Source organism: Triturus cristatus, chromosome 2_2 (genome assembly GCF_964204655.1).
Source record: "Triturus cristatus chromosome 2_2, aTriCri1.1, whole genome shotgun sequence".
Lineage (NCBI taxonomy): Eukaryota > Metazoa > Chordata > Amphibia > Caudata > Salamandridae > Triturus > Triturus cristatus.
The window spans coordinates 1,069,143,507-1,069,215,595 of NC_140582.1; the positions used below are offsets into that span (position 1 = coordinate 1,069,143,507).

Genomic DNA, 72,089 nt, shown 5'->3' on the forward strand with positions numbered 1-72,089 from the left:
GTTAGGCTATCACGCACCTTCCCCAGCAGTATGCAGGCCTGTGCATGTTGTCCACCCTGGTGCATCCCCCATCGCAGCGTCGCGGGGAACCAGGGGTATACCATATACATTTGTATACCCGGCTCTCCGGGGGGGCGGAATCTGTTGACCCACTGCGCTCCCTGCGTTCCTTTCTCTTTACGTCACGCAGTCAGCTGGGAGTACAAGTCGCCAATTAGTAAGGATCTCCTCGCGACTCGATAGGAGGGCATTTGCCGGAGGCATACGTTTGTCTACGGCCATAGCACCCTGAATGCACCCGATCTCGTCCGATCTCGGAAGCGAGGCAGGGTCGGGACTGGTTAGTACTTGGATGGGAGACCGCCTGGGAATACCAGGTGCCTCAAGGCATGCGAGGAATCACACATTCGTCATGCCCGTATTGGACAATTCATTCACCTGGGTGGTGCTGAGGCCATTTATAGGTGCATTGATCACCTTAATGCCTTTGCGGGCTTTGCTAGGCAATGGCAGCTTCGTGTCTGCCACATAGAGGGTGGCTGTAGGCACGGAACGGGGAGAATGCATGTTGGCACAAGGGGGCTGCGCCGCCATCTTTCTTCCGGAGGTGGCATTCATTGTGATCAAAACACGTACGCAGGGTCGTGCACCATAGGTGACGCCACAGCAGTGAGCCGGTTTGGGGCTGCTGGGTTTGGGCACCGTGTGTCAGCAGCCTCTCTAGCACTAGGCAGTGTGTCTTCACAACACCGAGGTCCTGAGTTCAAGCTCGGGAGGACAAGTGGTCGCTCCGACCGGAGTTCAGCGGTGAGCTCCGTGACTCCCTGGGGCTGTCGGCGCGGGTGACGTGGTGGCCGTGCCTCAGAGCACTGGGGGCGGGGTAGGCGGTCCAAACTTTTCACTGTGCCCAGCGCTAAGGGAGGCGTCCTGCCTGGAGGTAAGGGACCACTTTAACCCTCACACTGCCCTTGTGCACAAGCACCCCCAAGCCCCCAGAGGAACGAGTAGCAGGCTATGGTTTGTTGAGTCGCCTACGTGTAGTTCGATCATTGGTGGCACTTGCAACTGCACGATGGAGCTGTGCCTCGTGGCCCATGATCCTAGCCAGCTTGTACATGTATAGGCATCTTGCATTCAACCATCCTTGTTGTTTCACGTAGGCCCTCCTTGGTGTGCGTGGTGCCCGCCTTCGGGCAGTCTAGCGGGGGCCAGTAGTGAGTACTGACTCCGAAGGTTCATTGGTCAAATTCGTGTGGTTTCAGCTGGGGGGAACAATTGAGCAGTCTGGTGTGTGCATGTAGCTAATTGTTGTACTGTAGGTATGCTGCAGTGTCATGTTCGGTTTCAGGGAATTTGAGTAGCCCCGTGTGGGGCGGATGCCAACAGTCAGTTCTGTCTCCATCGCAGGGATTGTGCTCTGCCATTCCGGTTTCAAAATGGCCACTGCTTTCTGAGTCTGCACCTGCCACAGTCCCACCTGTACAGAATCGTAGCATTTTCAGTATACTACTACACCAAAGCCATATTAGGCTGATTGCTAGTTGGTGTCCTGTAAGTGAGAGCGGCAGATTCGGGCCTCCCGTCCCCGGGGAGTGGCGAGCAGTGCTCTCTCTAGGTGCAGCTGCTGCTTGGGGGACCTTTGGGTTGCAGCTCGCTGAAGGCACCATGGGTCTGTGAGTGGCGTGCTCAGTGTGAGACAAAGCCGACACAAGCCGGTTTCCCTCTCAGCGCAAGGTGTGTACATTGCTCAAGACTTGTAATTTGCATGTGCCTTCCTGTACTTAACGGTGCCAGGGTGTTCAGACTGACTGTGAATATTTGTGGTACTCTGCTCCATCTGAGCTAAGTCAGGCTCATACCATATCAGGCACTTTGCCTCCCAAGGTATCACATGTATGTTAATGTCACACACATGCACACTCCAAGCTCGGAAATGTCTCACAAAAACAGCCTTAAACCTTGGTCTTCTTAGTGTTTCTCGTTGGTCAAAGGGGTATAATTACTGATATCGGTATGTCTCCCTCATCTTCATTGTTTGATTTTGCTCGCAAGAAAGTGTCATTCATAGACTTTTACATGTCACTTATAGTTGCACTGAAATGATGAAAATGTTACACATAGCAATTTGAGACCTTGGCAGCTATGGATGGGGGCAGCTAGCTCTTTGTTGGCTATGCAACAAAGCTATAATGGTGGCTTATTTATCGTATGCAACTAATAAGCATTGACTAAGCCAATGGATGGGCTTGTTGTAGGTGTAGTGCTAGAAAATGTCAGGCATACTCTTGATGTCACTCACAGATGCACTGGATTTATGCAAATGCCATACATAGCAATCTGCAACAATGGCAGCTATGGATGGGGCCGAACTAGCATGCACATTCAGGATCCTCAAACTAGGCCTTTTCCAAGATAGGCAACCTGATTACGGAGCACTGAGCCTGGCCAGCGCAATATTTTGCTGTCTGCGTGCTGTGACTCAGTCCAAAGTGGGATTTGTCGGTGCTCCATGAAATGGGCCCGGTTCTCCTTACGGACAAAGAGTAGGTACAAGCATATCAAGATAATCAATATTTTTGGTCATTTAGCTATTAGCTGCCCAGTTTTGTGGGCAAATAACCTGCAGGAAAGTGAAGCTGCTGAGTTGCTCAAGCATTGTCTGCCTCGTTTCAGGGCCAGTGATTGTTACTTTTCAAGGTTGAGGCTCAATTTCTTAGTTACATTTTGTAGTGCTTGGATAGGTTGCCAATATTCATATGGCACAGCGCTAAAGCAGTAGTTTTGTGGAATGTTGGAATGTGAGGTAACTTACAAGAAACGCATTATAGATCTCGCTACAGGCTAACAGTGCAGGTACGGTGCTCTGGTCGTGTGCATTGTTTTACCAGTTTTGGGCCTTGGAGCACCAGGGTTGTTGACTCCTGCATCGTGGTACACGCAGTTCACGGGTACCGACCTGCGTGGTGCCGGTGAGAATTGTCAGGTCAAGGATAGATGCAGCTTCCTCCATGACCTTCCAGTTCACTGGGAAAGGGCAATTCACTGAAAGCAACATGGTTCAATAAAATAGCTAGCCCAGTGTGGGGCGGATGCCGGCACAAGCCAATCTTGTCTCCAATGCGAGGATTATGCACCGCCATTCCGTTTGCAAAATGGCTGCCGCTTTCTGGTTTTGGCACCTGGCATGCGTGCAGGTGACATGTCTGGCTGTTGCGGAAGTACGGAGGGCACGGAGGGACTTCGGTGGTCTCTACGATTCCCTGATAAACTGCTTCTCAGGGTTTTGTTTGGCTACAGCTGGGTTTTACACACATTTACCTACTTCATGGGGCGGTACTGGATCTCAGTTGATTCATGATGTGATGTTGCTTAGTGATAATGCTCTTATATGCGGTTCAACTTGCTTTCGAGTGAATTGAGACATTTTTTTCAATGGTCAACACATTAAGAGGGAAAGACCCACCATTTAAGAATGAAGCATTCTCAATACGCTATGCAACGAAGCTTAAATCGGGGCCTAATTTACCTTATACAACTAAACAAGCATTGTCTAAGCCAATGGTAGTGACGTATTGCAGGTGTAGTGTGGTTTTGCAGTATATAGCTGAAGGCAATGACAGAAGCCACAAAATGCCAGCCGGCGGCACACTAAGCTTATACAAAACGGCAGCATACGGGTCACCCACACACATATGCATTGACCATGCATCCAGAAGGTGCCGACCCAGCATCTGTCAGTGCAGATGACGGATGGGTTTGCAGGCTATAAGGACATGGTGATCCACCCTTGTCATGGTTTAGGCAAGGTGGCACACCGAGCGGCCTTGTAGGGCATGAGATAGTGTAAATTCAAGCTATGTCTACATGTTTATTGGCTGGCGCAGCACTTGGTCATCAGCCTGTACCCCTTACTGGGGGATCATCCAGGTAAGGAGCACATTAGGGCTTAGTCACCCCAGAATGATATGCAAAATCTGGCACACAGTGCGCTAGGCTTTGTATCACTCAGAACTGGGGGTGTCTCATTGGGCACACTCACTGCCTGTGCATTGTGCTTTGGCCGGTTTGTTTCATCTTGGCATAGGGTAGAGATATGTGGGGTATCTAATTGCCCACAGCGTGGCACATTAAGGTGGGCGCAAACCGGGTGTTTACCCATTAAATCTTTTATAATAAATGCTTTGGGGTACTTGCAGCAGTGAGGGAGCTTCCTGAGTGCCTAGGACTTGAGGGTAAGTAGCACTCCCCTCCCCCAGGCCCACAGGGCTTACAGCAGAATGGCCACAGGCTCGAGCAGGTCAGAGGGGGATTTCGGCGCAGTGCTTGTAGAATGCCACATACCATAAGGGCATGTTACTACTGAAGTTGACCCAAAGTTTTGGGGTCAAACTGGGTTAGAGCAGTAAGTTAAAGCCAAAACACAAATAAGCTGCAATGTATTAAAGAACATTTGGCACACCCAGTATTCAAGAAAGGGCAGGTATTGATACATATTGTTCCCCTCCTGTTCCCACTGCCTTGTCTGCTCCGTGGTATACCAACAGAAGTTCGGGAGGGCAAGACTTCACCTACGCCTAATTCGATGGGCAAATCCAAAGTTTTCACATTTCCTAACGTGTGAAATTTTCAGCCGCCAGTGCATAGTTTTATTCATATGCACAGTATTATTAATTAAATAATAGAGGATTGACTAGTACGACCAGCAGACGTTGTCGCACCAAGGCATTTGGCAGCGGTGAGTGTAGCTATGCTGTAAGGATATAAAGGGTAACTTTGACTGCCAGGTCCCGCTGGTGTCAGCCAATTGGCCATTTACGGATTTAAAGGTGATTTCAAAGGACACAGGAGGGGTCATGGCAAAGAAAACTTGGACCGATTCAGCTTTTGGGCCTGGTGGTGGCTTGACCTCAGGGTCTTAGGATCTAACCCCCGTGGTGTTCAATCAACCTTTCTTACTTCTGTGGCGGTTAAAATGAATATCAATTAGTGGGGTAAGATATATCTCTGATCCTACGGCAACATGCCTACGGGAACACTTGCACTACAAAAATACACAAGCATCAGGCTCCAACAAGCGCTAGACACAGATAACTGGGAAAGGAAGTAAGGTGGGCCTGATAACTCTTACTTCTACCTGAATTGGCACATCTTGTCAGGAATGATTGTCAAAGGTATTGCACTTCAGCCAGGCAATGTTAACACCCATCCACACCAAGCCGATTGTTTAAGGCCATCTGGGGCCGCATATACACAGCCCAGTATTAGGCCCCTGTGGTTGTCAGTGTCGTGAATGACTAAATTCAACTGAACAGGAGGCGTGACTGTGGTATACACTAGCAGAAGTTTGGGAGTGCAAGACTCCACCTAGGGGTGTGGCTGGCTGAAATTGATGGACTAGTCTTAAGAAGCACACAATTTTCACATGGGCATACCTCTAAATGAGAATGGCTCTAAACTACCGTAAGGCCAGAGACACACATGTATTAAACGTATTTACTTCCCAGGCAGCTTTATTGCTGACAATGTGAACAGCTTCTGACATTGAGGGAATCGCATGCTTGCAACTTGCAACTTACAGCGCTTATTTAAATCAATATGATACTGTGTGACTGAATGAACTATGCACAGGTAATTGACACTCTCCCACATACAGTTGCTGTGAAACGTTTCGGACTAGTCCATCAATTTCAGCCAGCCACACCCCTAGGTGGAGTCTTGCACTCCCCAACTTCTGCTAGTGTATAACACAGTCACGCAGTTAGGCACTCAATTGCATACAACGTAGCACATTCAGGCGGGCGTTTTTATTGCAAGTTACAACTAGGAGATTCCCTCATTACGCCAGTAGCGGGCACATGGCCAGCAGTACGCAGCCTGGGAAGTCTGGGGGCAAATACCACAGATTCAACTGTAAGGCAAAATTACCGTATGACAGGTGGGATAATGGCAAATACACGAAGACTCCCTTGCCTAATATCACATATTCCATGGCGGGATAGTCACCATTTGACACTGGGAACCTTAGATTCTAATAGTATCATTGGTAATATACACACTACTCCGTGGTCTTGTGTGGTAGGTAGTCCTACCCTGAATTTTTTAAGGTGACTAGAAGTCAAGCTGAAGGGGCTTTGGATTTGTGGAGGGCAATCATTCCAGGGATAACAGAGTGAGCTGGGTCTCTAGCTGGATTGAGCTCCATGGGTCACGTGATGGGCCTTACTTAAGCAAGCCTAGTAGGTGGCGTAAGTTGTCACCCCAAAATGATTGCTGTGACTGCAATAGCTAAGCAATGCGAACAGTCCTGTTCACCAGGGTTTATTAAACGCAAAGGTCTGCGCACATGTCTAGTCAACTTCAACAAAGTAGGTGCACTCTGCTCCCAGGGCAGGTTACGGGTTGCTTCAGTTGTGCATGAAATGCACTGCCCACATAGCCATAGTATATAGGCTGGTTGGGGAGATGGTCTTCTAAGCAAGTGTTCTGCTGTTCCATAATTGGGGAAACAGGTGTTAGGGAGCACGAAAGGCTGGAAGGAGTGCAACCACAGGGTGCAGGAGGTGGGAGCCTACATCAGCTTGAAGGGTAAGATAGCGATGGTTAAGAGTAAAGCTCCGTCCTGGGAGGCCATCACATTTTTGCAGGTCATGTGAGGCAGTGACACATTCCCAGAGAAGGATAAACCGCTCCATGTGCAAGTTCGCAGAGCAAGGGGCTTTAGCTTCATCAGGCATGGGCTAAGCCGGGCGAACACCAAAGGTTATTCAGACAAAGTTGGGAACAGACCAAAGGGGGTTTGGCTTTATCAGACATGAGCTGATCCAAATGAAGGTAAAGGGCTATTTTGATATGGATGGGGTTCACTTGTCACAGGTTGGAATGGACCTGTTCCTCTTGGACATGCAGGAAGCCCGGGAAATAGCAGGAGAGTAACTGTTTTAGTGGGGGACTCTTTAGGCGATGGTGGCTGCCTCCAGAGCTTTGGCAGAGTTACAGGACGATCTGAAAGCATATGGGTACAGAAGGGTACCTCTGCAAGAGCACAAGAGGTGTGCCAGAGCCAAATCCCAGGAGCCTCACGGGAGAGTCCTGGAACAATTACGTCGGCGCCCCGTTAGTCCTTCGGGCGGTTGTGGGCCTGGACAACCGGGGGCTTGCCTTACTACGCTCCGCCCTGAAAGGGGAGTGAGTAATAAGGGACCAATGTGTCACTTGATCCAGTAAGGGGATCACCCCCATAAGGGTAGCGCTGATTGGATTCGCCACAGTGCTTGACTCACCAGGCGGGCAAGGCAGCATAGGTTGGTACAGCTGCCTGCCCTTGGATCGCCCATAAAATAACCCACCATGTTGCATACTTTTGTATGGAATAAACCTGCAGCAAATTTTTCCCAAACACAAGTTGTGTAATGTATTTATTCATGCATACATACTCTGTTGTGGTGTGGGTGGGGTGTGTTGCCAATAGTGGGACTATGACATTTGCTAGACCTAAGAAGGGCTCTTCTTATGTACTTGTAATTAGTTGCCCCTATGAGATTATCAGAATCTCTTTTTTTAATTTCAGGAATGCAAAGAAAGGGGAAAAGCATTCTGCTGCTTCTTTCAGTCATTGAATGAAGACGCTTATCTCTTTGACATATAGGATAATGAGTCAGATTTCTCACCTGGGATTAAGGTTTTAAATCCACCCCATCGATATCTGAACTTCACGGAGCCTCCATTGCAGATATTTGCCACGCAGCCAAATGGTCTACTTTGTCTACTTTCATAAATCATTGCAGGATTTTGCAGGGGGTGGAGTTAGAAATGTGTTGGTAACCAAGGTGCTGTGGTCTATGTAGTATTAGTACATTGTCCTTGTTTAACCTACTTTGTCTATCTTCAATATTAAACACGGGAGGTGGGGATTGCATTGCGGCCTTAGTTGCCTGTCTGTGATATTGATTACTACGTCTCAATTTGTTATAAATTTAAGTGAGGGAGGGTCAAGGGGGATAATGACTCAATTACTTACCTGGTAATTGCATTACTCCGAGCCCTACTCCGTCGCTTCAATTCGTACATCCCTCCCTTTACAGTCCGGGCAACTGAGTCTATATTGGGCTGAGCTTGTTTACTAAACATGAGGACCATTGGGTGGAAGAGACTTTGATAACATAAGTTAAAGGGGTGGGGTGTCTATCTAGACAAGACTGCCACAATGTGCTATGAGTTGAAGCAAGTGAATAGGACTCGGAGTAATGCAATTACCCGGTACGTAATGGAGGCATAAACGATTCCGCTGACAGATGCAGTACACATACAAAGCCAGGGTAGCTGCGGTGCTGGGAGCAGTGTTTAAATGGGCCAGTACTGTCCGGTACTAAGTGCCAGCACTTTTTAGGTCTCGCCTGACCCAGCGCATGCGCTGGTCTGGCGAGACTTATTGAGAGGGCTCCAAAAAGTGCTACCAGGCCAGCCTAGAGCTACAGTGCATGTGCCCGGGCACGCGCGCTGCGCTTTACCGCAATTACTTTCACTTTCGCGGCCGCACGGCCGCTTTGCATAGCCAATAGGTCTCGCTTTTGGGACCTTATAAGTATTTAGTTATGCAACTGTTGCATAGCTAAACACTTATAAGGTCCCAAAGGCGAGACCTATTGGCTATGCCAATGCTTGTTTATTTTGAGAGGGAGATTACCTGCACTTCTAAAGAGATATGTAATACTTTTAATTGGAAAGTACCAGTACAGCAACAAGCAGTACTCTGGTACAGAGTGCCTGCACTTCTATATTTCCATTTAAAGCACTGGCTGGAAGCATTGTCTTGGGGTGCTTTGATGTGGCCAAAGCGCTTAAAATAAATAAATGATGGCTTGATTTGTATTTTCTATGAAATTGGCTAAATAAAGGAAATAAACATTCATAATATAAAACGGGTGCATTATTTACATCTTTGTCTGAATTCTCGCTCTAAGGGCCATATGTAGGTAGCCCAATACCGGTCGGTAATGGCCGATTTTCGGTAAATATACCGTTACCGACCGGTATTTAGGCTTTTGAGATGTAGGGGGATCATTTCTGTATTCGGTAATTTACCGAATCGGTAATTTTACCGATTCGGTAAATACCGAATACAGAAATGAGATGTAGGGGGAGTGTGTGGTGGGTGTGGGGATTCGTTATTTACCACCAACTGAAAGTTGGTGGTAAATGACGAATGTCTCTGTTAATGCATTATTTGGCCCTTAGATGTGTGCAATGTGGCAGACACACATGCCCTCAGGGCATGTATGTGTGCCACATGTGCACACATGCAGGAATCAGGGGTGCAACAGGGTGTCAATGTAACACCCTGCCACCCTTGATTGAGCTCCCCCCATTACCGATTCGGTATTTACCGATTCGGTAATGGTAACTGGCTTCCCATTGATTCCTATGGGCCTCCTGGCCCATAGGAATCAATGAGATACAGGTTACCATTACCGAATCGGTAAATACTGATTCTAAAATACCGACACTTACCGAATCGGTATTTTTTTACCTACATTACATTTACCGATTCATAAATACCGAATCGGTAAAATTCGGTATTTAAGACTCGGTAAATGTAATTTACCTACATAAGGCCCTAAATGAGCAGCGTTCAAACTGCTCTTGCTTGTATGTTACCTAACGGTTTATGTATTGAAAAACCGCTTGCCCTGTTTTTTTCAGGTTTTCCACCAAAGTGTCAATTGAGGGCAAAAAACGCACCCGCTTACTTCAACGCAGGTGTCTACTTTATATGGTGTGTGTGCACAGTGGCTCTGGCATTGTGGTTCACCGCACAGCTATATTTGTTACTGCGGTAAAGATGCGAGGAAAGACACGAATTAAACATATACAAGAAGCAGGAGGGGAGGTTAAAACACATCCAGAAATTACAGAACGATAGTTGAGATCCATCAGAAAAATGCATACCTTTTCACAGTATACAGTTTACAGGCTAGATCATTAAATTTGCTTCTGTAAATCTCGAAGGCCTGCATATAACAATAGAAAGACTATCTTTACACAAATATATAAGACCCCTGTAAAATTTATTCCTATATTTAATGTAACTCATATTTAACAGAGGAACACTTTAATTGTGGAACAGTAAATCGAACATCATCAAAACTAAGGGTTAGATGTACAAAGCATTTCTGTTATCGCAAATGGCCCGATACGCAGTTTGGGTTTGCAAACAAAACAGAATGAATGTTCAGGGTGTCTCTTCCAAATAGGGAAGCTGAATAATGTTTTGTGACTGAAAAGTGATTGCAAAACTTTTGCACTTTACCACCAATTAAAAGTTGGGGGTGACCCATGCGCAAATAGGAAGAGGTCCTCTTGAGATGCCTTCCCCTTTGAGATTGTTTGAAAAAATATATTTTAAGAGCAGCCAGTGGGCTCACTGGCTGCTCTTAAAAAATGAAAGTTTCAATTTTGTTTTGAAACGCATCCAATTTTTACATTTGAAAAAAAAGATAGTGTTATTTAAAAAAACAATAACATACATCAATTAATCAATCAATCAAGGGTTTGCAAAGTGCAAGCTACTCACCGAAAGGGTCTCAAGGCGCTGAGGGATGGGGAGAAAAAGGGGGGGAGGGGCGCGCAGACCCTGGCAAGGTCACGGAGTTCCATCGAAGAGCTAGGTCATGAGGTCCTTTAAGAACTTGGGGAGTGAAGGAGTCTGTCGAAGGTGGAGAGGGAGGGAGTTCCATGCCTTAGCAGCGATGAGGGAGAAGCAGCGTCCTCCTGCTCTGGTTTTCTTGATGCAAGGTATCATCGCAAGGGAGAGCTGGGCCGAGCGGAGTGGATGTTGGAGAGCGTGGAAAGTGGGCGGTGGGTTAGGTTGGCGGGTCCGGTGTTATGAAGGACCATGTGAGTGTGGGTGAGAAGCTTGAAAGTGATTCTCTTCTCGACAAGGAGCCAGTGTAGTGTCTGTAGATGTTGGCTGATGTGGCAGTGGTGGCTACTTTGAGGACTAGTCTAGTGGAGGCGTTCTGGACATTCTGGAGCTTTCTGGTGGAGCTTTCTGGTGAGGTTCTTGTTGATCGCGGCATAGAGTGCGTTGTCGTAGTCCAGTCGGCTACTGATGAGGGCGTGTATGATGGTTTTCCTGTGTTCGGGGGGGATCCAGTTGAAGGTATTTTGGAGTAGGTGGAAGGCGTGTTAGCAGGAGAAGGTGACGGTGTTGATCTGGCGGTCCATTTTGAGTTCAGAGTCCAGGATGATTCCGAGGCTGCGTGTGTGGTCCATGTGGGACGAGGGGTTCCCGAGGGTCGGGGCCACCAGGTGTCGTTCCAGTTGTCGGGGTGTGGGCCCACGATGAGCACCTTGGTTTTTGTCTGTGTTGAGTTGTAGGCAGCTGTTCTTCATCCATCTGGCGACGGCTTCCATTCCGTCTTGAAAGTTGTGTTTGGTGATGTTGGGTTTCTTGGACAGGGAGAGGATGAGTTGGGTGTCGTCTGCGTATGATGTGATGTTGAGTCTGTGTGATCTGACGATGGGTGCGAGTGGGGCCATGTAGATGTTGAACAGGGTCAGGCTGAGAGAGGATCCTTGTGGGACTCCGCAGGTGGTCGGTGTGGGTTCTGAGAGGAAAGGAGGGCGTCTGACCCGTTGCGTTCTGCCAGAGAGGAACAAGAGGATCCAGTGGAGGGCCTTGTTCCGGATTCTGGCATTGTGGAGTCTGCATGCTAGGGTGTGATGCGAGGCAGTGTTGAAGGCTGCAGAGAGGTCTAGGAGGATGAGGGCCACAGTCTCTCTTCTGTCGAGGAGGGAGCAGATATCGTCTGTAGCCGCGAGAAGGGTGGTTTCGGTGCTGTGGTTCTTTCTGAAGGCTGATTGGGAGGAGTCGAGGATGCTGTTTTTTTCTATGAAGGTGGCGAGTTGACTGTTGATGGCTTTTTCCATGACCTTGGCTGGATAAGGGAGTAGGGAGATCGGTCTGAAATTCTTGAGGTCGGTGGGGTTCGCCAACGGTTTTTTCAGGAGAGGGTTGATCTCAGAGTTTTTCCAGTCATCGGGGAAGGAGGCGGTCTTGAAGGAGTGGTTGAAGATTCGTTGAAGCTCAGGGCGATGATGTCTGCTGCTCTGTGGTAGATGTGTTGGGGGCAGGGGTCTGTGGGGGCTCCGGAGTGGGTGGTCTTCATCATTCTCAGGGTTTCTTTGATGCTGAGGGTGGTCCGGCTGTCTAGTGTTGGCTGCCTGGTGCAGGAAGTGGTGGGAGGGGGTTCCTCGTGGGAGTTGTCATACATGGTCTTGATTTTGTGATGGAAGAAGGTGCTCAGTCTGTCGCAGAGGTCCTGGGAGGGTGGGATGTCTGTAGACTCGCCGTTGGGTTGGGCGAAGTCTTTGATGATGCCAAAGAGTTCCTTGCTGTTATGTGCAGGGGTGGAGATTCTGTCCTGGAGTGCTTCCTTCCTAGAGTGTCTGATAAGTTTGTGATGGGCAGTGGGGGCTGTTTTGAAGTTGTTGATGTCTGTTGGGGTTTTGGATTTCCTCCAACGCTTTTTGAGTCATCTGCAGGTGCGTCTTGGGTCTCGGAGTTCGGTGCAAAACCAGCTTGCCGCGAGGATTGGAGGCTTTCTTGAGGGGGGTGATGGTTTTGGCGCAGTCGGTGATTCAGTTGTGTAGAGTGCGGGCGGCAGTGGTGGGGTCGTTGTCTGTGGTGGTGGGAACAGAGCTACTGAGGGCAGCTGCAAGCTGGTCGTCGGAGATCTTGCTCCAATTCCTGCCCTGGTGCTGGTGTGAACGTCTGCGGGAGATTTTGGTTTTGAAGGTGAAGTGAACACAGCGGTGGTCCGTCCATGGGATTTCAGAGATGTGGCTGAAGGTGATGGAGTTCACTGCTGTGGAGATGGGATCGAGGGGTGTGTGTCCCGCTGAGTGCTTAGGTTCTGGTACTATCTGCTTGAGTCCTATGATGTGGAGGTTGTCCAGGAGGGAGGTGGAGTTGGGGTCCTGGCGGTTGTCGAGGTGGAAGTTTAGGTCTTCTAGCAGCGTGTAGTCGATGGAGGTGATGGCATGCGAAGTGATGATGTCGGTGATGGAACCGGAGAAGGGTGCGTGGGATACGGGGGGTCTGTAGATGAGGGTGCCTTGGAGGGTGGTGGACGGGTTGGTCTGCATCTTGAAATGGAAGTGTTCGATCAGGTCTGTGGTTCCATTGGTGTAGGTGCTCATACGAAGATTGGCCTTGTGTGCGATGGCGATGCCTCGACCGGGGCGGTTAGGGCAATCCTTACAGGTAAATTTGGATCTTTCGGGGATGGCGATCGCAATGTCTGGTCCGGAGGCAGCGTTTGTCCATGTTTCAGTGAGGAAGGCAATGTCTGGGGATGTGCTGTCGAGGAGGTCCCAAATTTCCGTGGCATGTTTGTGGAGGGAGCAGACGTTGAGGAGGATGCATCACTGGGTTTGGTATGCAGTGGAGTCGTTGCTGGAGGCAGGTGTAGGGTCCTGGGTCTTGGCACAGGTGAAGGAATGGCGGCAGTGACGGCAGGTGAAGGGTCCGTGTGTGTTGAGAGGTGAGGAGAGCTTGCAGTTGTAGTTCTTGCCGTTATTGAGTTTGTGGAGAGCCAAGGAGCTGTACCGCTGGTGGGCCGGAAGGGCACGGTTCCTGGCGCTGGTCGGGTCACAGACAGGCGCAGACGGGCTTGCCTTTGGTGTGCCTTGGACGTGCCAGTGGAAGCGTCCCCCATTAAGGAGGGTTTGGGGGTGGGACATCTGGGCGGCGGGCGCAGGGAAAGGGAACACGCAGGAGGGGCCACTGGGGCAGTAGCGGCGGGGTCAATAACAGCGTGGGAAAAAGAGATAAACGGAAAATCAGAAAAGGGACAAGTGACTCGCTATGAATACATTCCGGGATATATTAACTCCTGGGTAAAATTTGGCTCGCCAATCGGAACAGCCTCCTGCTGTTTGCACGGTTACTTAATAAGCTCTTGCTGTATTATGACCTGCTTTGCGGCTAGATCCGGCACGCTGACGATGATACTCGTTTTTCAACAGGGCTCTGGCTTAATTATTAAATCTAGAGTTTACCTCACTATGAGATGGTTTCCTTTGACATGATGTCGAATGTATGCGATTCAGTATGGGTGGTCTGTAATTACATGCTGCCTTACTTGACTGTATTTCTGAAGCGCGCCCTGCTTCGGATTGGTTTACCCTTAAAATGGATGTGTATTGTTGACGATCTCTGAGTCCCAATATTTCCTCGTGTTGGCTTTGTGATAGGTGATTCTAGAGCTCGCCTCGGCTGCATTCCGTTTACTTGTATGTGAATTGAGATAGTTTTTTTGATGACTCAACCTCACATTTGTCTTACTTTCATATTATGTTTGAGCTTTGCAGAAGCGGCCATGATTTTTACATGCATTTGGCTGTATCTGTATAAATAATTTTATATGTATTCGATTTTATCATTATAATGATACTTATTGGTGGCCAAAAAATGTTTTTAAAAAACTTTTCGGGAATGCGCAATCAGACTTGATTGATGTCTAATCTGTGGGCAGCCCAACATACATTTGAAATTCATTTTGGATACTATACAATTACATTATATGTGTTTATTCTTAATACTTACCTTGCCTTGAGATGATCAGGCTATTTGGCTCTTGATTAATATAACGGTGAACAAGGGACTTCACACCAGTTCGCTGAGGGCTATCTTTAGCGATTACTTTCTATGGTAGGATGGATATTTGTGGTAATATTTTACTACTCATACATATGATGTATGCTTCCCAGTACTTATATTCATTATTTTCCTACACAGCTTACATATCGATTCGCCACTGTACTGCTGATTGGTGAATACAGATTTTTTTTCTGATGCTGCTCATATATAAGAAAAAGAAACAAACAACAGGAGTAGACCCGTTGTCCCAGCAGAGACCGGGCGATAATGTTTAACAAAACAACAATGTCTCAACTGGAAATCATTCAGAGGCAATTTTAAGAACAATAATGAAATTGATGCCCATGCCAGGCTTCCGATTTCCGGTTATTCCCTGGCCTCATTGCTCCTTGATGTCCAACATTCATTGACAACTTGGTAATTACTTGTGTGGCCCTCAATTCCCCCTCTACCCCTTTAAGATTACTTGGCTAAGTAACTCGAATCCCTTCGTCCCTCTCTTCCTTTTAGAAATTACGATTGTTTCACGACTTGGACTTTTTCTACCCTTGGAATTCGTGTACGAAATTTACGCCCAGGTAATTAGCTCTTTTTCACTTCTTCGTGGGCTATACGTTCAAGGTTTTTCTCTTTTTTCTCTTAATTTCTCTTTTAGACAACTAAAACACAACCCCCCCCCCCCCCCCCCCCATCCCCCCCCCTCCCCTCCTTTTCTCTTCTCTCCCTCCACAGCACACGTTTATCTATGACCATTGTCCTGATGATGGCCTGGAATCAATCAGGCTGAAACGCCGTCGACAACCCCCAGCAAAGAACTTTGGCTTTTTTCTGTGGTCATTTACAAATTTGTTTAAATTTGTTTGTACATAATCATATTTTGATCACATTGTCATTATCATTTTATCGCCGTTCACGCTGTCTTCACTTATTGTGTTCACTGCGCCGTTCACTATCACTAGCACGCCCAGTGCTCACATTTGTGTTTTTGGTCATTTGTACCTTTATTGTACCGTAGTGCTGCTATAACTACCTGCAATACAAAACCCTTTTTTCTAATTTCTTGGTGGTCTCCCTTCCTTTCCCTTGCGATTTCATTATTGTTCTTAAAATTGCCTCTGAATGATTGGCTCATATATAAGAAGCTCTCACGCCTGTTAATTTGGAGCTGAGAGGTGAGTTCCCTGAGCACCATATTAGGCGCAAGTTCTTTTTTATCTGAGTCCTCGCTTAGGACTATCCACCGTGAGGCTCATTTCCTTTTCTTACCTTAGCTTTCTACTCTTCCCTTTAGAAATCCTGTGCATTAAACCTAAAGGGAGGTGTTTCATATCGTTAGACAGAGCACATGACCAATATTTATTATTATGAGGTGAGTTCAGCACTCTTTGTGACTCTTATTGGGGTTGCTCTGATTCAGTTCCTCTTTGTGATTATGTATCCTTCCTTATTTATTTATTCCCTCTCCTTGCCCCTTCTTTCAGATACTTTTCTGTACATACCACAAATTGAGGCTTACCTTATGCCTTATGTGATTGGATTTTCAAAACATACACAGCCCTATGGGTATTTTCCCAATAGAACAGCTAGGAGGTGAGAGATAAACATTTTCTATCGTACAAGTAACTCTATTTGTAGTCTTCTTTGCAGTAAAAGTACTATTGGATAAATATAGATATGTCCCTGATGGCAGAGTTTTAGATACGGATGTGGTTAGATATTATGCAAACCTTCAGACATATGGGTTTAGTTGGTAATCTAAAAAAACTATTTGTAATGATGTATTATGTATATGTCTGTGTATATATCATATGTTTTTTATATATGTTTTTTATTTATGTCTTTTATATATGTTTCTTATATGTGTGTTATATGTTTTCTTTGAGAAATATGCAGCATGCTCTCGTAGTGAAACATGCACTATTCACGCCACGGATTGTCATGTGAATTGTTGGGATCTTTTGGTTATATTCAGTTATTATTATTCATGTGTTAACTTTTTGGTATTTGAATGTTTTGTTATTTGAATGTTTTGGGTCATCCTATATTATTTATGTGGTTATACATATATATCTTTCTTGTCAATGTTGGGTTATGACATATTGAAGTTGTGTTTTGTTTATAATGTTACAGCCCTGACGAAGTTCCCTCTGGCAAAGAATCGAGAACGAAACGTGTTGGCTGTGTGCCAGTTTAAAAAAACCTATTGAATAAAGGGAAACAATCATGGAATAATTCTTTACGTTGCCTGTATTGACTTTGGAACGAGTGCACCTTCCAACTTTCTTTTTGAACAAATTACAACATACCTAATTAATATTCATTAGGTAGGTCTATTTGCGACCTAAAAGGAATCACAAATTTTGAAATCAGGGCTAGATTTCACACTAGTACATGAGTAACTGCAAATTGCTCACCTTAGAATATTCCTTGGCACTAGACTGGATCCGGAAAATCGTGAGCAGTGCCTCTGTGCGTCAGTAGGTTGTGTCATTTGGTTCTGCTTCAGCATTTGCATTGGAAGTGACGTTGCATTGCCAATATGCGCTGACATTGGTTCAGTTTGTTCTTCGCCGATAGCGCAGATCCAAAGAGCTACCTCTGTCACATTTTGACTAAATATTTGCAACTTTATGTAACTTTTTGGCTACTCGTTTTTGAGCTAGTGCATCCAGAGTGCTAGGGACATGTCCTCTTCCAAACCCACGGGATGAAAACTAACAGGAACTGATTTTTACTATGTTCACTTTTGCTATTTAATGTTGCAAAACTAGTTACAACCATTTTAAAATCTATACTTTTTCCATGTTATTTTAAAAATTTGATGTATCGATTTCACTTTATTTCTCCTTGGTTGTTAAGATATATATTCTATACTCAGTTTGAAGTAAAGAGCAGAGAATGGAAAACAAACCAGTGAGACCCATTCCTTCTGCTCGCAACTGTTTGTCTGCACTGCACCCACACGTGTTCTCATTTCATGCCAGAATCCTCACCTGGCTCATTCTCCTCCCACTCACTGCGCAGGTCAGTTCCACCTCTTTTTGGTTACACCATGGTCTCTGTCACCTTGAGCTACACATGCATTCTGCTGCCAGTCAACACATACTGTTTCTTAGTCAAGTATTAGTGGATTGTTGCAGTTTTTCTCACAGGAGTGGTGCTGGCTAGGTTTGGAGAATACCTGGTTGAATAGCTAGGTGGTTCTCTAAACAGTGGTGACATGGGTTGATCACACGGGAAGCTGTTAGCGATTGGTTCTGCCAGACTTAAGAATTCTAGATGCAGGAGGTTCTTTGACAGGGATACAGTAAAGCCTAGCATTCCCCTCTGGCGCGTGGATTTCAACATAGGTAGAGGACTTGAGCTGGATAGAGGTGGTCTGGATGTCTGGGTTATAACTGGCCCCTTTTGTGTGTGAATCACTGTGGTTGGTTTATCGTGAAGTGGCCGCTGAGCCATGTCTCCTATGAGAACAGGGTGAGATATTCAGGCTTGTTCTGTAAGGATGGAGGTTTATGTAGCAGTGTTTTGCAAGCTTAAGTCGAGAGTTGATCATACAAACGTACTGAAGAATAGTCTTTCTGTATATGTCATGGGGACATAGATGGTAATATTGTGGGATTAGTTACTCTGTTTACCTTCAAATTGCCAAATCTCAAAAACGACTGTTGAAAGTGTTGGGGAATGTTATTATGAGTTTGTTCTTCCTGGGATCTTTGTTGGGTTTGGGGCAGTGGGATTCTAAGAGAATACTCTGTGTTAGGCTTTTGCGCTTGATACATTGTAAGTTGGTGGTTATCTTACCTGTTCTGGTGATAACTACATTGTCTACAGGAGGGCTTGGGTTCTTTCAAATAATTATTTTTTAAATCTTTTCGTTAGATTCTCGAGACTGTTGTGTTATGGTATTAGTATTTAAATCTGGCAATGCCAACTTCCCTAAGGCGGGTTCTTGTCTTTTCGATTTGAATGTTTTTGGATGCTTTGGCAGTGATTTTGGCAATGGCCATTTGAGCAAAAAGTCAGCTAGGGAAGTTCAAATGAAAAGCTCCAACATGTAGGAGAATTAATTTTCAAATGAAGGATTGCACCTCCAGATATTTATCAATGGACATGTGTTTCTCCCTGCCGAAGTTGGCCTAGCCTTTGGGTTTGCTATGATGTGGGTCTGGAGTTAGATCTTCCCCCTGCATGGTTCAAGGAAATTAGGATTACACTTCAGAAGTGCTCTGTCATACATACTGTTTGAATGCCATTGTTGCTCTATTTTCTCCAAAAAGTATACTTTGCCCTTTCTTTATGAATGAATTTAGATTATTTGCAGAGGTGCATGGGCCAGCTCTGTAATCAGAAAATAGAGATCTCATTTGACTCCATTCTACTTTGAAGAGGGAAAGATGTCCTTTCTGGTTTGCTATGACAGCTGTTGAGCAGCCCCATGGTAGTGAGCTTGCATTGGCATCAATCAATCAATCAATCAGTCATTTGTAGACCGCACTACATACCCGCGAGGGTTTCAAGGCGCTGGGAGGGGGGGGGGATGCTACTGGTCGAACAGCCAGGTCTTGAGTAGCCTTCTGAAGGTCAGCAGGTCTTGGGTCTGTCGTAGGCTCAGTGGGAGGGTATTCCAGGTCTTGGCGGCGAGGTGGGAGAAGGATCTCCCGCCGGTGGTTGTTCTTCGAATGCGAGGGACGGTGGCGAGTGCGAGGGCGGCGGAGCAGAGCTGGCGGTTGGGGAGAGTCGTCTGTTGAGGTAGGTTGGGCTGTTCTTGTGGGGTGCCTTGTGTGCGTGGCTGAGGAGCTTGAAGGATATCATCTTGTTGACAGGGAGCCAGTGCAGGTTTCTCAGGTGGGGGTGATGTCGCTGTGGCGTGGTACGTCGAGGGTCAGTCGTGCAGAGGCGTTTTGGATGCGTTGCAGTCGTTTGATGAGCTTGGTTGGGGCTCTCGCGTAGAGGGCGTTTCCGTAGTCGAGTCTGCTGCTGACGAGGGCCTGGGTGACTGTTTTTCTTGTATCTGTCGGGATCCACCTGTAGATCTTGCGGAGCATGTGGTGGGTGTTGAAGCAGGAGGAGGAGACGGCGTTGATTTGCGTGGTCATGGAGAGCGTTGAGTCGAGGATGATTCCCAGGTTGCGTGCGTGGTCGGTGGGTGTCGGGGCTGCCCCCAGTGCCGTCGGCCACCAGGAGTCGTCCCAGGCTGAAGGGTTGGGGCCAAGGATGAGGACCTATGTCTTGTCCGTGTTCATTTTCAATCGGCTGATCTACATCCAGTCGGCGACGGCCTTCATTCCTTCGTGGAGGTTGGATTTGGTGGTGATGGGGTCCTTGGTGAGGGAGAGGATCAGTTGAGTGTCGTCGGCATAGGCGATTATGTTGAGGTCGTGCTGTCGGGCGACGTGTGCGAGCGGGCCATGTCGATATTGAACAGTGTCGGGCTGAGGGAAGATCCCTGGGGTACGCCGCAGATGATCTCAGAGGCTTCGAATCGGAATGGGCGGAGGCATCCCAGCATATGCAGGATAGCCTCGTCAACCAATTATTTTAGACTGTCAGTGGTGAATAATAAATATCTAACTACACAGATCATCTCCACTGAGACTTCTAACGTGGGCTTCAATAAGGCCAAGAATGTTGCTGTATGGTTTGAAGATAGACTGTCATTTGGCAGTCAAGTCACTGCAGTGGCGGGCAAATGCTTTGGATTGGTCAGAATGCTGAGCAAAACCTTGTGCCTGCTGCCAGAGTTGGCCAAAAAAACGGTTATTCAAGCCTTGATCATGTCACGGCTTGATTATTGTAATGCCTTGTATCATGGAGATACTCAGAAAAGAAATAAAAGACTACAGAGAGTACAAAAAACAGCAGCAAGCCTACTACTGAATTTGCTGAGCCGTGCATCCATTAGGTCCGCGCCAGGAAAATTACATTGGCTACCGATAGAGCAGAGATCAGCTTTTAAAGCTTTGTGTTATTCTCACAAAGCTTTTACCAACAGAGGGTGGGATACCTTAAATCCCTAAGGAATTTAAAATTATCAGTGGAGGTGCTGCCGATGGTTCCTTGGGTAACGAGAGTTTGCTCTGGAGGTAGCTCTTTTAGTGTAATAGGGCAAAGGTTATGGAATGCCCTGACCCAGTCGCTTCACCAGATGCCATCTGAAGAGCTTTTTAGGATGAGACTTAAAACCTGTTTTTTCAGGCAGAAGGTCCGAGAGTTATGGTGATGCGTTGGGGCGAAGTCCTGCTTTCAGCGCTGGGACACCTCATGTGAAGTAACCATGCGCTTTATTAAATATATTATTGTTATTAATAGAGGTAAAGTATAATAGGCTTCACGGGCAAACACTGTTATGGACTCTGTCTACAGGGATCGATTAAAATAGAGGTCTAACTGATCTTAATATGGTCTCTAAGAGGAATTTAGTGAAAACAGGGTAAAGTCTTTGCACTCCTGTGTGACTGCAAGGATATCTGCAAGCATGGATCAGTTGAAACATAATAGGTTCAGAACTCTACATATGTGGCAATTTACACTTATGGATCTTGGTAAGACATGAACTATTTAAGTGGGTTGTTAATCCTAATGAGGACACAAACTCATGTTTTCACCCAAACTGGGATTACAACTCAGGTACTAATTGTGTACAGCACAGGTGGTTGGCTGTATGAGTTATTGCAAGGTAATGACTGGCACAATTCGAGCAGGTACATAGCATGAAATCTGTGTTTGCGCACCTGATCTCAGGATGGTGCAAACATTATGCACTTGCTAAACATCAGAGCCAGCAGTATTAATGTGTGCCAGGTGCGCCATTAGCACCTGTGATTGCAGGTCACTGGAGGCCGTCATAGCTAGCGTAACCTGCTGTTGCCATGGCCGCTACTACAAAGCAGGTCCACAAGTCGCCTGCACCTGCAGTGGTTCACCAGTGGATTTGACTCTGGCTTCTGGATATTTATGAGACCTGGTCTCCTGGTTGCCTGGTTGCCTGGTTGCTGATGCAGATACAGGTAGAATGGTGTTCTAGAGACGGCTGATACCGCACTCAAGTATAAGCGATTTAAGTTAGAACTTAATGGCCACATAATGATTCATTATCTTCCAATGTCAGCCAGGCATAATTTATTTTCCTGAGTCTATTGATTTTTTTTTAAAGCACTGAGTCTGTATCTCATGTTTACACCAGTGCAAATCCACTCTGCTCCTTTTGTAAAAAGATTTGAATGAGATTGTGCATTTAAAACTGGAGGCACCTGCTCTTATTTCATATTATACATTGTGCTTTTGACTTTATGTGTAACCCTCCATACATTTACTAAACTTAGATATCTCTCTTAATTCCCCCAAAGCAATCATACTTGGCTAAATCACTTAGAATGCATATATATTGAACACAAATGGTTTATATAGTAAATCGGCACTGGTTTTCTACGTTGCATTTTCTGATTTCACATTCACCTCAACATGGAAGAACTAACAGTAATTTAACAAAACAAATTGTGAACAAAGTCATGGCAAGACTTGGGGCCAGATGTGCGAAGCACAGAATCGAACCGTAGGCGACCCGGAAACGGCTGCAAAACCCAAATACCGATTCAATAACAAGTTACCGAATTTGGTTGGAAAATATTAATACTTTACTGACTGCACACTTGTAGTGATAAACCAATTGCGAGCAGGATAGGGTCCCCAAAGGACCCTTCTCCTTTGTGAATGTTGAAAAACTTTTTTTAGGAGCAGCAAACGGTCCAGGACCACTGCTTACTAGTACAAAAGGTTAATTAAACTTTTCCATTCTGTATTTTAAACGCACCCTCGTTTTAGAAAATATTAAAACGGGTTGTATTTTTAAAAAAAATGCTTTATTTAAAAGCAATATGACAATAGACATGGTGGTCTATTGACCTCAGCAGGCCACCATCCCTGTGATGGCTGAGATTCATAGTGGGTGACAATTTGAAACCTACCCCATTAATGTTAATGAGGTTGGTCAAATTGTGACACGCAACGGATTTTTACAAACCGACCTATTACTACATTGGTCATTTGGCAAAAAATGGACTGGTTTTCGTAAAAGTGAGTGTGCAATTTGTGACAACTTTTACTAAGTTCTGATATTTGTTATACGCAATAGAAATCCCATTTAGATGTTACTAAGAAATCTTTCTCTTCAGGAGTAAGTCTCCGGTGCCACTGGCTCAAGTGGCACCGGAGCTCCTCCTAAATCACTTAGGAGCACCACTTACTCCTCCTTAGGGATTTAATTTCATTGATTTGATTGATTAAAGGGCTGGGGATATCTTCCTTATTGTTTGTCTCATTTATCCACAATGCCCTAAGTTTTGGTATGAAGACTGCAATAAGTCCAGAGATAGTAAATAGGCTCTAATTTCCTGGTTGTTTGTGGAATATCATGAATAATGTTTGTAGCATAAATAGGTAATCTAGGGGGCCACTAATGGATGTTCGTCTTTTGTCTCCTTGCAGAATACGAAAGATCATGGCTCTGAGCAGTTTTACGCATCCAATTTGGGAAATGGTTCCTGTATGCAGGAGAACAAACTCTGGACTATGATTAATTATTGGACCCTTAATGCTGATAATATGGCTCAGGATTTCTTTCTTCCTTGCTGTCCGGGCTTTGCCATCTGCCCAGGTAAACAACAGTATTATTTTCTGCATGGAGTTACGTTTGGATGATGCAGAGCAATGGTTCGGCCCAGATATATGATATGATAGGTGATCCGTATCACCTGGGATTGCCGTCCCAATTCTACTACCCTCGCCGGAGGATGGTTATTTTGAAGGATTTCAGATTCATTCTTATTTATTTTAAAGCCGGAAAGTTTTCTCAATTCTTGTAGAATTTCCATCAGTATTGAGATTGTGGATTTTGGTTCTGTAATTGTGTGGAGGAGATCACCTGTGAATATATTAATGTTACTGAATTAGTGAATTTGTGCTTCTGGGGATCAATAACCAGGACCAATAGGATGGGGGAAAGCATTGCTTTGTGTACCTGTGAAGAAGGAAATTGGCAGAGTTAACTCTATTAACCGTAAATCCTGCTGCCCAGGAGCAATAATTAGCCATTTTCCATCCCTTTATTTTGGGTTCTATCCCTGTCCCTCTGAGGATGCTTCTCGACATTCCTAACATATCCAATCAAACACCTTCTCTGCATTTAACTTTACCAGGGCGGCCAGGATCCCCTTGCCTTTTTCAAATAAATGTCCTACTCCAAAGATATTTTGTGACTCCATCTCCTCTGGATGAAGCCCACTTGGTCTTGCTTGACTAGTAAGGGCAAGACTTTATCTAGTCTGTTTGTGAGGACCTTCATGAATAGTTTAACATCAGTGTTTAGAAGCGCAATGGGTGAGTAAGATTTGCAGTGCACTGGATCTTTCCCTGGTTTAGGGATATGAGTAATCCCAGCTTCACACAATGTGGATTTGACTCCAGAGATTGCATGGAAGGAGATAAACAGGGCTGTTAGTGGGCCAATCAGTAGGCCAGCACTTTCTCCATAGAAAACAATCGGTAAGGCTTGCGGGCATGGTGTATCATTCAGTTTCATTTCTTTACTTGTGCACAGGACCTCTTGTGCTTCAGTTGGTTTATCTAAATCATCCCTCCACAGCTGGGATACTTTTGTGTCTAGTACATTTCTTAGAAAGTGTTTCATGTTTTGTTTCCTGCTTCTGTAATATATTGTTTTTGATAACATTTGAAGAAGTGGCCTCTCATGCTCTTCTCATTTGACACCGAATCACATTTTGGAGCTTTAATCTTTGCTATATATGCTGGGGCTCTTTGTGCCCTCAGACACATTGGCAATCATTTATCAGTTTTGTTGCCTTTCTCACAGAAGTGGTATTTAGGTGCAAAAGGAAGTATTGTGCCTTGTTTGTTTACAACCTCTATTGCTGTCCTTTAATTGTGGCTAGGTTTGTAGCTAATTTATGTGATGGTGTCACCTTATGTCTTAGCTCTGTTTTGTCTAATAGTTTTAGCAGTTTGGTCTCTGTTTATCTTTCATCTCATCAACACCTTGCTGCAAATGCTGTTGCTGTGTCCCTGAGTGCAGCTATGCAAGCATCCCAGTGTGTTTGTAAGTGGTTATCTTGGGGATCATTTTTTAGCAAAATAGTTCTGGATCTCTTAAAGAAGCTCCTCACTGTTTATTGGGTCTTCATATCATCTAAGTCTTTTGTAGGTGCTGGGTTTTGCCTCACTCCCACTCAATGTCCACCCGTGAATGGTCTGAGACAGTTTCCCCTGCAATTTGGGTCTTGAGTAGTCTTTCTAAACGATTTGTTGGTAGGAAAAATTGTGGTCTATTCTTGTGTTTGTTCTATGGATTGAGGGTAAAAGCAATAGTCTCTAACCCTCTGATGTAGATGTCTCCATGGATCTGTTAAAGCCTGATCCAGGATCAGGGCCATCAACTACCTAGTAATGGCTTTAGTGGTTTGAGAAGCTTGCGCTGCTTTGTCTGGGTCTAGGTTCCAGAATCGGCTAAGGTCACTTCACTTCCCATCATTAACGTAGTGCCAAGCTTGGGCAACCTATTTCCTAATGATTTTAGTTTTAGTTAGGAAATCGTTGTGGTGTGAGTTGGGAGCATGTAGGTTAACAAAAGTGTAAGTTTCACCTTGGATATCTACAGTTGCAGTGGAATAGCTTTATTTGAGGACTCTAATCACTATGCAATTGTTGACCTCTTAATCTTGCTTATAGCTGTCACTGCTGGTTTTGTTTTCACTGTGGCCCAATATTGGAGAGGGTACCCAAAATACATCTACTTTGAGTAAGGTGGTGTCTTGCAAGAAAATAAATAATGCCAGGGTCTGAGTGTTTGAGATATCTCCATACTGTAGTCCTTTTTTGGAGTTAAGGCCTGTCAAACATGAATGTTTGAGTAATTTTATTGTGGCTCCCTTTATGTGTCTTGACATTCAGTTGGGTACTACAGGGAATAAGTGACTTGAAGCTTTAAAAATCATTTTTCAAAAACCTTTCTTTGGCACTTAAAGTAAGCCTAACAAGGACTGGTAAGTCTCAGAGACTACCATGGGCCATATCTTGCATTGAAAATCTGGTATGCTGTGGGATACTCCTGGTGTAATCTTTGGCGGCGAAGGTACTGAATCTCTGCTCCATGCTCGAAGTCTCCTTCTTCTTTGCTCTCTCTCACTCCATTGCTTTGTGTTATTAATCAAATGATATTGTGAAGGACCTCTGACTCCCAGATAGGCTATCACAGCCAACCTCCTCTTTACATACTGCCCTGGGCTTTTTCAGGCATTTTCTCTCATTTTATCAAATGTCTCTTTTTGTGGAAGCTTGCCTGCTCATACAACAGTAGCCTTCTATCACATATTGCGCTCTATTTTTTCTCAAGAGGCCACCTACTTTATTTCCTTTAACACGTTGGAAAATGAGGGCTGATGCTTGAAATCCATATGTTACATAACAAATACAGCGGAACGCGTGCGGGGACGCGCCTGGGTGAAGCCCGGGCCAAGGGCCTGCCCGTCCACGCCCGTCATCGCCCGGAAGAGGCTGGGCCATCCCTCTTTCATTTGGCTTTTGAGGGGGGAGACCCAACCACGGGCCATGGGCAAGAGGAAAACAAGGTCTGCAGAACCGGAAGGGGAGGTCATAACTACCCTGGACTCTTTCTTGATTTTGTTGTTGTTTACATTTCTTTATTTGCATTTTTTAAACATTAATACTGAGTAATTGACATGTTACATAGGAGAAAATATGCGTTGAGGTCGGATTCATGGCATCTGTACACATTAGGCACAACAATAGTGCTGAAACAACACTTGATGGACAGAATGCAGGACAATGTCATACATTCACCCCAGTACAGAGATCTGGGCCTAAATCCATCGTTTTTTTGCTTACCATGCCAGTCCAGTTTGGACCCAGCCATATGCGAATCAGTCTTCACCCTGTGCCCCATGGGAACAGTCCAGCCCGAACTGCCAGGCCAGGTCCTCCCTGGACTGGAAACAAGCATCCTAGGACCGGTTTCGGGCTTTCAGCCCTCATCAGCCAGGATAGCTTGACTCCAGTGGCATGGAGAGCACGGTACCCACGTCTGGGCATACCTGTCCCACTCGGGTTGACAAATGCAAAAAGAACTGTTGATGGACAGAATGCAGAACAATACCATACATTCACCCCAGTACCGAGATCTGGGCCTAAATCCATTGTTTTTTTGCTCACCATGCCATTCCAGTTTGGACCCAGCCATATGCAAATCAGTCTTGACCCTGTGCCCCATGGGAACAGTCCAGCCCGTCCTGCTAGGCCAGGTCCTCCCAGGACTGGAAACAAGCATCCTAGGACCGGTTTTGGGCTTTCAGCCTTCATCAGCCAGGATAGCTTGACTCCAGTGGCATGGAGAGCACGGAACCCACGTCTGGGCATACCTGTACCACTCGGGGTGTCAAATGCAAAAAGAACAATTGATGGACAGAATGCAGAACAATGTCATACATTTACCCCAGTACAGAGATCTGGCCCTAAATCCATCGTTTTTTTGCTCACCATTACATTCCATAATAGTGCATGACAACTTAAGCACAGCATCTGTAATAGGTGATTGTTTAGATTAACATTGCATTGAAAACAATTACAGGATGGCCAATGTGTACGGCAATGACGGCCGTGAATTCGACTGGTCTCAGCTGAAAATGGGAATCGATCCTTCCATTGCAACCCGGCTGGACATGGACTCTTTCTTGATTAGAGCGGCAGATGTCCTGTCAAAGGAAATTGAAATCAACGAACGACGCCTCTCGTTGAAAGAGGTAAGACTCCCCCTCATTAATATCAATCGAGAAGATGCAAGGGAGGGAGAAGGCCCTTCAACACCTGGGACTACTTTACCTAGTATTCCTTCCCTAACTGTGGTAGTTGTGGGGAGCCTTTAAAGGACACTAACCTGACTGGAATGGAATGCAGCCCGCCAAATGAACCTCCTGGCAAACGAAAGAGGGGTAGGGTAAAGGTAGGTGGCACAAATACCAGTAATAATAAGGGTATGGCCCGAAACAGCACAAAAATACCGTGACAGTGACACACCAAGCGAGAAGGGACACTGTAACCACACCCACAATGCAAGCATCTCCTCACCCCCCTCTAGAGGATGCTCTATTGCAAATGCTAATGCAGAAAATGGACCTTATTCTGCGTACTGCTTTACAGATAGGCTAAGCAATATAGAAGACGCTCTCCAGTCCTTACTGAGAGACAATCAAAGGCTACCTCAACAGACATTAGACCATGGCCATGGCCCTGGCCCAACTCATCTTAGTAATCTGCATGGTGCTATACAGGGGTTCTGGAGAGCAAGAAAGACCTCAGGTAGATAAGCCCTTGAGGAACCTCCAAAAGATGGTGCTTTAAAGCGTGATATTGCCCAATCAACTACATTAGCAGGACGAGGGAGACAGGGACAGGACAGGATGGGTCTGGTCTATGAGGAGCAACAGGGATATTGCAGAGACACAAATGGCCCCAAGTGCGTGGAGGACTCAAGCCTGATGGAGGGAAAACAACCTATGTCACAGAATGAACACCTGGATTTACCTCCAGACGCTTGCCTGTACGTTATTATTTTAGGCAATACACCCGAATTTCGACAGCATCAGAACAAGACAACATAGCAGCTGATGGACAAGGCCTTACATTGGCTCTCTAAATTCAGAAGGGGGGATCTTAGGCTGTATAACCATATTATAATGGCGAGACAGGTGAAATGGGTGGTTACTGGTATAAAATCTATAGGGGGGACTATGTCGTGATAAACCTCAACAACCAAAGTCTGGTAGAGTACCTGCTGCAAGAATTACCAACAGTGCCCAGCCTTGAATCACAGATGTTTGCACTGCCACTTGGTTACTTTTATAAACCTCCAGAACCCCTAAGTCACACTTATAATAGACAGACAAGGCCCCTGCCCATTTTGCCCCACAATCTGCATTTTGATAATTCGTCACCGACGACATTGACAAATAGATATGAGCTCCTAAGTGACCTAGAGGCGTGTGATTGACTCACAAATCAAACTGTAGCACAAGCCCTGCAACCGTCTTCCCATGCAAGTTAACATCTACCCTAGTGCCCGAATAGCACAACCTGACTTTTATCTTGTGGAATATAGCGGACTTTAGACTGAAATCACAGGATCCTGAATGGGAACAAATCATCTCAAATGTTGACATTGTGTGTCTGCAAGAAACTTGAGAGTTGAAAATGATGAACATAGATGGGTCCAGAACTTATCAGATACAGGCAGTCGCATCACTTATAGGCCAAGCAAGAGGGGGGCTGGTTAGCCTACTAGCCTGTAGTAGTGGGACCAAGGTAAAAAAGTTTATAAGTACGTAGATATATGATCACATTCTTTTATGTGAAGGCAGGCAAGGAAGGGATTTGCTCCTAATTAACCTATACAATAACAACTTAGCGGGCGATATTGCTGAGGTAATAGACTCAATTGAGAAAGATATACTGCAGGAAAGCAATCCTAGCCTGTTAAATATTCTATGGATGGGGGACTTTAAAATTCACACGTGCAATAGGTCACACCTTCCCATGTGTGGTATCACGGATGATTATGGAGACCCCATTTACCCCTTCATCCATAATTATTACGGCACCTCTTAAAATAGACTATTACCAATTCATAATCTGGAGATAATAAACTCAGTAGATGTCAATACAGGCCTATAAGACCATACCTTTTTTGCACTATCTTTCAAGACAACAATAGATTTTATCTTGGCCTCTGAACACCTAAGATCTCAGGTGTCCTCATCTAAGACAACAGTTTATCCCTTTAGCAATCATGCGGCAACTAGCTGCCGCATAGCCCGTATCTCAGGAGAACAAGTTCCCACACCCTCTACTGTGAGAAAAAGTTTTATTATCCTAAAGTGGGAGAAAGTGGATATACCAATTCTTACATAGAGAATAGTTACTACCATGGCAAACGAAATTACAACCTGTGGAGATCCACTCTCACACCCAGAGCAACTAGCGATAGCTTTTGAGCGAATATTAACCAAAATTAATTACACTTTGTTACGCCCTTATAGCAGTACGGTTAGTGGCACAGTGCACTGGTTTAACGACTGTTGCACTAAAGCTCTTAAAAATCTTCATAGTGCCCTATGGTAAAATCTTTATGCCATGCTTACAAAACAGAAAGAGAGAATAGATTAAGGGAGCTAAAAGTAGAGGCATTGGATAAATTAACAAAAGCAGCTACTTTAAAAAATAGTAAGGACTTTTGGCGTCTAATTAATGCCCCGTTACATAGAGACGAGTCTGATCCATCTACAGACCAGCATGTGACGGAGGATGACTGGGTAAGGCATTTCTCTGTGGTTTTTGTTAGAGAAAGGGTAGCCTCATTAGAAGAATCTCAGTGTCAGTCCCCACGGGATGGATCACATTTATTTTTTACTTTAGGTGAATTGAAATTGGCACTGAATCAATGCAGTACTTTTAGGGCAAAAGGCCCTGACGGGGTTTCCATTGATTTCTTTCTAAACAACAAGGACCTCTGGGCCCCTTTACTTACTAACGCTCTTAATGCCGTGTCCAAAACGTACACACTTGATTGTTGGAAAAACCTATTATTATACCGATCTTTAAAAAGGCGGACAAAGCGCCAGCGAAAAACTATCGCCCTATTTCGCTGTTAGACAGCACAGCAAAATTAATGGGCGCACTCTTGCTAAATAGGCTAGAGTCATGGGTGGAAGAGAACAATACATTAATTCGAATGCAATATGGGTTTAGAAAGATAAAGGGGACAGTGGATCAGTGCCTCAATTTAAATTTGTTGATAGGTAAATACACAACGGCTAAAACAGGTCAGCTTTATAAGGTCTTTATGGACCTGTTAGCCACTTTCGATCGAGTGGCCCATTCGAAGCTCTGGTCCATAATGGCTAAAATGGGGATTGATGGAACAATAATTGATTTCATTCGCAAAATGTATCCCCCAGCTGAGGCTTGCGTACGTATGGCCACAGAGGGGAAGCGCTCTCGCTCCTTCTCTTTAGCTTGCGGTGTAAGGCATGGTTGTGTATCAATCAATCAATCAATCAATCAATCATGGGTTTGTTGAGCGCGACTACTCACCCATAAGGGTCTCAAGGTGCTGGGGTGGAGGTGCGAGGAGGAGGTATATCGAATAGCCATGTCTTGAGGTCCCTCGTGAAGCTGGGGAGTGATGTTGTCTGTCTGAGGTGGAGCCAGAGGGCGTTCCAGGCTCTGGCCACGAGGAAGGAGAAGGAGCGGCCTCCCGATCTGGACTTCCTGGTGTGAGGGACTATGACGTGGGAGAGCTGGGCTGATTGTAGGGTCCTTTGGGGTGCGTGGAATGTAAGTCGGCTATTCAGGTATGCTGGTCCGGTGTTGTGGAGGGCTTTGTGTGCATGGGTGAGAATCTTGAAGGTGATTCTTGCCTTGATGGGGAGCCAGAGGAAGAGATCTATTTGCCCTATTTTGAGTAAACTTGGGCTGAGGCAGTGTTGACCACCTCTGTATCTTCTAAAACAGTTGCCTGACCCGTATATTTATTATTGTATGGCTCGGTTCTTCCAAAGTGTTATAAAGACTCGCAAATGCCGATGATGAGGATTATTTTGTATAACCTTTAAATGTATAGTTTCGTTTAATTCTTAAGCACTTTTAAATGATGGTAGAATACTTTTTATGCTGTTTTTTATAACCAGCGAAATAAAGTACTTGTGACTGTGGTTGACTGACAGCACTGATAGTAATTGCATTAGAGATGGTAAGAAATCCTTATGCCTATATTTAGTTTTAGGGCATTTCCCATTGTATACAGCAAGTCAGTATGAAATCCATATCATGCTGATATGTACTGAGGATGCAGGCTGAGGATTGATTGAAAGGATTTATGCATGTCCTGATTAGTCTTGGCTATCTCCTTCCGTGATGTATTGGTCACTGACCTCAGCTGCGTCCTCCTCCTGTTAATTCATAATAATTAGTTGAATCTGGATCTGCATAGCTTTTAGCCGATGTCCTGTTCAACTCCTCCCTCCATGGTGTTGGTCTGAAGAATGAGGTGTGGACATTTCATAGTGCTGTATATGGCCCATTGTTCAGGTGTACATGCGGGATTTTACTGATTTCGGTAATAACTTCAGTAAGTTAATTGTCAAAATTGCTTTAGCTTTTTCTTAACTAGGGTTATCAAAACTATTTGTTATGTTTCAATAAAATAAAACATTATAACAAATTAGAATGTATTTAACTAATAATTCTAAAGGTAGTTTCACCCATTTTCAAGCTGAAATACCAGCTAATACAAGTAGTCTCAATTTCGCACCTGGTTAGTGCATGTGGTTTTACCGGGGTGGTAAAATTGGATGCAGAATGACTCCAGGTGGGATATTTGGTCATGCAGAAAAAAGATATTCTTGAATTCAGAGTTAACACATGGTTGTTTTCACATATGTTAAGTGCGGGGCAGTTTTACATCACATTATTTGCATGGGATTTTAACTGCCCTGTTTCAAATGAAAATTTCCCACAGTGGGATAAACACTGGAAACAACCACACTCTGGGCAACTCATTTTCAGTGCCACTGTGGGATCTAGCAATAACAATGCTACTAGCCATCCCCTCTTGTTTCAATGTTGTATTACGCAGGCAATAATATTGGATCCCTTTGTTTCTTCTTCGAGATGCTTTATCTGGATATTGTCTCTGCTGGATCTGTTTTCCAAGTCTTCGCATTTAGTCTTCAACCCATTTAAGCTGGGATTCCATGTTGCAAATTATAATAGTGGTCACTTGGTCTGTCTCTGAAAAGGTCATCATTTATGTCTCTGCTGCTTCACCACCCACAGATGAGTCCTTGTCTCCGAGATATCTTTACTGAGTTCTGCTCTCATTTACACCAGATTATTAGCAAGTGATTTTTCAAAGTCTGCTTTCAATTCTTGTGTTCTCATGTAATGTAACTGGTGCTATGTAAAGCGGTCTGATACCCGATTCGGGTCAAGTTTGCGCTATATAAAACTCTGTAAAAAAATAAAATAATAATAATAATTCTATGAGGCATGCTTTCAGATCTTCTTTAGTGAGGCTTCCAGTATTCTTCGACTCTATGTCGGTGTCAGACACTGCGGAAGTGTTCCCCCATGATTTGGACATAGACATAGATAGGTGTACCTTTGGAATGGTCTTGGTTCATGTGGTGGAATGACCTGTATTCAGCTTAAGGCACTCTTGATTTGGCAGTTGTTCCATGGGTGACCCCTTGGGCACAGGGAAGTTGCTTCTATGGCTTTTGTTCTTGTGACTGAATCACTTTGGGTGAACTCATTTGAAGGACGCTATATTTAGCCGCTAATTGGACCTCTTTCCTGTTTATACACTGTCTCTCTGTTTACCTCCTTCTCTTTGTCCAAATTTCTTTGTTTCATTATATACTTCTGAATTGTGTTGTCTTTATAATGTTAGGAAAATGATGCTCAGTACCAGGCCAGGGACCTATATATATATAATAATCGTTTCCACTCATGGCATTGGTCTTTGGGATTTGAGACGTGTTCAGACAGCAGCTTCTCTGTGTCTATTGTTTAGCCCGAGGAGGGTTCTTCTACTCTGTCCCCCGCTGTCCTTGTACAGGTCACTCGGTCCTGTTCTCTGCCCCATGGACTCGGCTGCCATGCTTAAGCAATCTCAGGCCACCAGACTACCCCTTCTGTCTGAGACCAAAGACTCCCAGGAGGTAGGGTCAAGTACCCAGATCAGCCACTTTTTTAAAAAAAATAACTTTATTTATTAGTTTCAAACAGGCAGTCGTACAGGCAAACAGACCCACCGCCATCCATGTGCGGCCTACCGACCCCCATACTTATGTGCAGTGGCGAAGCCCACTTTTACGTAGCCGAAGCCATTTCCTAAGGATCGTGTCCGAAAGAAGAGAATGTCCAACATTAGGCCCGGCACGTGGTGTCTAGTTGAAAGGGCTGTACGTAAGTCCATTCCCTGGTCAGACCCCCCCTATTTTCCCCCTCCCTCCCTCCCTATCCCAACTCCCCCAACTTCTCCTCCCCATTCCCTCCCCGATACCGGTGTGCAGCTGTGCCGTGTGAGCGTGTCAATGAGGTGTCTCCTAAGCTGTATTCGCGGACTGTGGGGCGTCAGTAAGTCTGAGCAAGCGGAGGTATTTGGGGCATGTGACTTCGTTAAATTCCTGTGCCAACAAAGTGCCAGATAGTACGAAAGGAATCTGCGGAGTGGGTGAGATTAGCGTGTATCCGTTCCATCCCAATAATATACCACAACTTATGCAGCCACCCAGTGTGCGTCGGGCGAGTTTGCATGCCCGAAAGCGATAAGATATGTTGTACTGCTGCGCCCATTACTAGCCCCATTTGTTTCCCCAGAATGGATTTCAATGGGAAGGTGAGTGAGTTGGGCAACCCTAGGAGGGCATAGGCAGGAAAGCAGGGTATTTCGGTTTCAAAATAAGTGTCAATATCATTGAGGACTGCTGTCCAGTAGCCTGTCACCTCCCTACAGTCCCAGAGGATGTGCGTCAGCGTTCCCTCCTCGTCGCAGCCCCTCCAGCTAGTGGGACTCCGATCTGGGTTAATTTTGTGCGGTCTGACCGGGGTCAGGTACCAGTAAAGGGCGACTTTAACTGCTGCTTCCCTGCTGGCTGTGTTCCTGGCAGTGTGATTCGCTCTATAATAGATCTGTTGCCATTCCTTTAGCGAGAGGGTCCTGCCCAGTTCTATCTCCCACCGTCGCTGCCCCTCCGAGCGCTCCAAGGGTGCCGGTGGGCGTAACAAGAGGTATAAGTCAGAAATCAACTTACGGCCAGAATGCTTTGATAATAGCCATTTCTCATAGGTCGTAAGGTGTCTGCTAACCAGAGTGCGCGTGTCGGGGTGAAGTAGCCAATGGCGAAGTTGGAAATATTGAAATCTTTTGGGGTCCCTGATCCCATGCCAAGTAGACAACTCAGTGTACGGGAGGAACCCGTCTAGATCGAAGAGATGTCCTGCAGATCTACAGGCCGAAGCTCGCCACTTTGGGAATGCCCGTGTATCGAATCCGGGGGGGAAATATGGGTTGTCAAATAAGGGTGTGAGCGGCGACGGGAAGGAAGTAAGGTTCCGTTGGGTCGCCACCGCGTCCCACACACGTAGTACGGAGCGAGTGATGGGAGATCTGTTGAGGTACTTTGGTCTATCCGAAGGTTTCAGAAAAGGTATCTTCCACAAAGAGAGGCCAGCCATCGCCCTGTCCTGGAAGAGCCATTGTTTCTCTGACTCCGGTCGACTCCACTCTACGAGGTAGCGAAGTTGCGTCGCCCTGTAGTATGTCAGTAGATGGGGAATGCCCAGGCCCCCGTCATCCGGAGGTCGGCAGGCTAAGTCCCTACGTACCCTCGGACGTTTCCCAGCCCAAATAAAATGATGTATCTCTTGTTGCAATGAACGAATATAGCACATGGGAGGTCCTACCAGAATAGTCTGAAATATATATAGTATTTTAGGCAAAATGGACATTTTGACCGCTGCTACTCGGCCCAACAGCGACAGGGGATGTGTCTGCCACCTACGAAGATCCCGTAGGCGAGTCAGGATCGGAGCGAGGGATTGACAGAAGGCTTCATAGAAGCCCGCTGAAAACCCATCCGGCCCTGGTGATTTCAGCGGCTTGAGGCGGGAGATAGCGCCTATGACTTCCTCCACTCTGATGGGTGCGTCTAACGCCGTGGCACCGGATGCATCAATGGCTGTTACCGCCGCCTGGCTGAGATAAGCTTCCCCAGTATCGTCGACCGTAGGATCCCTGTGTGGGGGTGTGCGGTCCCTAATGGGGTTTTACTGTCAGTAAGAAGTCGGGTATACCACGAATAGGTTTAGGTTCTTGTTTATTTACAGATATGTGGAGTACCAAGCACTGATAGGAGACTCTCCGAACTGTAACAAGGCAGAACAAAACAACGTAGGTCTTCCCCGAGGTTCCTCCCTGTAGGGTGTTTTCTTGCGCCTCCACGTTTCAGCGTTCTCAATCTTCACATATGCTCGGGGTTTGCAGGGAGAAAGAAAGAGAAAAGAGAACAGGTCTGAGTCACTGCTACCAGGATCTCTTGTTGTGCTACCGTCACCAAGGGATGTGTAGGAGGGGAAGTGTGGGGTCGGGGATGTTCTACACCTCTCACGTGTGTCACAGCCCTTCCCAACCTCCCCACCGCCCCCACCCAAAAGGTCCCCGCAGAGCCACTTGCCTCGAGCCACGGCCCGTTCTCCGGACCGCGGCGCTGGGACCCGGGGTGGTTTCTCCTCCCTGCTGCCCACCGGGTTTGATCGCCGTAAAGATGTTGCTGATGCGACCTGCTCCGTCGTTCTTCCCCGCTGCTGTCTCTCCTCTCGCTCGTCGTCCCCCTCCTCCGCTCACCGCTGCTCCAATCGCCGCTGCTCCTCCGGTCACCGCTGCTCCTCCGGTCACCGCTGCTCCTCTGCTCACCGCTGCTCCTCTGGTCACCGCTGCTCCTCTGCTCACCGCTGCTCCTCCGGTCACTGCTGCTCCTCTGCTCACCGCTGCTCCTCCGGTCACCGCTGCTCCGCTCGATACTCCTGCTCCGCTCGATACTCCTTGCATCCCACACCACTCCTCGTCCTTCCCTGCCGTTTTTAAGCATCCCGCTTCCTCTTCCGTGGCTGGCCCCTCCTCTAAGGGCGGTCTCGAGACTAGACCGTCTCCCGTTTCCGGTGCCACATGCCGCGGCACAGTCCCGCTCCACTTCCGGCCTGACTCGCATTCCGGCTCACAGATCTCCCCCTCTAGGAATGGACGTTGGGGCCATTCTGTGGAGGGATTCCGGGACAGGTAGTCGGCGCAGCCTTGCCGAGTGCCGGGGATATGGAATGTCTGGAAAGAGAAAGGTTGTAAGGACATGAACCATCTGAGTATACGCGGATTGGAGTCCTTATGTTTTGCAAGCCAGGTTAAAGGGGCATGATCGGTGAGTATGGTGAAGCGACGCCCTAACAAATAGTATTGTAGTGCTTCCACCGCCCATTTTATTGCTAAGCACTCCTTCTCTATTGTTGAGTAATGCCACTCCCTAGGAAACAATTTCCTACTGATATAGAGGGTCGGCTTGAGGTCCCCCCGTGAGTCCGGCTGCTGTAGCACAGCCCCTAGACCAACACCTGATGCGTCTGTTTGCAGGACGAAGTGTTTGCTAAAATCTGGACAGTGTAACACAGGGGCTGTGCATATGGCTTCTTTCAGAGCTTGGTAGCTACGTTCGTGTGCCTCTGACCAGTTTTGTATGCGGGAGGGATGTGTCTTGGTTAGGAGATCCGTGAGGGGGCTTGCCAAGGTCGAAAAGTTAGGGACGAACCGTCTGTAATACCCCAGGAACCCGAGGAAGGAGCGGACGTCTCTTTTGGTTTTTGGTTGAGGCAGGGTTCTTATTGCTTCTGTTTTTGTGACCTGAGGTTTAATCAGTCCCCCTTTTATTGTATATCCGAGGTATTGCACTGTATCAGTCACTAGCAGGGATTTCTTTGGGTTTATCTTTAGCCCGGCGTCCTGAATGGCTGAAAACACTTCTGCTAGATGCCTCAGATGTTCTGTCCACGATGGGCTGAAGATGACTATATCGTCCAGATACGCTGCTGCGTAATCTGTGTGTGGTTTCAGTATGCGATCCATGAGACGTTGAAATGGCGCGGGTGCCCCGTGGAGGCCGAAAGGTAGTACCCGGAACTGATAGAGCCCCGATGGTGTTGAGAAGGCTGTCTTCTCTTTGGCTTGTGGTGTTAGGGGTATCTGCCAATAACCTTTGGTCAGGTCAAGGGTTGTCAAATATTTGGCGTTCCCTACTTTCTCTATTAATTCGTCTATACGAGGCATTGGGTAAGAATCGAACTTAGTGACGTTGTTCACTTGACGGAAGTCCATACAGAACCTTAGACTCCCGTCAGGTTTTGGTACAAGCACTATCGGTAAACACCAGTTGCTTGTAGAGGGCTCTATGATGTGCGCCTGCAACATGTCGGTGACCTCTCGTTCTACCGCCTCTCTTCGTGCTTCGGGTATTCGGTATGGTTTTAGCTTTACCACCCGGTCGTCCACGGACACAATGTCATGCTGGGTCATTGAAGTCAGCCCCGGGGTTGTGGAGAAGAGACCTGGGAAACGATCTAGTAGAGAAGCTAACTGGCTTTTCTGGTCAGGTGTCATAATGTTGCCCTCAGGGGCCTTAGTACTCGTGGTCGGGGTTGTGTTGGCGGTGGTTATCTCTAGAGATCTCTCTGTGTTTACCGTGAGAACAGACGGCCCAGGCCCGTCTGGGTTTGTGGGCTCCTCCCATTTTTTTAACAGATTGACATGGTATATTTGTTTACCCCCTGTTCTGAGCGGTTGAAGGACACTGTATGTCACGGGGGTGATTTTTTTCTCGATCACATGGGGGCCTTGCCACTTGGACAAGAGTTTGTTGTCTGTGGAAGGGAGCAATAGGAGTACCTTATCACGGGAAGGAATTCCCTTAGTCTGCTATTGCGGTCATACAGGAGCTTTTGGGAGGTTTGTGCTTTTTCCATGTTTTCATGGACGAGGCCCCATAGTTTCTCAACAGCAGGTTTTAAATCGGCTGCATATTTGGGTAGGGGTTGTCCCTCCTCCTCCTCTGTCTCCCATTGCTCGGCTGCCATGTCTAGCAGGGTTCTTGGCTTTCTACCAAATAGTAATTCAAACGGAGAGAATCCCGTTGATTTTTGTTCATGTGTTCGAATGGCGAACAGGACTAGTGGTAACTGCTGGTCCCAGTCCCTTCCTGTCTCGGATATGGCCTTGCGAAGCAGGTTTTTAATGGTCTTATTGTAACGTTCCACCAGACCGTCCGTCTGGGGATGATAGACCGACGTCCGGATCTGGTGGATGCCCAACACCTTGCATACTTCGGCCATTAATCGTGACAAAAAAGGAGTTCCTTGGTCCGTGAGGATTTCTGTCGGAAATCCCACCCGGGTGAAGAAACTAACCATGGCCCTAGCTACGACGGGTGAAGTCATTGAGGTCAAGGGAAACGCCTCTGGATACTTGCTAGCGTAATCAACAATGACTAAGATGTATTTATGACCTCTGGCAGAGGGCGTGAGGGGGCCTACCAAATCCATCCCGACCCGTTGGAAGGGTACGTCTATTATGGGCAAAGGATGAAGTGGGGCCTTCCTAACCCCTTCGGGGTTTGAGTATTGGCACCTAACACAGGACACACAGTGCTTTGCAACATCCTTATAGACGCCTGGCCAGTAGAATCTGCCCAGTAGGTACTTCAGAGTGTTCTCTTTCCCATAGTGCCCACCCCCTGTATGGTTATGTGCTAACTGCATGACATGAGGCCTGAAGACCGAAGGCACCAGGAGCTGCGTTCCTACCCCGTCCCCCCCTTTCCTGAGCGGTATAGAAGACCCTTAGACACATAAAAATAAGGTCCTACCTTCTCCTCGTTCTGCTCCTGTGCTTGTTCCCAAGCATGGATAAGGGTCTGATCTTCTCTCTGTGCTGAACGGAAGCTACTCGGGACCGTCTTCACAGGTTCTGTAAGGGAGATAGGAAATGCGTGATATGGGTCATGCGCCTCTGCATACAGGTGTTTGGCTTTCCTTTTCTCAGTCTTGCTTTTTCTGTCTTTACCTGCGCTTGTTTCCAGACCCCTTTCGCTAAAGGGAGCTTCCTGTAACCATGAAGTCCCCTCGTTTCGTATCTCACTTAGATACTGCTCAAACTTGGGGTGGTCTGTTCCTATTATGACTGCCTCGGGCAAGGACGGTATCACCCCTACTCGCCGTATTTGTGGGTCATGTGATATGTCCAGTAGGACCTCTGCGACTGGATAGGTCTTTGTGTCTCCGTGTACACAGGTGACTTGCACTGTGTCTGTTTCTCGTAACTGAAGCTGGGGTACTAGTGACCTATCCACCACGGACACGTGACACCCAGTGTCTAACAGCGCCCGTTGCTTCCTTCCGTTTAAGAGGACCTCTTTTTTGTATCTAGGAGCCCCTTGTCCTCCCACACATATCCGCCCCCTTATATATCTTACCTCCATGGGTTCTACGTTTGAGGGTTTGTGTGGACATTGTCGAGCGATGTGGCCCCACTCGGAGCAATGAAAACACTGTGGTCCCTGATTTCCTACGCTTGGGAGAGGCGGAAGCGCTCTAGTCTGGATACGGGGTTTGATCTCAGGCCTGGGGAGATTTCTAGGGGGAATAGAGGGGGTCCGGGTTGTCCCTGCCTTAAACTCGGGTGATCTGTGGAAGGCACAGGCTAGGTCAACTGCCGTGGAAGTGTTGAGATTAGGGTGCTGTTTTATCCAAGATCGAGTCGTGAGGGGCAGAGCGTCCAGGAATTGTTCCAAGAAGATCTTTTCCGTCACTTCCTCCATTGTAGACACATGGGGTGTCAGCCATCGGTTCCCCATATCCCTGATCCTATAGTACAGTGCACGGGGGTTATCCCCAGCGTTCCATTTCTCCCTCCTAAATTTATTTCTATAGTATTCTTGGTCACAACCGAGTCTCTCCAAGATGGCCTTTTTCACGTCTTCATAGGCTGTTGTTCCAGCAGGGTTGGCGGCCTGATAGGCGACTTGTAGCTCTCCCGCCAACAGGGGGGCTATGTACTGTCTCCAGCGTTCCGGGGGCCACGCCGCTGTTGTGGCCACCCTTTCGAAGTTCACGACAAAGTAATCGGGGTCGTCTCCTTCCTGGAACTTTTGGAGGACCGACCCGGGGACATTAGGGCGGACTCAAGCACTGACGATGGCGTCAGTCAATCTAAGAATTGCGGTGTCCTGGACTTGCTGGTTCGTTGACAGAATCACTGCCTGATCCCGCAAGGCCCCATGTAACACCTCCCTATCTGTCCGGGCTGCCAGAGCTTGTTCCTCTAGAGCCAACTGTAGATGTCTCTGTCCTTCCGCCAATTGGTTAATTATGCTTTCTATCGTGTTAGGCACGGGTTGGGTCATTGTCGACACCCGGTGACAATCCCACTTCTGACACCAAGTTGAGGGGGTGTGCGGTCCCTAATGGGGTTTTACTGTCAGTAAGAAGTCGGGTATACCACGAATAGGTTTAGGTTCTTGTTTATTTACAGATATGTGGAGTACCAAGCACTGATAGGAGAGTCTCCGAACTGTAACAAGGCAGAACAAAACAACGTAGGTCTTCCCCGAGGTTCCTCCCTGTAGGGTGTTTTCTTGCGCCTCCACGTTTCAGGGTTCTCAATCTTCACATATGCTCGGGGTTTGCAGGGAGAAAGAAAGAGAAAAGAGAACAGGTCTGAGTCACTGCTACCAGGATCTCTTGTTGTGCTACCGTCACCAAGGGATGTGTAGGAGGGGAAGTGTGGGGTCGGGGATGTTCTACACCTCTCACGTGTGTCACAGCCCTTCCCAACCTCCCCACCGCCCCCACCCAAAAGGTCCCCGCAGAGCCACTTGCCTCGAGCCACGGCCCGTTCTCCGGACCGCGTCGCTGGGACCCGGGGTGGTTTCTTCTCCCTGCTGCCCACCGGGTTTGATCGCCGTAAAGATGTTGCTGATGCGACCTGCTCCGTCGTTCTTCCCCGCTGCTGTCTCTCCTCTCGCTCGTCGTCCCCCTCCTCCGCTCACCTCTGCTCCAATCGCCGCTGCTCCTCCGGTCACCGCTGCTCCTCCGGTCACCGCTGCTCCTCTGCTCACCGCTGCTCCTCCGGTCACCGCTGCTCCTCTGCTCACCGCTGCTCCTCCGGTCACCGCTGCTCCTCTGCTCACCGCTGCTCCTCCGGTCACCGCTGCTCCGCTCGATACTCCTGCTCCGCTCGATACTCCTTGCATCCCACACCACTCCTCGTCCTTCCCTGCCGTTTTTAAGCGTCCCGCTTCCTCTTCCGTGGCTGGCCCCTCCTCTAAGGGCGGTCTCGAGACTAGACCGTCTCCCGTTTCCGGTGCCACATGCCGCGGCACAGTCCCGCTCCACTTCCGGCCTGACTCGCATTCCGGCTCACACCCTGCTATACAGATTTGCGTAAAAGTCACGAAGGGCTTCTGCGATCTGCTCGTCGCCTTCAACCCGCTCTCCAGATGAAGTGTGAAGGGCCGCAATTTTGGAGCGTTGAGCCCGGGCTCGGAGTTTGCTCGCAAGTAGCTTCCCGGTTTTTTCCCCCCCTATGTAGTAGGAGTGTTTAAGCCGCAAGGCAGCATACTCCGCCCTATCAAGGTCCAGGCTAGCCAATTAGGCCCTGGCTGACTTCAACTGCCGCCACATTCGTGGGGCCCCGGTGCCACTGTGTACTCTCTCGAGTTCTGCCACCTTAGCGGCTAACTCCTCCCTCTTCTCTGTGCGGGTTTTGTTGTCGGCCGCTGAAATGGCTATTAGTTCCCCTCTCACCACTGCTTAAGGGCTCCCCACAATGTAGCCAAAGATATGTCAGGAGTGTCATTAGCCGTCAAGTAGTCAGTGATGCATTTAAGAACCTGTTGCGTGACGTCTGGTAATTGTAGCAGGGACTCCTGGAGTCGCCACCTCCCGTTTAGACGGCGCCGAGGGCATATGTCCAAAGTCACAGTCACGGCATCATGATCAGACAGAGCGGCGGGGACGATATCGACGGTCCGGACCAGGGTGTGGAGGTCGGATGACCCTATAAAGTGATCAAGGCGAGCATATGTTTGATGTGCATGGGAGTAAAATTAGTATTGTGTGCTGTGAGAATGAGCTGCTCGCCAGAGATCTATCAGCCCCCTGCTCTGTAGCCAGTCCTGTCCTGCACTCGATATCGCCCATGCACCCCCATGACGGTGACCTGATCTATCTTTTCCAGAGTCCATGACGAGGTTTAGGTCGCCACCAATTAAAATGTGCCTGTCATGATAACGAAGTACCTCCGACAGGGAGTCTGTAAGAAAGGGCTCCTGCCCAGTGTTGGGAGCGTAGAGGGATCCTACAATGACGGGGGTGTCCCCCACCCAAAACCTGTAAGCCAACAGTCGTCCCTTTATCTCTGCTATTTTATCCCCAAGTCTGCCATGGAAGTGTCTCGCCAACAGTATAGCCACCCCTCCTTTCTTATCTGGCCCAGAAGAGTAGAATTGGTGGGGGAATGCCCGAGATCTCATTCTATGCCAATCCTTGGACAACAGATGTGTTTCCTGTAACAGGCAGATCGAAGCCCCAGAGTTCTCCAAATAGCTAAGAATCGCCCGTCTCTTGATGGGGTTATTCAGCCCCTTCACATTGAGAGTGAGGACCTGGGTTGCAAGGGTAGAAGTGGTAGGTCGCTGTGTGTGTTTCAGCGGAGCCATAGGAGCTTGTGTGTAAGGGAAGCTAACGTGAGGAGTCCGCTGCGAAGCACCCACTCATAGATGTCACCTCCAACCGTGTTCTCCCTTTGGCTGCACACCGGTATCGCCCTCCCCCCCTTCCTCTCAACTCCCATCCCTGCCCTCCCTCTCCCAATCCCCCCACCCAGCCCCCAACTAAACCTCCTCCAGGGTGACCCACCAAAACTGCCCCTGTCTCCCCACCTCCCCCTACCCACGCCCCAACCGACCCCCTCACCCCCTGCCCGGTGCCTCCCCCCCTCCCTAACCCCAACAGAGCACCCCCAACAAGCCACCATTGTCCAATGCCCGCCCTCCAGAGATGCCGGCAAATGGAGAGGAAAAAAAAGGAGAGAGTAGGGTCTTCGTGTAGCCCCAGCAACCCCGGCTCTCCCCCCTCCCCAGTTCAGCCATATTTTCTTGCTGTGGAATCCCCATGTGCTTCTTCAACGTCACTCGGGAGTCGAAGTATCCCGCAGCACCGCTTCCAGGGCCGATGCCCTCTCCTGGGATATAACCACTGCGTCCAGATTTGATTCAGTTGTGGGCGAGCGCCTGCGCCCCACCCTCCGCCATCCATTCCCTGTCGATTGCTGCGAGGGGCTGGGGGAGGACGCCCGGCTTCGGCGCGCTAGACCCAAAAGATCGCAAGTTTCTTGGAGTGAGCGCAGCTGCTGCAACTTGCCATTCCATTTGAAGATGAGGCGGAAGGGGTGTCCCCATGAATACGCCACACCATTGTCTTTCAAGTAGGCTGTCACTTCCTTGAATGCTTTCCTCTTCTGCAGGGTGAGGGAAGCTAGATCCTGGAAGAGGGCCACAGGCCGGCTCTGATATAGGAGAGGCTGTTTCAGCTGGGCCTCCCTGAGTATACGTTCTTTCAGCTGGAAGTCCGGCAGGAAGGCAAGAATGTCAGGAGGAGGCGCCGAGGCCCGCCTCCCAGTTCCCACCCTGTGTGCTCGATCGATACGAATCTCAAAATCCATAGGCTCACCAAGAATCTCCCTGAAGAGGTCCCGAAGGTATCCAGCCACGTCTGCTCCTTCTTCTCGCAGCGGCACCCCCCTAACGCGAATGTTGTTACGTCGTGACCGATTCTCCAAATCTTCAGCGTGCGCTTGGAGGTCTACCTGCTGCTCCTTGAGGCGGATAATTTCTTGCTGTAGGAGCTCTACTTCCTCGCTCCTGGACTGTTCTCCGTTTTCAATGACTGCTACCCGCTCCCCAAGATCGTCAACCTCACGGCGTATTTCTCTGACTTCGCCTGCAACCTCCTGTTTCAGAGTCTGAAAGTCGTCCCGGAGTGTGTTAAAGAGCCTCTCCAGAAACTCTCTAGTGATAGGCATGTCCTTCGGCTCCTGGTCAGGGTGGGGCTGGGACGCCAGCGCAGCATCTCCCGGCGCAGAGGTTTTGGTGAGCATTTCTTTGAGTGTTCTCTCCCCCTTCTTCCTTATACCAGCCATCTTGCGGCACCCACCAGCACCGTCTAGTCGCACACTGCTCCTCTGCTCGGGGGTTGCTAAGGTGTCCAGCTAACTAAGGAAACGCTGCACCACTGCCAGACCTGTTCCGCAATCGTCCCACTGCTTCACCTCAACTTGTCCGCACATTCACTGCAGGACCCCCGGCCGAACCCCCAGCAGTGGACTATCCTGATGTGCCCGCCAAGGTGGAAAGAGGGGGTCAGGAGGCTCTCCGCCCCCCTCCAGGAGCTCCGGAGACAGTTCAAGGCGGCTTATCCGTGCCTGTTGGCTTTCGGGTCCGGGCCGCCCCCCAGACCACTTCGCTTCTCCTGCCGCTTCACCGGCGGGCGCTCCTGCGCAACAGGACTCAGACGGGCGGCCCCGCAATCCGGCGAAGCACCCCCAGCACCGGGATCATGACCTAGCTTAGGCCCCTGGTGCGCCCTCAATCACCGTTGCCAATCTCACATGTGGGGGTGCCTAGCGATATCAGCCAACCTTCGCCATGGAGGCGGCCCACCCAGCTGGGTCGGGAGCGAAGAGAGGGCCTCCATACTCGGACCCTTCCCTGGCCGCTATTAATTGTCTGGCGAGGGCCTGCCCACGGGGCCCGACACCCATTCGGACCACCCTCCACCTGTTGCTAGTGGGCCACTGCGTGCGACTTAAGCATGTGCGCTGCGCAGTCCAGCAACCGCTAGCTACCCTCTGCTGGGACGGGCACCTTGGGAGGCCAGGGTCCTTCTCTCTGCCGGTGTAGGCCCTCCTGCCGTTCTCCTGCGCCTCACGCTCACCCTCGATTAGGGCCTGCAGGCGCGCACCCACCGCCACTCCCGGCCGGGCAACAGGACTGCGATATTGCCGCCCACCACTTGGCGCTCAGTCCGCCTCCCGGCCTCCGCCTCGCGGCACCCCTGGCTGAAGCGATCACCTGGAGCTGGAGGCCCCCAGGCCCCGGGCGCGATCACGCTGGTTCCCGGCTCTCCGCCTCGGGCCGCTCCTCTCCCGATGTCCGGAGCCCCCCGTCACGCGCAGCCGCCAGCCCTCATAAAACAGCAGGCTCCTCCATCGGAGTCCGCGGCCGGTCCGGAAGCGTCCTCCAACTCCAGGAACTAGCGGCGGCCCACCGCGGCATCCATACGTGCCGAGCGCGGCTCGGGCGCCATCTTCATCGGGACGCGCCAGGCCGAAGGAGAGTCACCGCGCCGCCCCGGGCCATACAAGCAGCTCCCGGTGACGGCGTTCCGTGTGCCCAAGCTGTGCCACGGAATTGGGGAGCTCTGTTGGGGATCTCAATGGCAGTGAACCGGGGAGGGGGGATCCTTAATGAGGAGCCTCCGGGAGTTGCGTCCGACTAGGTCGCCATCTTGGCCCAGATCAGCCACTTTTGACACTACAGAGCACACCGGGCTTAGCGCTGTCCATCCACAGGGACTCCCACCCACATGTTATCTCTATTCCACTGCTTCTCCTCTCTGCTTGTGGCTCTAGATCGGTGCAGGGATGTCGCCATTTTGTCCTGGCTCAGCTCCGAAGCATTCTCTCCCGTCTCCAACTGTGGATGGGATTGGATGTCAGTGACCCCCAGCTCTCCTGGCGTGTCTGTATTGGAGTGAGAGTCAGAGCGGTGTATAATTATTGGTCCTTACAACCAACTTTGGGTGGAGTCCTATTCTACACTTTTTGAGCCATTTTAAGACCTATGTAGGTTCTATTATAACATGCCAACATGCTCTTGCATTAACAGGAAGGACTGTACGTGAGAGTTGTGCAAGCATTCGTTGCCTTAACATGGGCAGTAATTATTAATTTTACTCATCGGATTAATATGACTAATCTGTCAGAATTAATTTTCCATTGCTGCAGAGGGTGTCTTACTTTGTACTATTCATATATTATGAGACATACATGTTAAAATCAAAGATGTTGAAAATGAGATCAACAGAGCCTTGCTGAAGCAGTAATTTACTTTCAAAAGACACATTAGCTGTGGCTCAGGTCAATGGTGGAATACAAGAGAACCAAATCCTAGTCTCAAAGATCCTCTGTCACTTCTATCTGTTATGATGCAATTTTAATGTATAAATTGACAGTGTATTGCGAAGCATATTTTTTAACTGTGTGGAACACAAGTATTTTTGATTTAAGAAATAGATTTCTTATAAATATCTCAAACCTTTTCATATGTTGTTATGATCATTGTTCAATTACCCAGATTTGTCAATGTTGGTGTTTCTAAAATTTTTAGAGAACATGCTTAGATGCTATTTGCCGACGTGTATGGCGTGGATCTTGGCCCTGCTCAGATTTTCTGTTTCGCTATCTGATGTTCTGCAGCTGGAAATCCTGTGGTTTCCTCACCCATTAATGGGGCAGATGGAGCGCAAGTTTGGAAGGGTGGTTGAACTGCAAATGTATGTTAGTTCACTCACTCTGCCAAACTGTAAATAAGGACCTCTCTTGTGGAAGGCTCCATCCACCACTGGGCTTTCCTATTTTGTAGAGAGAGGTAGATATCTTAACATGCACTACTATAGAGGGTTTAAACCCATTATTGACAAGATTATGATGTGTTTATTATTTATTTTATTTTCCCATTTTACAATGGCTTTCTGGCTCATTGCACTATTCAGAGACTGGGGTCATAGGCAGGATGTCCCAATAATGTAAGAGTTCTGCACAAACCTTCTTAGCTGATGGGTCTTGCGTAGCTTGGCCCTCTGGTTTCCACAACAGCACACTACAGCATTTTCAAAGCCTAACTGTAGTTTAACCCTCCAGCAACATGAATGGCTAATTTATTTAGTAGGAGAAGTGCCTGGAGACATGAGATGCCTTCTTTTAAGGGCTCAGCATAAAGTTTCTCTGCTGACAAAATCCAGGGCACCCAAACCCTGTAGTCTACACACCAGCACACTGCTGTAATCCCCCATTTTGACTATGGCTTTCGCAGCACACCTGCCAAATCACAGCAGGATGTCAAAGGTTAATTGCATTTTGGCATTATGGATGTTGGCACTGGGGGAGGGAATAGTTGCTGAGATCAGGATTTAAGTGGGGCTGTCTTTTAAGGCAGTCAGAATTTATCTTTTTATTTGGCCACCATGTCCAGAAATTGTCAATTTTCTCTAATGCGCATTATTGCTGTTTTATACCAAATTTTATTTTTGGTTCTTTTGTTTCATACAAGAACCTGGCCAGTTGCCCCAGCCCTCTGCTGCAAGTCCATTTGGGTATAGGCGTGTCCCCACAGTGCTGCATCTGCCTAGTAAATAGTACAACACAGAGTAGTCCCTCAGTTCACCGCTCAACATCTCATATTGTGTGGCTCAAGCAGTTCTGTGACCATAAGACACTTCTCCTTCCAGCACTTGATCAACACCAGCTTCGATTAACCACACCCAACTCAATGCACACTTCACTAATTCCAGATGGCCCACACCTTCTGGGTTGGTACTAGTTTATATTGCTTGGGATGGCCATATTCCTGTATGTGCAATGGTTGCTTTCTCGATTCTGTCTAAAGTTTTCTTTCAGATTTTGGAAGTAACCAGTGTTTTCCCATTGTTTATCTTAGCAGCGCTGTTTTATTGGCATAGTACTTTTATCTATCTATCTATGCTGTGGTCTCCTTGTGAGAGAGCAGGTTAGACAGAGGGGGATGTCACCCATAGAGAATCTGTGACAATGTATTTCCATCCCAAAACTAGGGGGAGTAAACCCAGACAGAAATTGGGTAACCACGATTTTGTAAAAAGACTCTCATCCACACAATTATGTGGTATGCTTCATCATCGAGTCCTCACCCAGCTTGCTACTTGTGAGCGAGACACATGCTTTTTCCACGTTCCTTTTTGCTTCTTTTGTACGCTTGTTACCTTCAGAACCTCAGAAAGCACACGTAAGGCGCACCTACGCACATTTTTACTTACAAAGTTGTTATATCTGGTTTATGGTATTATGAATCTTTCCTGTCTCCCTGCCACTGCTGCTCAGCCAGTGTGACTGTGCTGTGTGGAATGGTGGTGTGCATGGTGATGTAATGGCATGTGAGGATACCTGTGATGTGGAGTGTCAGTTGGAGTATGGGCTGAGCAGCTGGGAGGCTGCTCCTGGTGAGGCTAACTACAGAACTTACTACAAAACACCTCAACAACTAAGATCAATAAAACCTTCATCTATAACCTAACCCTGGCTACTGGATTTCCTCGTTTCATCATAACATATTTTGGTGACGATATGGCGAATAAACTACGTGTGCAAGGTGTTTTAATGAAGTTAACCTACAGAGACAAACTGAGAATAAAATACTACAAGGAAAATCTTCAGGAGACCTGTTCTGAAATTGAGAAGACATATCAAGATAATGAAGCCAATATAAATCTACTATATTCTGGACATCGCCCCACAGTGGTATTTTACATCTAACAGCCTTCTCTCCAGGGTATTAGTACAGGCGTCCACATGTTACACCATGTTGGCAGCTACGTTAGCAGTTCGTGATCAAGTTTTGGTTCCAGCTGGATAAGTGGAGTTACTAGCAGCCTGCGCTTATTTGTGGAGGAGACCTACAGTGACATCAACTTTATTAATAAGTCAGAAAGGGAATGAGCATCAACCCATGTCTTAAACTTTACTTCCACTGAGGTTTATTGAGGATTTACGCAGATGGAAATTGTCAGATTTACTACATGTCCTGTTTTTCTATGCAGAGATTCAGCATTATTTTAGGCCGAGCGGTTTGGCCATTGCTGGTATGTGGAATTTGAATCTTCCTCATGAGGAAGATGGCTCGTGCACCCTTACCTTGTCCTTGCGGTCGCGTGAAGATATCAGAAGCTGCTGCTGTGAGTTCACAGCATTCTTCTCATTGTTACCAGCAGCGCAGCACGATTTGCAGCATGTACGTGCCCGGAGCCACCTGGGATGTATTTTTACTACGTGCCGCCATTTTTTTAGGTCTCGATGAGCCAGCGCATGCGCTGCTCTGCGAGAAATTTTGTGTGTGGGTTTTTCAAAGGGCTGCGACAGGCTTTTGGAGGCCTAGCGCTTGCATTCACATGAGTGTGCACGCGCGCAGCCGCCATCTGTCTTTTGATCGCGATCACTTTCGCGGGCCGCGCGGCCATGTCACTTTCACGGCCACGCGGCCAATGCTTGTTTTCGAGTTTTGCTGCGCTTTCCGCAAGAGCTGCATGACCGGAGTTCCAATACTGGCGCAGCATAAGGAGGTAACTATGGGATCGGGAACACAGACTAGTCACAGTTGCCATGTGTAAAGTGCTGGCTCCATCACTTGAAAGATCTCAAGAAAATGAACTGTACAAGAAAATGTGGTCTCACTGCCATTTAATGATCGTTAACACCATGGACCGAGGACCACGCCCTAAGTATTTGTCCGAATAACAAACATTTGGTCCCTTATTTGGCCGAAGGCAAGCACAGAGCCGTAAAGTGTTTTTTAGGTCTCGCCTGACCCAGCTCATGCGCTGGGCTGGCGAGACTTATTGAGAGGGCTCCAAAAAGTGCTACCAGGCCAGCCTAGAGCCACAGTGCATGTGCGCGGGCGCGCGCGCCGCGTTTTACCGCGATTACTTTCACTTTCGGCCGCACGGCCGCTTTGATGTGTGATCGTGATCGCGATCACTTTCACTTTCGCGGCCGCTTTGCATAGCCAATAGGTCTCGCTTTTGGGACCTTATAAGTATTTAGTTATGCAACTGTTGCATGGATAAACACTGATAAGGTCCCAAAGGCGAGACCTATTGGCTATGCCAATGCTTGTTTGTGTTTAGAACTAGTTCCTGATAAAACAACCATTTATAGAGCAGACTCGTGCCTGTTTACATGTTTTGCATTCCTCTTCCCGTCTCCAGTGCAATTTGTACAATTAAAGACCGGAATCAACAAATTCTCATGAACAAATATTTGATTTCCTTTTGTGAAATGTATGTCTGAATAAAGTGATTTAAAAAAAATTATTTTACTATTCGGGAATCAGTATTTTACAAACCATTATTTAACATTTGGCTTCGACTTATGTTTTGGGCTAAGTCTAACATTTCAATTTTGATCTGTTTGAGGCTACACATCTGTAAGATACTAATACCCACACCATCGCTCTCAGCGTTATAACCTTTAAATGATGGTCCTGACTCAAGTTCCTCTACAAATACTTATAGAACAATAGATATTTCCCAGGGCGGCTGTACTACCAGAATATCGAATTTGGAATATTGTGCTCCCTAAATATGGTAGTCAGATTATCGACTATCAAAATATCGTCAAGGTGGGGATATATGTAAGTAGAGATTTACTATACTCCACTCCAAGCATACATATATCTTCAGCGTACGTCGATATGGAGTTAAGAATATATCATTTATACTTGCCTATTTATATTTACTGCCAACATATTTTTGGTAGTAAATACTCTGGGTACATATTGTGGTAGAAAGATATTGTCATGTTTCATATTCTGTCATACAGATGGTTACAGAGTAAAATCACTCAACAATATCCACACAAAATTCCAAAATGTGTGAGGGTCTTTAGAGGGTCATATTAGAGCAAGGAAACACCACTGATCTATGTAGCAACAGTTGTGTGTTGGAGGCACCGAGATAGAGCCCGCTCTGGTGTATCACATTTTGCATGTGTGTTAGGCAGTGCTTGGCCTGCTGATGGATCCAAGGTTGTGTGTATACTTTGAGGTGACTTTGGGTGTTATGTGTATACTTAGGCATAAAGTAACCAAGCTATCTGGGACATAAAACATTTTTTTGCAGTTTTATTTGTATAGCGCTTTACTGTGGATTGCAAGGCTGAAAGCACTTTCTTGTTTTCCCAGTAAGTTGCCACTCAGTTTTTATCCTAGATGGGACACGTCTGGTGAAGGGCCTGAGGTTTGAACAAGTACTGTAAGCATTGGGCACTGAATGCTGATGCACATAAGCATGGGTGTAGCAGAGAGTGTGAGAATCGATGCAGTTGTGCATGTGCTTACCATTGTTAGGGACAGAAAGAATCATATTTAAAAAACGGAATTGATGTGTTTCATTTGAGTTCATTAGAACATTTTAAGCAGCTGTGGTTTCTTCATTAGGTCAGGGAGGCATTGCCCCCCACCCACTGTGCCACACTAAGTGGGTGGGGGGCACTAACCTTCCTGAACCAGGAAAAAAGGGGGCATGCTCTCTACTGCCGATTGTCAGCAGATGACTGGAGCAGTGACTGACTGGGTGCACCAAAGTGCGCATGTTAGTTTGTCCGGCCGGGCAAACAGACCTGCACACTTTTATTTCTCCAACTCAGCTGTGTTGCATAGCCTGGTTGGAGAAAAGCCATAGGCTCCCTTTGCCTGAGCAAGTGTCAGACCAGCCCGCTCAGGCCAATCCAGGCAACCTTTCTCATGCTTGCATGAGAACAGTGTCTGGATTGGGTGGGGAGCCTGACTTGAGGTGCTTGGACTGTTGGGATATCAGAGGAGAGCTGGAGAGGAGCTGCGAGGCAGCGTTTGTGCAGCTAAGTCTTTTGTTATTCATTTATTTGTATTCCCTCAACCCACCCCAACCCCAGTACCCCCACCGCCCTCCACTTTAGATTGGTTGCGGCCGCCCCTGATTTTAAGTCCACACAGGCTCATCAGAAGGCCAAAACTACTGGACGCATTCGTTAAGCAACCAAAGGGGCATCAAATGACATCAGTTGAGGAGCAATGGAAGTATTGCATAGGAAACAAGCATTGGCATAGCCAATAGGTCTCGCATGTGGGACCTTATAAGTGTTTAGCCATGCAACACTTGATGTTGTTGCACCAAGGATATTGTGCTGGATAACTAAACACTTATAAGGTCCCAAAGGCGAGACCTATTGGCTATGCCAATGCTTGTTGTTCAGTGCAGCGGAACACCGAGGATCTTGGTGTTCATAGATTTTTCAGGGTACATCCGTGTGCATGCTGGCAGGAAACACATGCTTACACATATGGAGGAGTCGTTGGGATACAGGAAGAACTTAACACCGGTATTTTGTACCCTCAACATGATCTGAGTTTTGCGCAGCCATTTTATGAAGCTCACACTTTACAGTTAACTTTCTTTATGTGATCTGTTCAGTTCACATAGTAACAATGGTTACGAGGCGTTGTTGGTGACCAATTAAGTCTGCATATATTGCAAGTCACTGCAAGATATTTCTTTCTCCCTGGGGATACCGGTAAGACTGGACCAGTTTGCGGGTGAGAGGTTGCTCACCATAGACTTTATGTATTTTTGCTGTATGTAGTCGTATGAATGGCTGCCACAATGTTGTGCCAGGGTGTGCGTCTCATGATCATTGTTCTGTAGACCCTTTAGCTTCCCATTAGTAAGTTGCTTTTTACCTTCATTTCCAGGATGTCACACTCAATACATTTTGTTGCCTTGATATTAGTACTGTTTTCTGCTATAGTATTCTTAATCTATCACGATGGTCAGACTGATGATTTCCTTTAGTAGTGTGAATTTACCGGTGCGCTAATTGTTCTGTCCTCAAAAGTATGCTTACCTTACTATAATGGTTTGAAGGATAAGTGACATTTCTCTGTGTTAGTATGAATTAGTCACACTAGTTTCCCATGAGTGGGAGTTTTTGTAGTGATGTTGCTATCTTATAAAGGTGTATCGTGACAGTGTTTATACCACCTGTGTGAAAGGGTCTTGTACATGGATTTACCATTTACATTGCTGTCATGTGGGTCTGATTTTTGTTATTGGTGCACACGTTTCCTGTGCGAGAGAACTTTATTGTGTTTTCTGCTACATTATGAGATTTCCATTGACATTGTACTTTTCCATCTGGGCGCAGGGTTCTTGTGCGTGGAATCTGCACTTATTTAGTGTCATATTGGTTTTATTTTCTGCTTGTTGATAATTTAGTGGGGTGTAGTTCACCCATTCTTTGCTTTTACTGCTTGTGGATACACAAGTGAGGTGTAGTTCACCCGTTCATTGTTTTTTCACTAGATGACCTTTCTGCAGGGAAGACTTGTTGGGTGTAAGCCACCCATTGCTTCTTGATACACTAGTGGGGTGTAGTTCACCCATTCATTGATTTTCTGCTTCTTGATACACTAGTGGGGTGCAGTTCACCAATTCATTGCTTTACCACTATATACCCTTCATCAGGGATGATGTTTTGGGTGTAAGCCACCCATTGCTTCCTTTTTAGGTTTAGTGGTTTTCATTTGTATATGGGAGTACCCTATTTTGTCCTTGATGTTGTGTCTCTTGCCTTTTAGTTGTTGGTGTTCTGTGATATCTCTCATTTCCATGCTAGTCTGGCAAGCAGGTGTGTTGTGGTGGTAACATGGAGCACTTTGGTTGCTCCTAATGCGTCTGCTTGGGGTGTGCGTTCAATTTGGTATGTGTGTGGGGGGGATATATGTATTTTTTATATTTTTCCTTCCTTATGCGTTCTTTATTGTGCAACATTTATCATATATTTAAGTGCATTGTTGTCATCTTGCATTCTTATTGTTTTTTTCATTTTCTCTGTATAAGGGGGAGATGTGGTATATGTAATGCACAGTTTCCATCTTGCACATTGCATTTTTTTCTTCCCATGTTGTCTTATGTATTTTTAATGCATGTCCTTTTATTCATTGCGTTGGGTTCCATCTTATGCAATGTTTCCATCTTGCATATTGCAGCATTTTCTATTCATGTTCTCTTTTGAAATGCGTTGTGTTCTCTTTTTAATGCATGTTTCCATTTCGCAATTGCAACTTTTTCACATGCAAGTTTTGTATTCACAATATTTTATGTGTTCTGTTAAGGGGGAAGATGTGTTATATCTGCTGCTCAGCCAGTGTGAATGTGCTGTGTGGAATGTTGGTGTGCACGGAGATGTTATAGAATGTGAGGATTACTGTGATATGGAGTGTCAGTTGGAGTATGGGCTGAGCAGCAGGAAGGCTGCTCCTGGTGGGGCTAGCTACAGAACCTACCACAAGAGCATCTTAACAATTAAGATCAATAAAACGTTCATCTATAATCTAACCTCGGCTACTGGATTTCCTCGGTTCATCATAACAAAAGTACAAAATCATTTGCAAATCCCACTGGGAGCAGGTTCAGCCTGAACGTTTTGTCAGTTCAACTGTAGTTCCTGAACCCAGTCTCGGCCCATCAGTCTCTGAGAGGAAAGCTATGAGTGGGGTTTGTTGATGTCAATGTCACCACTAGAGCTCCAATCACCTGCAACTTCACATTCCATGAGGTTACGTGGTGTATCGGAATTTTACCGAGCACTTTCTATATTTAATCATTTCAAAGATGACTGAAGTTTTAATAGATCTGGGAAGTGTTTTCTTTCAATGTGTTGTTTTTCGATTGTTTCCTTTAAAGGCGTGTGAATCTTAGTTTGTTTAATAATGAATGAATGGAGCTATCTGAGCCAGGAAACCTCCCTTTTTCAGACAGTTATTTGCACCAAGTTGCATTTAGAAGGTCTTGCATGTTTATAGGCAGTTCCAGTGTCTATGAGTTCTGATTTAAGTTCAGGTAGTTGTAGTGCGCGTGTACATATTTTACATAGCACAAAACTCGCCTGGTAGCAAAGGAGTGCTGTACGTCCATTGGGGAGTTACAACTTAGCATGTCACAAGCTAATTACACATATTTGCAATCACATTACATTTCAGACATTTTTACATTTTCAGGCCCATTTACCTTTCAGTCATATTTACAAACGCAGGCACAGGGAGATTTCGCAGAGGCCTCCCCCGAAGGGGGTCTCGAGGGCCGGCGCCATAACCGCCGCCGAGCCCCGGACAGAAATGGTTTTTAGCACATTGATGCGCCCAAGAGCAGGAAAGCTCCCGCGCCCCCCGCTGCGGCCGCCAGAGAGACGCTGTACCCCCCCCAGCCAATGGGGGCCCGAGCGCGATACAAATCCCCCAATAGGGGAAAACCACGAACAGGGCGGGAAAGCGCGGGGGGATATAAGCGCTGCTCCCCAAGGTAAGCTCTTATCTTTTGGAGCGGGGGAGCAGCATCGGCGAGGACAGACAACTACCAGAGCCATGATTAAGTCTAGCTGTCCAGGGTCCAAAGACATCATTTAGCAACCAGGCCATATCACCTTCCACTTTTTACTGTGGCTAAATGTTTTGCTATATACTCTGTTTGGGCTTCTTGACAGTCATATTATTAGGTCTGGCACAGTCAAAGCCTTTCTATGTATGTCTATATGCTGAGAATTGGCTGCGGGTCAGCACCATTCAGCCATTGGCTTATTTGAGTCAGCCTCCTTCACTCAATGTTTATCTGAAACGCCATTCATGTTCTGGATCAGCTCAGAACGTTTTGTGGATGTTTCCATTTTTCCATTTTTATTTTCCATTGGCGATTGGCCTAGAACGTGGTCTCCCTCTGGTATCTCAGCTGGTCTTCACAGACCTGCTGTCATAAGCAAAAGCACTGGTACAGCCTCCTGTCCAGTTTCTGCCTCTGCAGGATGCACCAAAGGTGACGCATGCAGCAACTCTGACCCCCACAACTGGTGACTACAGTAGGTAGGGCACTGTGGGGCAAATTTACAAGCCCCTTTCTTCGCCAGTGCGTCACTTTCTGTGATGCACCGGCAGCACATTTTTCTGCCCCGGCTTTTCCTGTCCTTGTAAATATGTTCCCTTTACAAGCAGCACAGTGCATGAAAAGGGTGTTTCATGGGTTTTGCTGTGGGTGTTTCCACTCAACACCCATGGAACCAGACACATTTCCAGATTTACAAGAAATCGTTAATCTGGAAATGCGTCTGAATGCTATGCCTCCCCAGGGGAGGTGTAGGGAGGAGCAACGAGGAGAAATTTATTTATTTCTCCTTGTTTAGGTCTCGCTAGAGCCAGCGCATGCGCTGCTCTGCGAGACATTTAGTAGGGCTTTAAAAAGTGCTACCACAAGCTGCTTTGGCTGGCCTAGCGCTTGCATTCACACGCGCGTGCACGCGCGCAACCGCCAGCTTTCAGCGCCCGTTCAGGCACCATCTGTCTTCCCTCTAACTTGATTGCTTTCACGCTCCTCCGCCCCTCCCCCGCCGCGTCGCGCTGCTTTCACTTTCGCGTGCGGACAATGCTTGTTTTTTTCCATGTGTGCGGTGAATTTCAACCGGACCCGGGATGACACGCTCTCCCGCTTCCATTACCGTAATTTGTTTTATTTATTTTTATTTACTGTCTCCCTCGTGTTTCTCACTTGCTGCCCTCCTTCCCTTCCGTTCCAGAAACCTAAGACCACCTGTTACAGAATAGACCTAGAAGAAATACATTAGCACTTGACATTCTTTATTTAGGCTGCTAATAAAAGGCAGCATTTACCTAAAATCTCTTGCCCCTGATTGGTTTAAAAATACTGGTCTGTGTGCTAAAGGAGTGGCGCGAGCCGAGGAAACACAGCAGGAATTTCAGCCACGGAGTGTAGCTGCAGCGAGCATTATCAGCGCACAACGACGGTGTCACCAGGCTGTGTGTGCTGCCTCCGCAGGCACCATGTATATGTTCATCTGCCTCAGTGCCCTTTGCGTGCTCTAGGAGTGGTCAGGGTCGTACATACCGGCACAAGCCCTAGTGTGGGCTGAGGCTCTCGTGTTTATGCACCCTCCCCCTTTGTCCTCGCTCCTACAGCGTTGTAAAGCTGGAAATAAGATCTTTGCTATAGTCCAATTTAATGCATTTGAGTTAATCGACCTCAGAAGGATGACGAACTTAGTCGGCCCTGGTAGAGATTCAAACACATGATTGCACTTTACATTCTGATGTCATTAGCAAACAGTTGTGTTATTAAGCACGTTAGACCGGGTCAAGTTTTATGGTGTAAATGTTTGTTATGTTAGCTGATTAGACTGTGCGCCAAGGCAACAAGATTACTGCCTGCACAAATTGTTACAGTGCATATAGCAAACTTTTAAAAACGTAATCTTCAAGAGCTTTAATTAGAAATTGGTTTGCATCCTTTAGGTTGGATATATCTGAGGGACCACCGCCACTCTGAAATGTTCCTATACCGCTCTTTAGAGTACATTGTCCACCCTGCAGGGAACGGATGCGGACATTGCTGGATTCATAAAATATATTCAAATGATCACAGTAAACTCCCACTGGCCTCTTCCTGTACTCGCCAACAACTGTGAAAGTTAGTAAAAAGCACTTGCTTCCAGTTACTAGGAAAACACACTTGCTTCTAATTACTACGTTTCCCATGATGCATCGCTCAAAACAAAAACAACAGCAATCAGACTTCCAAAAGCCTCTCACTTCCCTTTTCAGCTCTGGAGGTGATGGACCCTACTTGCACCTGTACCTTACTGGACTTCTCCTATATGAGATTACACCATAGTTGTGCTGCTGACGGGAACATAACTGTGTAAGCCTTGGCAAAGCCAATAGCTCTGTCATACGTTAACAGGCAGCCATTAAAGGCCAGACCTATTGGCCTTGCCAATACTTATTGTAGATGGACGCGATTAACTTCCATTGATGGAATGGAATGTGTTCTTCACTAGAAGGTCACCTTCATCTCTGCAAGAAGCAGAAGATAAGCCTCAAGCCAGCAATTTAAAAAATCCAAAAAGAAATGCATTGGCAAAGCCGACAGGTTTGGCACTGGCAAGCTGGTGCATTTTTTAAATATTTTTTTTAGTGCAAGCATGCACCATAAAAATGAAATGGAAAACAAGACTACATGCTACCTCTGCGGGGTGGCTTCTATAGTTTAATAATGAAAATGCTACATTAAAAAAAAAAATGATGCAACTTTTTATTATTAGTGCTTTTTTAAATCACAAGATTTTTAAGTGCACCGTGCATTTTGTTACCCATGAAAGAGACAAGAATAGATCACCCCTCAAATCTCAGGCAGCCACTATGTTGCAATGTCACTTAAAAACATTATAACAACTTAAAAAAACAAGCATTTGCTATGGAATCGGTCTCGTATTTCTGAAACTTAGAGCTTTTGACGTTGTAGATGACAACGTTTTGTACTTATGTTTATTTGTTTGTAAGCATTTTACACTGCTGTTCTGTAACCTGATCAATGAAAGTAAGTTTATATTAGACGCATATACGTGGTGTGCTTTAATGACCTTCTTGCCCAGGTAGGCACTTTCCCTGACCACTTCTGCAGACTAAAAAAAAGCTTACATCGGCACAACGTTTAATCAGAGAGTTTTATTTACGGATTTCATCTATATCAGTTCTAGTGGGTATTGTGCATTTCTATGTATATTAAGTTGCATGCTGCTTAGAATAAAATGCATTCCTCTGCAGAGCACATTTAAAGTGCAATTCACCAGCATGTAGGCGCTATAGAAACACTCAACTGAAAGTTGCATTAGCAGGAATAATCAGAGGAGGGTGGGCTGGTGCAGAGACTGAAACCCAATTAACAAACATAACAAGCATTGGCATGGCCAATAGGTATCGCTTTTGGGACCTTATAAGTATTTAGTTATGCAGCACAATATCCTTGGTGCAACAACATTAACTGTTGCATGGTTAAAGACTTATAAGGCCCCAAACGCGAGACCTATTGGCTATGCAAATGCTTCTGTTTTTCTCTTTCTATGCTTGCTGCATTCTGCAGCACAAAGAACAGGAATTAACATCTAATGATTGCGTTAGTTTCTTGTAAATCTGCCCCTAAGTATTAGAGCTGCACCTGAGGCCCTCTTCTGCAATCTGCGCCTTCCCAGTTATACTTCATCACTGTCCAGCAGAAAGCCCTGCCACTTGTGTTCCCACACCTACAGTGCTCTATTATTAGTCCGCACAAAGCTTTTTTTTATTGGTAATGAACCATAATTCAATAGGTCCTGTAGACACTGAGTAAACACGAGGGTGGTAGGCATGGAAGGGCTATGCAACACAGAAGGCAGCAGCAATGCTCCCTTGCACATTCATGTTCCTGGCGTAATTCGAAACAAAGGAAGGACTAAAGCTTCTGCGGCCTCTCGAGGCATCTGGTGGCGTCTGATACAAAGAGCCTTGTATTTTCAAGAAAAAAATGAGTGTTCAGGAGCTGAGTAAAGACACAAAATAAGCATCTGCTTGGAACAGGTTGTCGAGTTTCAGTTTAGACACAAATTATTGCTAAAAACGAAACTACATTCGTTTCGGTTTCGGAGGAAATATGAGTCAGAACAGTAAGGGTACTTCCCATAAGTGCATTTACCAACTCATTTTTCAGGAAGCAGCATCAGCCTCGACTCGTACAATTGATTGAGTGAGTCCTTTGGGATAAATGAAAGAAGATCCTCTACTAAGATGGCGGCCACTTGCATGGCTGTACAAGTTAATAAGACAATGCTTAACCTTAGAACATCAACGCACCATGACAAAATACATTCGATACCTCAGTTGTCTTCCATGGTTCCGGTGCTGTAGCACGCTATGAATTGTAACTATGCACTCAACCGGTCTGCAGCACAGAAGGTTTTCTACTTGAAAGACTTTTAAGTATATACTAATGCAGCCAAAAGTTGGATTAAAAATACACGAGTGGAATTTAAAAGGCTCGAATTCCTTTCCAGAGTTTCAGACAGCTGAGGAAATGTTGGTTTAGGGAAAGCAAACAGAGCTGTGGTGAAGCTTAGAAGGAAAGCCTGTAAAATCGGAAATATCGCAAGCAAAAAGAGGTGTCTTAAAATGTTGAAATTGGTAATTTTAAATGAGACTTTTCAGTAATGTCATGCACTGTTTCAATTTGTTTCCGAAGAAGACATTTTAATTAAGCAATTTTATCATAGAAAATGCAAGCCTTTACATATTAAAGGCATGTAAAGTAAAAGAGGTCTGCTTATGTTAAACTAAATGAACTAGGGTTTTAGAATGAAGTTTTTAGGTCTCGCCTTAGTTTTGACAGCTTTAAGGGGCATATTATCAAGGACGGCATTAAAATTATCGCCAGTTTAGCAGCAGAAAACTGCCGCTAAAGCGGCGATAAGGGGCTTGATAATATGCCCTAGAGAATTCCAATAGAAGCCCATGTTCACACCAGAACATGGGCTTCTATTGGAATTCTCTGCGGCATATTATCACGTCCATTATCGCCGCTTTAGCAGCAGTTTTCTGCCGCTAAACCGGTGATAATTTTTAACTCCGTCCTTGATAATATGCCCGAAAGCTCTTTGTAATAGACCTCTTGTGGACCATACTGAAAACTTACATTGGGATAGTGGTTGGCTTTATTGTCACTCTCATTTTCTTGCTTCATATTTGATAGTCTGCCTTCCTATTCTTCTGTTTCCTTCTCTTCTAGAGCATACCCACTTTACCATCCTTTCGACTGGCTGACATACCTTTCAACTGTTTGCATTTATGGAAATATATGTTTTTAGTTTTCGTTTTCGTTAGCACTTAACGAGAGTGTATGTCTTTTCCTGCTTTCTCTCATGTGTTGTATATCCCATCTTAAATACCTGCTCCCCTGTTTCTTCTCCTTCAACTGCCCCAACGCTTTTTTCTTGCCTTCTCCTCACCCACTTCTCCTCTGGTTTTTCACCTGGAGTCCAGTTCATGTAGCTTGAATGGTGAAGGAGTACACTCTAATGCTAGCCAGGGGTCCTGGACCTGGGCAGCGCCTCTTGGGATTTAGGACTCCCTCCAGCCGAGGCCAGCAGTAGGGTCTAGACAGGTTCCATTGGTACTGGTTAGCTGGGCAATTGCAGTGAAGGGCCTCTGGAAGTCTGTTGTATCCTCCTAATTCAAACAGGTCAGTTCTTCCTTTGCTCCTGAGTTTGGCTCCAGCCTATCTAATGAAACAATGGTCAGGCAGGCCCAGTATTGAGTTGCATTTGCCAGTGGCAGGGCATGCATATTCCAAAGTTAGAAAGCGGCTGAGTATAGCCCTCAGGCTACCCTTTAAAGTTCTTTAAGGGCCTAGGTACAACCCCTACCCTATCCTGCTCTGGAGAGGAACTCCCTCCCCCACACTCAAGGCCCTTTTGTCCACTGCCTGGAAGGAATACACATCATATCACAGGAGACCATTAACAGCATGTGACCCTGGACACTGGCAGAAATGCATATTTACTTTAGGCAGAAAAATTACAACTTGATAAATGTGGCAATTTCAAAATTCGAAAATCTGAATTCACCATTAAAGAGGATTTTAAATCACAATTCAAATGAGTGAAAGAAGTATTTATTTAGCTATTCCCAAACTTTATTAAATGTAATAAGGTGACATAGTAGTCGTCTATGGGAGGCTAGCATTGCCACTATGAAAAAGACTTTGCGGGACTTCTATTGCTAGGACATGTAAAACACACATGTCCTAATTTTATATACCATGCACCCTGCTCTAAGCACCTTTAGGGCCTACCTTAGGTGTGACTTATAAGTATTAAAAAAGGAATTTTAGGCCTGACAAAAAGTTTATATTGCACACACACTAGGAAGAAAAAGGGTAGTCAGGTCTACTATTCCGTCCCTGAAAGCTGATTCACAATCAGCACTGGGAAATATCACTTGTTTTAAATACTGCCCTCACACACTAGATAGGGTTATGCTTCATCATAGTGCAAAATAAACAATTAATGGACGGAATGCTGGACAATGCAAATATTCACCCTCAGTCACAAGGATCTTAGTTCAATCCATCATTCTATTGCTCACCACACCACCCCAGTTTGGACCCAGCGATATGCTAATCAGTCTTGACCCTGTTCCTTATGTGAACAGTCCAGCCCAAACTGCCAAGCCAGGTCCTTACTGGACCAGAAACAAGCATCCGGGTACCGGTTTCAGGGCATCACTCCTCATCAGCCCCATTAGTTTGAATCCAGTGGTGCAGTGAGCACGGGACCAATGACTTTGCATACCTTCCCACTTAGGGCAACAAATGCAAAAGAAAGAATTGATGTACGGAATGTTGAACAATGCAAACATTCACCACCAGTCACAAGGATCTAGGTTTAATCCATCATTCTTATGCTCACCACACCACCCCAGTTTGGACCCAGCCATATGCAAATCAGTCTTGTCCCTGTTTTTTATGAGAACAGTCCAGCCTGAACTGCCAAGCCAGGTAGTCCCTGGACCGTAAACAAGCATCCTGGGTCCGGTTTTGGGGCATCACCCCTTATCAGCCAGGCTAGTTTGTATCCAGTGGAGCAGTGAGCACGGGCCCTTTGCCTGGGCATCTCCTTCCCACTTAGAGTCACAAATGTAAAAGAAACAATTGATGGACGGAATGCTGGACAATGCAAACATTCACCCTCAGTCACAAGGATCTGGGTTTAATCATCATTCTTTTGCTTACCACCCCAGTTTGCACACAGCCATATGCATATCAGTCTTGACCCTGTTCCTTATGTGAACAGTCCAGCCCAAACTGCCAAGCCAGGTCTTTACTGGACCAGAAACAAGCATCCGGGTACCGGTTTCAAGGCATCACTCCTCATCAGCCCGATTAGTTTGAATCCAGTGGTGCAGTGAACACGGGACGCACGTCTCGGCATACCCTTCCCACTTAGGGCAACAAATGCAAAAGAAAGAATTGATGGACGGAATGCGGACAAAACACATATTCACCCACAGTCACAAGGATCTGGGTTTAATCCATCATTCTTTTGCTCACCACACCACCCCAGTTTGGACCCAGCCTTATGCAAATTAGTCTTCAGCCTGTTCCTTATGGGAACAGTCCAGCCCAAACTGCCAAGCCAGGTCCTCCCTGGACCAGAAATAAGCATCCTGGGACTGGTTTTGGGGCGGTACCCCTCATCAGCCAGGCTAGTTTGAATCCAGTAGTACAGTGAGCATGGGACCCACGTCGAGGCATACCCTTCCCACTTAGTGAACGATCACCTAGGTTTTAATTTTTGTGTTGAGAGGTTCCTGATCCCATTTGGGATAAAGGGATTGACTCGAATTCCACAGCTGGTTTTGAAAAAAAGTTTGTTTCGCTCCATCCTAGGTGTCGGTCGGCGTCAGGATGTTGATGCGTGCCCTATGATCAAGCATGTTCCTCACTTCTTGAATTCTGCAAGAAGGTGAAGTCCTGGTTTCTCAGGTAGTTCCATTAGGCCCTAGTTTGGGCTGCACTCACTCCTGCTCCACACCATGATTCCCTCCTGGGTGACAGTGTGCTCCACAAATGTGTATAACATAACGTCCCAAGGGATGGAGCTCTGCGAGTCAATAGGAGTAGATACCCTGGGATCCAAAATTCCACCCTTATGCCATTTGAGCAACTGTGCGCAGACCACAACCTTTGATTGGGCCATTTTTTGGTGGCCTATCACACCTTACTGGCTGAGGTGCAGGTTAACTGGTAGATTACGGACACTGAACCAGATGCACATCCACTACTACACGCACTACACATTATGGGCAGTGAGCGTCGCCTAATCATGTGGTTCACCTGTGTGTTGGTATACACCCCACAAGACTTACTGCGCCACATCAGACAAGTTTAGGAGCGTGATATCGGTTGAACCCTGTCACAAAGAGAGTGGGTTAAGGTTCTGTTGTACCCACGTAAGCTTTCTCGCAATGCTAAATTCCAATATATTCAGCACAACATTCTACATAGAGCGTACCTCATGCCTTCATCCCTACATAGAACATATGGCTCTGTGCCGATTTTCCCCTGATGTGGCATTCAAAGCGTTGGCTTGGCCTATATGTTTTGGACTTACCCAGAGGCAATGTCATTGTGGAAGGCGGTCACAGATGTCCTGGCAACCATCACGGAAAGGGGAATGTATGTATTATGGAAACTGGACTATTGGGGCTGTACAGGTGCAGGAAAGCGATAAGTGCCACTAATCAATTCATAGACTTGGCATTACTAATAGTTCGGAGAGTAATTGAAAAGAAGTGGAAGGACACACGCCTTGTCCACGGTTAGCACAGTTTTTAGTATTGTTTTCAATGCAAAATATTGCCCTTGACCAGTAACCCTTCAGAGAAAATAGAAGGCAGGGTTGCACCATTTGTAAATGTTTCATGTGAGTGTCACAATTTCCAACTCCTCTCTGAGACTTGAAAAAGTAGTAGTCCCTGCTTCCTCACAACACCCCCAGCCCAAAACCCTCTTGCTGCTTACAACACACAATAACCTCACTAACACAACACAAACAAATGAATTAAACAAGTAACAAAGAGAATCACAACTTTTTCTGCAGCCAATAAAGCACATTGCATCTACTTTAGGATGTTCCATTCGGAGCAGCCCACTTCCAGATAATGGGGCCATGAGGCCCCAGATATTCTTCCACATTGACACAAAAATGCAGACGTATTCTGCTGTGCCAATGGGGCTTTTCATCTGAGCATTTGAAAACAAATCTCTATACATAGATCTCTAATAAGGGATTTTCTTACTGATACACTTACTGATCCAGTGACAAGCATCAGTGTGAGATTGGATGGCATGATCTAAAGCTATCTGCTAAATAGTCTCTCAAGATTTCAGCTTTTATTGTTGATCTTGCAAGAGTTAGGCAAGCCATCTTGGGGTCAGAATGTCCCAATCTGTAGAGAGGGAAAAGAGTGGCCATATTAAGGACAGACTTACACTCGAGTCTCAACAAAAGCTTAAACTAGTCTAGTTTTCAGATATCCCAAACGCATGGCAATGGAAATACTTCCTAGGCAGTGGAATGATACACCGAACTGGCACTAGCAAGATGATGAGACTAAGTCAAAATATGATTAACACTGTCTGTAAGCAATGGCTGTAGGAGGCTGATCCAAACAAGGCAATGTTTGGATCAGCCCACTCCCTAGATAGACCTAAAAACGTATGTGGATGGTGTTCAGCCATTTTAAGCATATTAATGCACTTTAAAGAGACAAAGAGCTTGTTGGGTATGTTACTTTCAACCTCGTTCCTTGGTATGACCGTTTTAGGTAAAAAGGATGAAATTCATAACATTCAACATATCGAGACAGTATTTTAGGCTTAACATTTCTGGATGACTTTTCAAATAAGTACATGTTTACATTCTATCTCATTTGAACTACAAAGGTATTTATTTTGGTATGTAATGCTTAAGCTATCATACTCTCACATCTTCAGCTGAGGTGAGACACTAAATATCATGATCTGTTGACGTGCTTGCCATTTCGTGCTGGTCTTGAATAGAGGCCTGCTATACCGTACCCCTTGAGTATACATCTCTTTAGGATCAGAAAAGGCTGGCAGGGTGAGTAGAGTATGCCACCACTTGGAACGTGGGCTTCACATCTGAGATCAACACACTACCCTAAATACATGAGTGAAGCCAAGGACTTCTTGGCACATTGAGTCACAGGACTCTTGAAAGACTTGCAGATGGTGACATGCCATCTTGAATGCTTAGAGTACAAGTTCCTCGTAGTCCATAGAGTTCTTGCTAGGCAATCAAGATGCATAGTTGCTGGAGTCAGGACTTGGTTGTCAACATTTTAGAAACCTCACAGTTTCCCATTGTTTGGAAGTCAGCAAAAGGCTGAACCAGATTCAGAAAAGTATTCTATCACAATGAAATGAAAAAATGAAATGAAAAAGGATTTCTAAAGCGCATGGCTGCCCTCGAGCGTCCCAGCGCTAAACAATACACAGGGCCACTACCCCAGGACACCAAGAGGAACCTACAGAGGGAAAAGGTAAGTCTTCAATCCTTTATGGAATTTTGCCAAATTTGGTTCTTTACGCAGGGTCAGCGGTAAGGCATTCCATAATTGACCCGCATTAATGGAAAACCGGCGGCCACCCGTTTTCACCTTTTTTGCCCTGGGTATCACTACCAAGTTCCCATCATCAGAGCGAAGGGCTCGCGCAGGTTTATAGGAGCGGACCAAATCTCTTAGAATGGGGGGACCCGATCCTTGCAAAGCTTTAAACACTATACAGAGGGATTTGAATTTAATGCGCGCTCGAATTGGTAGCCAATGCAAGGCCTTCAAGGCAGGCCGAGCCGAAGATCTTTTGGCAGTACCAGTGAGCATACGCGCAGCTGCATTCTGCGCTCTTTGGAGCACATTCAATGTGGATTCAGATGCCACAAGAAAAAGGGCATTACTGTAGTCAAGCCTCGAGAGCACCAATCCCTGCACAAATAGTTTCCTGGAATTATCAGGGAGAAGCGACAAGATTTTCTGTGCTGAACGGAGCAGTCCGTAGCACGTCCCCGCCACTCGTTTGGCTTGAGTAGTCATAGACAGCTCAGGTTCCAGCCATACCCCGAGACTTTTTATGGCCTCCTTAGGGGCTGGGGGGACACCCAAACTGGCCGGCCACATACATTTGGGCAGTGACGTGCACAGATTGCCAAGGAGCATCAGCTCCGTTTTGGTCCCATTCAATTTTAGCCGGGAATCCGACATCCATGCCATGATATTGGTAAGGCATGCGGCAAACTTCACCCCCTGGCTTTCAGACAGGGACAGAGAGACAATCAATTGAGTGTCGTCCGCGTAGGTTGCGATTTTCACCCCAAAGGGTGCAACCACCTCCTCCAGTGGGGCCATATAGACGTTAAAGAGCGTAGGGCTCAGTGAAGAGCCCTGCGGGACTCCACACTGAAGAGGGGTAGGCAAAGATCTAAAATTGCCATCGCAAACCTGATAGGAACGACCACTCAAATATGACTTAAACCATTGAAGGGCCGACCCTCCAACTCCAATCTCCCCCAGACGGTGGATCAGAATATTAAGGTCCACCGTGTCGAATGCAGCGCTTAGATCCAGGAGGACCATCGCCGCGGATCCTCCCGAATCTAAGATGCATCTGCCTTCCTCAACCATCGATATCACAGCCGAGTCGGTTCCCTGGCCTGGACGGAAGCCAGTCTGCGTCCGACCTAGCAAGTTATTAGCTTCCAGGAAGCATGAGAGCTGGTGATTGACATACTTCTCAGCGATCTTATTCAGGCTAGGCAGAAGCGAGATGGGACGGTAATTTGCCAGATCAGTAGGGTCAAGGTCAGGCTTTTTCGAGAGTGCCTTGACAGTGGCCTGCTTCCAGCTAGGTGGAACTATGCCATGGGTGGAAGAGGCATTCAAAAGGTCAGTTGCAGGATCGGCAATGAGATCCACAAATTGTTTGAGGATCCGGATGGGCATGGGGTCCGACGGGGAACCACTCTTCAGAGCTGAGAGCTCCTCACAGAAATCCTCCCTTGAAATGGGAGAGATTATATCTAGCCCCTTCTCAACTGAGACCACCTCAGGGGCTGCTATGCCCATCTTTCCCGAACTAGGGGGAAGGCTGGCTAAGATGTTCCGTATTTTGGTGTCAAAAAACTGAGCCAGCTGATTGCATTTGTTAGAATTCACCACCTGAGTGGTCGGGGGAGTGGGGACCGTGAGAAGTTCTTTAAGAATCTTATAGGTTTCCCTTGAAGAATTGCCTGCCTTGCTTATTCTATCCTCAAGATGGGCGGCCTTAGTTGATTTACGGGCCACCTTGTAGGATCTTATGGCTTCACGATAATTGTCTTTGCTATTAGCGGCCCAGTTCTTCCGCCATTCCCGTTCAAACCTTTTGCAATTCTTTCTCATCCTCCCCAGCTCTGGGGTATACCAAGACGACTTGTGGCTGTTACTTTTATTTGTGGTCTTTTTGAAAGGCAAAACAGCATCTAAAGCTTGGCAAAGCCAGTCATGGAAAGCAATATCAGCTTCCACAGGACCACGTCCAGGGGAGGGAGTAGACTCAGCAAGGGTACGTGAGAGATTGTCAATAGAGAGTTGAGACCAAATTCTCTTATAAATAGGAGGTGTCTTCTGGTGCGGAGACAGAAAAGGGTCCAAGCTGACATTCAACTCCCCTGACACCAGGAAATGATCCGACCAAGGCAGGGGGCGGGGGGAACTTGTTCGAAGGTGCGCGATGTTCGAGAACACACAATCCAGCAAGTGACCCTTCACATGCGTAGGTTCCAGGTTGTGTAAATTAAGGTTAGCTGTCCTAAGTTCAGATCTGAGGTCAGTTACATTTTTGTCTTCCTGCAGGTCAAAATGAAGGTTAAAGTCCCCCAGTAGCACAAAATTAGGGGAAGATGCCGCTAGGACGGGGACATGGTCCAATATAGAGCTGGAGAACTGTTTAATCGTCCCCGGGGGGCGATAAACTAACAGTCCTGATAGAGAGTAATTAGGAGAAAGCTGTATCCGAAAATGACCACTTTCAGCGTCCAGAATAGGACCTCTGACTACTCTGCACGTAAAATTGTCCCTGTAAATGATGGCTAAACCACCTCCTTTTCCTTGCGGTCTATGGAGGCACTGGATCAGACAGCCGGGAGGAAGAGTGTTAACTAAGTCAAAGTGAAGAAGCTGACGTCCAAGTTTCGGTCAGATACAGGATATCTAAGTTAGTGTCTTGAATCAGCTCGGAGATTTGTATGGAGTGCTTCGGTAAGGACCTGCAATTAAGTAGTCCTAACTTAAGGAAACACAACTCTTGTATTTCAAGATAAAGATTTTACCCTTGAACACCCTTTTCAGAAGTCATCCAATAACGATTATGGACTCTTGAACCTGAACTTGAGTTGCACTTGTCTGTATCTACAAGAGGATCAAAAAGGTTCCTCATCATGCACATACTTGGATGACCTTTCTTGCCAACATATGGTTTTATGGTATTGCTTTAGATGGGAAATGATTGATGGTTGTAAGATGAACTATATGATATTAATCTACATTTATTATGTTACAGTTTGTGAACCAGTCCTTTTGAAAGTAATTCAACCCACAGAAAATTATTGCAAAAGTCTGAAGGTAGTTATCTGTAGAATGTAATGCATAATAGCTCAGATTGTCATTGGCATATGCTTTGTAGATTCTAACTGTGTTTCAGCTTTAGGAAGACTTAGAGTTTCTTCCAACTACAGAGAGTTGGGAATATAGAGATAGTCAAAAGGTATATCATATAAATAATAGTAGTTAGGTTCTGGAGTCAGTCTCTTAGGAATATTTAAGGTCTCAGTACAGTGTGGTGTAGACAAAGTCCAGCTGTGCAGCCAAGCAGTGTGACAATATTCAATGTTTCTGTTTCTCTTTTTTGCCCCAATCTCCTTTCCCCAGGTCTACTACTAAGCAGTATATTGTCAATGTAAGGTTGGTAGTGTGTTCAGAAAAGTGTGGATGCAGACGCCACTCTCATTGCACCCAGTTTGCAACGCTAGTGCACCTTGACAGTAAAATAATTCTAGTAAAGACTCTACAAGTATGTGAATCAATATGCATAATATCTGGCAAAATGTGGAAGTTTAATGGTTTGCTAAAATATATGATTTTCTTGTGTCTGGAAAAAATTGCTGAATGAATATTAAAGGCTCACATTGCTGCCATGGTCTGTAGACACCCACAAGGCACATGGCTCATTGTATCTGAGATTAACCGCTTGATTAAATATTTCATACAAAGTTTCTATTTCAAAGAGTGAGGTAGGAACAGAGGAATTTGAGGACAGAGAGAGACTGTGGCATTGATTGTATTTACTGAAGATGACAATACATGACACTAGTCATATTTAAAAATGGTACCTTTTGTCATAAGCATGGGTCAGGGTTATGAGAGAACATAACATAACATAGCTTGAAAGAAATGTATTCTGCTGTATATGACCTTGCTTCTCAAGACCAGAAACATGGTGCAAAACACAGCCATGTGTTTGTGTAGGTCTAATGGATGAGAAAGATATATTTTTCTTTTTATAAGTTGGCTTTTTTAAATAAGGGACTCAGCATATGCATTTTGAGAGTTAGTTCAACACCTTAATGTGACACATCATCAGCCAAATGTTTCAGTGGCAAGGGGAGTCACAAAACTGGTATGCAAGGTGTTACAATGGAATATTTAGCTGCATGCTCATACAAATCAAGAATTGTGTGCAGCACTTTATAACCATCACTCACATGCAGCTTGTAGCTAACAACCATCACTCGGAGAACATCAACTAGTGAAACACAGCCTGGGGTGTCTAGTACAGCACTGTTTGTGGGCATAGCAATTTATCAGGTCTGTTACTAGTGTAAGCCTGCGCTGAAGGCATCAGAAACTTGGAGGAAGGAAACAGTATAACATGGTCTTGAGGTCGTACAATGTGATTAGAGTAAATTGGTTTGTCGAACATGAGGAAGGAGATTACGTTTTTGGGTAAGGTTAGGTAGAATAGCTATGTGGTGAAGAGAAGAAAGCACCAATGGTGTCCATATCAACAGGTCTATGTTCCACGCATTTTATTTATGGAAAATTTGGAAATTATGAATCTCCACACATAAGAAAATGCAAGCCATCCCTGAAAACTCTGAATTGGATGACTGTATTACCAGAGACTCAATAGGAGTGAACTGACTAAGGGCATGCCAACACTAAGTTTAATCCCTGAAAAAGGTCAAGATACATTTTTCCATAAAGACTAGGGCCAACATCACATAAGCAAAAAGGAAAAATGTTATATTGAACTCATAAATAACATTGATGCCTGCATCATATTCGGCTTGAAGCAGCATACCACATAATGCCTGCTTACAACACACTGAGCAGACATATTGTTAAAGAGAAAACTCTTTGTTTAATCCACAACACACTCCATGGAGGTATTCTTGGTTCCATATGAAATAGTTCAATCCCTACTGTCCAGCCAGGAGGCACAGGTTGACCTCACAAAACCTGTTGGCCATCTAATTACCGTTGCTTCTGTGGCAGTAACCTGCATATCCAAAGTTTTTCATTCTGTAACTCCTTCACAGGAATCGCATACTTGAGGGAGATCTGCTATAGTGAGTAGTAAGATCTGTCAATTCCCCCACATTACCCTGTATCTTGGTCTCCTCATTCCGAATAGTGCACCTCTGGTCTCCCCCTTTACCTGCAGTTTATACACCTAAGTGTGGATTGACTCCTGTTGTCAGGGGTAAATCTCCAGGTATCAAGGACTGAAGGATTTCCAGTGGACATTACATTTCCAGCAATCCAAGGCCGTTGCAAGTATAGTAACTTGAACTCATGTGCTTAATTGAACCATCTTGTCCTAGAACAACCATACGACCCCTTTGTTACCCTATTCCAGAGATGCTATGAAGTATCTTAATTGTTTGTATGGCTGTCCAAAAATTCTTAATAGAGGACTAAATGAGCAAAGTGCTTGAGTGACACCTGCAAAGCATATTAAAGAGGAGTATGCTTGTCCTACTCCCACTCCAGCTTTCCCGCTCACAGTTCACTTCCAACAGTGCCAACAAGGAATGTCAAATCCTCGAAGGTTGACAGAAATAAATATTTTGACATCTGGATTCTTTACCAGAGATAGGAGGAAGATTTTTTTCTTACATAGAGTACATGCCTGCAACTACTCCCATTTCACAATTAGGGAAAAAAATAAAACTTGGCCCTAGTGGAATGAGGGTTAGTCTATCTTATTGAAATGAATGGCAATTCCTTTGGGTTGTTCTGTCTGACTGTTGTTCTGTCTGACCGTCTGAATTCCCGTGGTAAGAAACTCACGTGCATGGAAGTGCCTTATTAAAGTAAAAAGTTAAATCAGAGCTCAACAAGGTAGCACA

General features: G+C 46.4%; 1 pseudogene; it reads left to right on the plus strand.

Annotated features, from left to right (window-relative positions):
* Positions 1–270: 270 nt before the first annotated feature.
* Positions 271–389, plus strand: LOC146863160 (5S ribosomal RNA; annotated as a pseudogene).
* The last annotated feature ends 71,700 nt before the right edge of the window (positions 390–72,089 follow it).